The sequence below is a fragment of the Rattus rattus genome, chromosome 3 (genome assembly GCF_011064425.1).
Source record: "Rattus rattus isolate New Zealand chromosome 3, Rrattus_CSIRO_v1, whole genome shotgun sequence".
NCBI lineage: Eukaryota > Metazoa > Chordata > Mammalia > Rodentia > Muridae > Rattus > Rattus rattus.
This window is the reverse complement of record NC_046156.1, coordinates 178,578,613-178,650,701: the sequence shown is the minus strand read 5'-3', so window position 1 is coordinate 178,650,701 and position 72,089 is coordinate 178,578,613.

Genomic DNA, 72,089 nt, shown 5'->3' with positions numbered 1-72,089 from the left:
ATCTTTCTCTGACTCCTGAAAGTCTGTCAGGTTTACAAATATGATACCACTCTTTCTGTATAAAGGAGAAATACTACTTTGTTGCCCTACATTTTATCTATTTTCTATGTCTATGAGCATGTAGGCAGCTACTGATATCCCTAGCATACTTCAGTAAAGTTCACTGAACATGGAAACATATATTTCACTTGAAGAGTCTAACTTCAGTCTTGAAAATTATGTATGCATACGCGTGATGATGGATCACAAAACAACTATATATTTTTATAGTTTGAGGATATTCCATATTGTTTACCAGATGATTATAATGATTTTTATACCAACAGTATGCAAATATCTCAACTGTTCCTAACCCTTCAACATTTATCTAATATTTTCTTGCTAGTATTTATTCCAAAAGATAGAGTATTATGATTTTTGATTGCATTTCTCTGGTAATTTCTTATGTTTTAACAATTTTTGGAATAACTATTAGAATATGGCTTGCCTGTTCCGTGCCCATTGTAGAAACCATGTTTTCTTATTTGTAAACTTTGTAATCTTTTGGTGTATTGTGGATAGTATCTCTTTTTTTTTTCACCTGTATTTTTCCAGATATTTTTCCAACTCTGCAAATCATCTCATTTTGTTTCTTTTCTTCTTAGTGATGATGGCATTTCCTTCTCTGTTTCAACTTATGTGCTTATGCTTTTGGTCTCAAGAAAAAAATGTAGTCCTTGTATCTGGAAAGATAATTTAACAGTTAACTGCCCTTGATAGTCTCCCTACACTGTATATAGTAGACCAAAAAGCAGTAACTCCTGTTCCAGAAGATGTGACCATCATCTGGCCTGTTCAGTCATCAGGCAGTTATGTGTTACACAGCCATAAATGTAGGCAAAGAAGACATACACAAATCACAAATGAATGCACATATCCTAATTGGTATAGTGTATACTAAATATGTGCAGATATTTTCTATCTCAATTATACATCAATAAAACTTTTTAAATTTAGGGGTCCTTGAGAGCATCATGGGCAGCAAAGAAACAATTGAGGTGAGGTAAGAATGAACCTGGGATTCACCTTGACTTTGTTGCCACCGCTGGGCAAAAGTCTGATGCCATGCAGTTTTCTTTTTACACATTTAAACAGTCAAATTTGGAGGAAAAACTTTTGGTGACAATTATTACAACAAAACTCAAGTTGTATCAAAACTACTTTTTGCATGCCTCAAACTTTGCTTCATTCCCATCCCTGCACATCCTGTAGACAGGACAAATTGTGGGTCTAAAGTTTTATGGCTGGGTTGGTGTCTCAATCCCTCCACTGGAAGTCTTGTCTGGTTACAGGAGATAGTCCATTTAGTGTCTCTGGTTATTTAGTATGAATATTCTAACAAAAATTCTGACTGATCCAGGTTAAGTGTAATAGGTTCATTGTCCCATTTAAACGTGTTTAACTAGCAAAATGAATGTGTGTGTGTGTGTGTGTGTGTGTGTGTGTGTGTGTGTGTGTGTGTATAAAAGGCCTTGTTTTACTGGACAGCCTGAAACACTTGGGTTTTTATAGAATAGCAAGGAACAGTGGATGGGAGCCAACAAAACATTTAAATGTGTAAGCAAGAAGGTAATTACATAAGCAAGATTAAAAGAAAAGACTTTTGACAGTGTTTGGCTCATCAAGAGGGGTAGGGGTTTGAGGGTGGATGAAGACAGGACATTTCAAGTCCCATTAGCATATGGATTGTCAAGGTTAAGAATACAGTTTCTCAGACCAAGATTTCCTTCTTAGTGCTGGATTTTCTCATAAGAAATAAGGTCAATATTTTCACTCCACATTTTTGACATTTCTATGCTACACAAAAGAGCCTTGATTAATAACTGCTTATTTTCTTACAGAAAATGTTTTATTGTTTAAATTTTCAACTTTCTGTTGTAAATTTTCTGAAAAATTCCCACATGAACATTTCTTTAACATTATATGAATCTTTGGCTATAGTTAAGACAGAAACTGCTGCATGAACGAAACAGCAGTAGCTGATGGTTTTTGATGGTTTTTGCATCAGCTTATATGGTTGACCTGTCTGTAAGTTAATCATGAAATTGGTGGGGCTGGAGCTGAGAAGGTAGCTCTGTAGACAAAACAGCTTATTCTACAAGCATGAGAGCCTGAGTTGAGATCCTTAGCATCCAAGTATAAACTCAGGTAGGCACCTGTAGCTGTAAATCCAGCACAGGGTTGGGAGGAAGCTTAAGCTTGATAGATATTTGTTTATCAGGGGTGGAAAGATGGTGTAAAGAGAGCTCTGTGCTCAGTATGACTGTGTTAAAAGAATAATGTTGATACAGTAAAGGAAGCATCATCCTCTGGCCTCCATAGAAGTGCATAGATGTACACACCAACATATACAAGTATAGGATAGACACAAAGCACACACATAAAATTGTAAAATGAAAGTATGTGCTATTAAAGATATCAATTACTTTTGCCCAACCTTGAGCAGGAAAGGGAAGAATATCGGTAGTTCCTGGGAGTAAATAAAGGTCCACATCAATTGTAACTGTTTCATAAACTACAGAGAATGTTGAGTCTTGGAAAATTACTATGTTTTTTAAACTGCATGAGTAAATTGTTTTTTTTAAGCATACCACAATTCCTTGTTTGAAATCTCATAATTTTCAATTCATTTCACAAAAACAGTTTCTCAACTTCCAAAAGAATGACCAAAATAAGGAAGCAAGAAATATGGCAGGAGCTCAAATTAACATTATAAATCTTGAAAAAGGATCTTGAACAGCAACATCATAAAACCTTCCTAACAGTTTAAATGGCCAGTAGCAAATAAAATCCAAATTAATTATAGACATTTGCATCTTAGCCAATGGATATAAATTACTTAGAAATTGATCTGTAATATTATATGGAAATTTACTCATTAAAAAAACATTTACTTATTCATTTTGTGAGGGGCATTTAAACATGCTATGACACATATGTAAGGGTCAAAGGAAAAAGCAGAGGGTGAATTCTCTTCATCCATCATGTAAGTTTGGGAGATGAGACTCAAGATTCAAAATCTTGAACAGCAATTATAAATACACATCAAGCATTTTATTGGCCCAAGTTTATTGCTTTAGATATAAACAATATTTTAAAAATCAATGTTTAGTATGGCAACTCAAAATGATTTAAGAAAAATGGCAAAATTTCATATTCCAAAGATGTATGAATCTATCCCTGCAATTCGTGAATGAAAGTGACCATACAAATTGCTGACTAAACATGAATGTTATATCAACGTCTGTCCTCACAGCGAGAGACCTCTCCAATTGTTCCTGAGCGTCCATTTTCTCATTTAACTTGATAACAAATGAAATATATTGAACTAATCATAAAATTAATGCAGATAGATGCAAGACTTTTCTCAATAATCAGAGTATGTGTAACCACCCTTATAAGCCTGTCTTCTATGACGGAGCCTGCTTTATTGGGTTTAAAAAAAGTGATATATAAAAGTTTTATCATGAAACAACATAATCTCAGTCTTAGTACAGTTAAAATTATAATTTTGTTCTCTTTTAAGAGCAGTCTAGAATACTGTGAAATATATCTTCCAGAAAACACTTCATGATTTGGAGTAGACTTTAACATTAGTTTTTTAGTTGCAAGCAATTCTAATTACGTTATTGGAAGACTAGCCAAGCTACTCATTAACCACAACTATGTTAAGAGAACTCTCATTGCCTCACACCGTTGTCTTCACTCATCAGCTGCACTATATCTACTCAGTGTGGTTTTTCTGACAGTCACTCGGTGCAATCACTATTTATGCAAATGAAGTATTCCATGGATGCTGACATCTTTAGCTGCCTTGCTCATGCTTACCCAGCTTGTCTTCAGAACCCTTCAGGAAAGGTTTCCTGCTTTCTGTCATTTTGCACGCATTATCTTGTTCCATGGCTATCTTGACATGTTTCCTTCTCACAGCTTTGATTCAGGACACTGAGATAATAGAGTTGTGGTTCTGTTTAGGAGAGATAAAAATTTCCAAGAATGACTCGTCTGTAAAGATTTCACAGCATCACCCTGCCCCCATTTGGTTTGGCAGACTGGTGGCGTCTTTGGCGTATCATGAAATATTTTTCTTGCAATGTTGAACACTCATCTTTGTAGTGATGGGGTGACCCCTCAGCAGGATGTCACTCTGTTGAGCTTGAATCACTCATTCATATGGATTCCTTAAAAAAACAAGGAATAAGCACAGCCGAGAACGACCTTGCTAACTTCCCTTTCTTCATCTCTTTTCAGCTCTGGTAAAATACCAGGAACTAGTAACTTACAATAAAAAAAAAAAGAAATTTATTTCTCACAGATCCAGAGGATTCAAAAATCAGTAAGAAGGCATAGGTACCATGGTGGGCAGCTTTTCATGTCAGGGGAGAAACTTGGTGAGAGAAAAGGTGTAAGTCTGCTTTCAGAACTGAACTTTTAAGATAACTGCCATGACACAGGCATTAATTTTGTCACAGGGGCAGAGCCCTCATGAGCTAATCACTTCACAAATTCTGCTTCCCACTTTCCTCACGTGGTAATCAAATCTCACTGTGAGTTTAAGAAAGGATACTGGAGCCATAGCAAAAATCTTCCAGAATAATAACCTGAACCCAGACAAATGGTTCCTATTCAAGAGTCCATTGTAAGTCAGTTCTCTAGCCAGTCTTTCCAAATATTAAGTAAATGTATTAATGATTACATGAGGGGGACACCTAGTCAGATACTTTCCTATGTAGAGCAGCAAAAATCATACAGAGAAAGAAGAAAGCCAATTGGACAATCATATTGCATGTTCATGAATAAATATACAGGAATTTTAAAGGATTGAGTTTCCCACACATTGCATTTACTGAGTTATTTAATTTTTTCTGAAACAAGGTCTTGTTTTGTAAAGATGATGTCCTGGAACACATGATCCTCACGATTCAGTGTTCCGTCTACTTACAGGTGCCATTATAACCAATCCTTTCTCTAGATGATTGTCAATCATATAATGAGGGGGGGAAAGATGGAAAAATAAAATACAAATCCAAAATGGTTCATTCACTGGATTAAGGTAATAGAAATTTAATCTAAGGGTAAGAAATAGAGTTAAGTTTGTGTCTTACTTTACTGGATTCACAATTTTAACCTTTTGGCAAAAGGTGATGGCAATATTTTTTTTTCATCAAAAGAGTGCATATTAAGGGACAAATGAGGACTGCCAGGGTGCCTTCTGTGCCAAGGTCCAATTTAATGCTAATTTTCTATCTTCTCTAAAGATATGAAAACAGTGAAAGGAAAGCTTTGAGCAGACACCAGTGTCTACACAACATTTTAGTATTTTGAATAGCCTTGAAAGATTCCATAGGTTCGATCTTCAGATACTCCTAGGATAACTGGATATAACTGGATATAATCTAAACCACGAGGAGGATCAGTTAGGGAGAATCAACATCAAAGACCCCAAGGACCTGATAGCATCTCATTACTTCCTAGCCTCAGGGAACACCTTCCTGATTTATGTCCAGACAGAAATGCACGATTTGCTGGCTGGCAGGAAACCCAGTGCAAGAAAAAGCATTACGCTTCATTTTGCAAAGTGCCATTAAAAGCCCCAGACCCCCTGGGTTCAGTCCCCAACTCGAAAAAAGAACCAAAAAAAAAAAAAAAAAAAAGCCCCAGACCATGTCCAGACTGAGATGCGAGATGGTCCTTGGCTCTGGGCTCATCCAGAATGTCTGTAGTGTCAATGCAAACTTTTCCTGCAGCAATTTCAAAGTCCCTTCCGTTCATCCCCTATCATTTGAACAAAAAATTTTCTCTATGCAGGCTAATTAGTAAAGTGTAAGAAAAGTTAAATTGTCAAACATTGTCTTCGAAAACCAATTTTGAAACTATCATCTTTACATATTGCTGCTCCTATCTGGGGCCTATTATTATTATTATTATTATTATTATTATTTTTTTTTGGTGTGTTTCTTTACTTACATGTCAAATCTTATTCCCCTTCCCGGTTTCCTGTCCATAAGCCCCCATTCCCTCCTCTCCCCCTCCCCGATATGCGTATTCCCCCTATACATTACCATTACTGGCCCCCCACCCGCATACTCCCCTGCACTGGGGGTCCAACCATGGCAGGAAGAAGGGCTTCCCATTCCACTGGTGACCCAACAGTCTCTGCTATATATGCAGTTGGAAACCTGGGTCAGTCCATGTATAGTCTTTCAGGAGTGGTTTAGTCCCTGGAAGCTCTGGTTTGTTGGCATTGTTGTTTTTATGGGGTTGAAAGCTCATTCAACTCTTTCAATACTTCCTCTAATTCCCCCCAAGGGGGTCCTGTTCTCAGTTCGGTGGTTTACTGCTAGCACTGACCTCTGTATTGGACATGCTCTGGATGTGTCTCTCAGGAGAACTCTATCTCTGGTACCTTTCAGCATGCATCTTTTAGCTTCATCAATCTTATCTAGTTTTGGTGGCTGTATATATATGGGCCACATGTGTGTCAGGCTCTGAATGGCCATTCCTTGAGTCGCTGCTCTAAACTTTGCTTCCATATCCCCTCCTATGGATATGTTTTCCCCTTTTAAGTGGGAGTTGGAGTGTCTGCATTGTGGTCATCCTTCTTTTTGAGCTTCCTGTGGTCTGTGGATTGCATCTTGGGTAATTCTAGCTTTTGGGCTAATATCCATTTATCAATGCGTGCATACCATGTGTGTTTTTCTGTGATTGGGTTACGTCACTTAGGATAATATTTTTCAGTTCCATCCATTTCCCTATGAATTTCATAAAGTCATTGTTTTTGATAGCTGAGTAGTACTCCATTGTGTAGATGTACCACATTTTTTGAATCCATTCCTCTGTTGAAGGGCATCTGGATTTGTTCCAGCTTCTGGATATTATAAATAAGGCTGCTATGAACATACTGGAGCATGTGTCTTTGTTGTATGTTGGAGTATCTTTTGGGTATATGTCCAAGAGAGGTATAGCTGGGTCCTTAGGTAATGCAATGTCCAATTTTCTGAGGAATGTCCAGACTGACTTCCAGAATGGTTGTACTAGTTTGCAATCCCACCAACAATGGTGGAGTGTTCTTCTTTCTCCACATCCTTACCAGCACCTGCTGTCACCTGAATTTTTTATCTTAGCCATTCTGACTGATGTGTGGTGGAATCTCAGGGTTGTTTTGATTTGCATTTCCATCATGACTAAGGTTGATGAACATTTCTTTAGGTTCTTCTCTGACCATTCGATAATCCTCAGCTGTGAATTCATGTTGAGCTCTGTACCCCTGTTTTTAATAGGGTTATTTGGCTCTCTGGCGTCTAACTTCTTGAATTCTTTGTATATTTTGTATATTATTCCTCTATCCGATGAAGAATTGGTAAAGATCCTTTCCCAATCTGTTGTTTTCCGTTTTGTCCTAATGACAGTGTCTTTTGCCTTACAGAAGCTTTGCAGTTTTATGAGGTCTCATTTGTCGATTCTTGATTTTAGAGCATGAGCCATTGGTGTTTTGTTCTGGAAATTTTCCCCAGTGCCCATGTGTTCGAGACTCTTCCCCAATTTTTCTTCTCTTAGTTCGAGTGTTTCTGGTTTGGTGTGGAGGTCCTTGACAGTCCCAAATAATATAAAATATCTTGGTGTGACTTTAGCCAAGCAAGTGAAATATCTGTATGACAAGAACTTCAAGTCTCTGAAGAAAGAAATTGAGGAAGAACTCAGAAGATAGAAAGATCTTCCATGCTCATGGATTGGCAGGATTAATATAGCAAAGATGGCCATTTGCCAAAAGCAATTACAGATTCAATGCAATCCCCATCAAAATTCCTACTCAATTCTTTATAGAGATAGAAAGAGAAATTTGCAAATTCATTTGGAATAACAAAACACTCAAGGTAGTGAAAAGTATATTTAACAACAAAAGAACTTCTGGGGAAAATCACCATCCCTGATTTCAAGCAGTATTACAGAGCAATAGTCATAAAAACTGTATGGTATTGGTACAGAGACAGGCAGATAGATCAGTGGAACAGAATTGAAGACCCAGAAATGAACCACACACCTATGGTCACTTGATCTTTGACAAAGGCTCTAAAACCATCCAATGGAAGAAAGATAGCATTTTTAACAAATGGTGGTTCAACTGAAGGTCAGCATGTAGAACAATGCAAATCGATCCATTCTTATCACCATGTACAAAGCTTAAGTATTATATTATTGTTGCTGCTGCTGCTGCTGTTGTTGTTCTTGTCATTATTTTGCTCCAACTTGTGCCAAACTTGTAATTGTCCTATCTCTGCCTTCTGAGTGCTAGGTCTGTACATGAGTACCAACAAGCCCAGCCAGAGTGAGCCTTTAAATGAGATATTCCAATTTCTAACAGTTTCCTATGAATAGTCCTAAAAATGCATTCCCCATCCAAATGACACCTGGTAATACTTATTTTTATTTCTCAAAGTTATTTTCTCTCTTTCTCTTTCATTTACTCTTTGTCCCCTGAGTGTAGGGAATATTGACATCTGAACCTTGTTCTGCTTTCTTACTAAGCCTTCTGTTATAAGAAAACCCACTAAGGAATGTTCTCATCTGCATCTGTCTAAGCATGGGCACAGCACTCTACTCATCAATGTGACTGGCTTGTCACTAGTCTTCCTGGAATACAAACCACCAACTGGTATGGACTATATATTTTTCAGAGTTTAGAAGCATGGATACAATCATAAAGACATTAATCATTGCATCAATTTAACATTTAGCATGTGTCTGCCCCTATTGCAGACACTTTTCTTTCATTAGGGCCATTTATTTTTCACAAGAATTCCATAAGGGACTTTTTCACAAATCAAGGAGCAAATTACAGAATGGATAATTCATAGTATGATAAATCAGATATTGAAAACTACACAGATATCATCAGATTTAAAAAAATGTTTCCTCTGACTCTTGAATACAGACTTGTCATTGGTATTTAGTAGAAAGGACAGAATCTCTGTGGCTCCAAAGCAGTTCTGGAAATTCCCTCATTTTTTTCAAAACATTTCATTGCTATCCATCCTAAGAGTTTCCAAGAAACATCACTATCCTTCTCTATCGTTTTGTCTTAAAACTGCCATCAGTCTGATCTGACTCCTGCAGCTATATCAGGAAGAAAAGGCCATATTTGCCGTGGTTGTGTACATGCTTTGCAGCATCTTTTTGTGTTTTTCATACCTGTGTCCCTTGCAACTCAACTTCGAATATGTAATTAAATCCTGTTTATATCAATGTCATTTTGGGGGGTGGGTGGCTAGGAAGAAGTACATGTTCTTTACCACCACCCCTTTTATCTTCTTGTACTATGTTATTATTCATGTAATGAGTAACTTTAACCCTACAGAGGTGCTTTGTCTAAATTTTAATCTAATCTTCAAAGATGCTCCAATCGGAAGGGATTGTTGAATGACAACCGACAGATCTTCGTGAACTAAGACCTGCAGTTTACAGCTTGCAGCCTGGAAGTCAAGTGAATTTCTTTTTTTTTTTTTTTTTTTTTTTGTCAGTAATTGCTTTAATTTCTTTTAAAAACAAACACTTTTAGAAGTTCAGTACGTACAGACTTTAACAAAGGACCTGGGCAAATATGATGAGTATGAATAAGGACAAAATAAATTATATTTTCATATAATTTCAGTAAGTGTTTAGTGAGAATTAGGTGAACTGTAAAGCAAGTTTGCTGATATCTTTTTTTTTTTTTTTTTCTGGATGGAATTGTTTTTTTTTTTTTTTTTTTATTAACTTGAGTATTTCTTATGTACATTTTGAGTGTTATTCCCTTTCCGGTTTCGCAAACATCCCTTCCCTCCCCCCTTCCTTATGGGTGTTCCCCCTCCCCCTCCCCCATTGCCGCCCTCCCCGACAGTCTAGTTCACTGGGGGTTCAGTCTTAGCAGGACCCAGGGCTTCCCCTTCCACTGGTGCTCTTACTAGGATATTCATTGCTACCTATGAGGTCAGAGTCCAGGGTCAGTCCATGTATAGTCTTTAGGTAGTGGCTTAGTCCCTGGAAGCTCTGGTTGCTTGGCATTGTTGTACATATGGGGTCTCAAGCCCCTTCAAGCTCTTCCAGTTCATTCTCTGATTCTTTTCAACGGGGTCCCGTTCTCAGTTCAGTGGTTTGCTGCTGGCATTCGCCTCTGTATTTGCTGTATTCTGGCTGTGTGTCTCAGGATCGATCTACATCCGGCTCCTGTCGGTCTGCACTTCTTTGCTTCATCCATCTTGTCTAATTGGGTGGCTCTATATGTATGGGCCACATGTGGGGCAGGCTCTGAATGGGTGTTCCTTCAGTCTCTGTTTTAATCTTTGCCTCTCTCTTCCCTGCCAAGGGTATTCTTGTTCCCCTTTTAAAGAAGGAGTGAAGCCTTCACATTTTGATCATCCGTCTTGAGTTTCATTTGTTCCAGGCAACTAGGGTAATTCAAGCATTTGGGCTAATAGCCACTTATCAGTGAGTGCATACCATGTATGTCTTTCTGTGATTGGGTTAGCTCACTCAGGATGATATTTTCCAGGTCCAACCATTTGCCTAACGAATTTCATAAAAGTCGTTGTTTTTGATAGCTGAGTAATATTCCATTGTGTAGATGTACCACATTTTCTGTATCCATTCCTCTGTTGAAGGGCATCTGGGTTCTTTCCAGCTTCTGGCTATTATAAATAAGGCTGCGATGAACATAGTGGAGCACGTGTCTTTTTTTTTATATGTTGGGGCATCTTTTGGGTATATGCCCAAGAGAGGTATAGCTGCATCCTCAGGCAGTTCAATGTCCAATTTTCTGAGGAACCTCCAGACTGATTTCCAGAATGGTTGTACCAGTCTGCAACCCCACCAACAATGGAGGAGTGTTCCTCTTTCTCCGCATCCTTGCCAGCATTTGCTGTCACCTGAGTTTTTGATCTTAGCCATTCTCACTGGTGTGAGGTGAAATCTCAGGGTTGTTTTGATTTGCATTTCCCTGATGACTAAAGATGTTGAACATTTCTTTAGGTGTTTCTCAGCCATTCGGCATTCCTCAGCTGTGAATTCTTTGTTTAGCTCTGAACCCCATTTTTAATAGGGTTATTTGTCTCCCCTGCGGTCTAACTTTTTTGAGTTCTTTGTATATTTTGGATATAAGGCCTCTATCTGTTGTAGGATTGGTAAAGATCTTTTCCCAATCTGTTGGTTGCCGTTTTGTCCTGACCACAGTGTCCTTTTGCCTTACAGAAAGCTTTGTAGTTTTATGAGATCCCATTTGTCGATTCTTGATCTTAGAGCATAAGCCATTGGTGTTTTGTTCAGGAAATTTTTCCAGTGCCCATGTGTTCCAGATGCTTCCTAGTTTTTCTTCTATTAGTTTGAGTGTGTCTGGTTTGATGTGGAGGTCCTTGATCCACTTGGACTTAAGCTTTGTACAGGGTGATAAGCATGGATCGATCTGCATTCTTCTACATGTTGACCTCCAGTTGAACCAGCACCATTTGCTGAAAATGCTATCTTTTTTCCATTGGATGGTTTGGGCTCCTTTGTCAAAAAATCAAGTGACCATAGGTGTGTGGGTTCATTTCTGGGTCTTCAATTCTATTCCATTGGTCTATCTGTCTGTCTCTGTACCAATACCATGCAGTTTTTATCACTATTGCTCTGTAATACTGCTTGAGTTCAGGGATAGTGATTCCCCTGAAGTCCTTTTTATTGTTGAGGATAGTTTTAGCTATCCTGGGTTTTTGTTATTCCAGATGAATTTGCAAATTGTTCTGTCTAACTCTTTGAAGAATTGATTGGTATTTTGATGGGGATTGCATTGAATCTGTAGATCGCTTTTGGTAAAATGGCCATTTTTACTATATTAATCCTGCCAATCCATGAGCATGGGAGATCTTTCCATCTTCTGAGGTCTTCTTCAATTTTTTTCTTCAGAGTCTTGAAGTTCTTATTGTACAGATCTTTTACTTGCTTGGTTAAAGTCACACCGAGGTACTTTATATTGTTTGGGTCTATTATGAAGGGTGTCGTTTCCCTAATTTCTTTCTCGGCTTGTTTCTCTTTTGTGTAGAGGAAGGCTACTGATTTATTTGAGTTAATTTTATACCCAGCCACTTTGCTGAAGTTGTTTATCAGCTTTAGTAGTTCTCTGGTGGAACTTTTGGGATCACTTAAATATACTATCATATCATCTGCAAATAGTGATATTTTGACTTCTTCTTTTCCGATCTGTATCCCCTTGACCTCCTTTTGTTGTCTGATTGCTCTGGCTAGAACTTCAAGAACTATATTGAATAAGTAGGGAGAGAGTGGGCAGCCTTGTCTAGTCCCTGATTTTAGTGGGATTGCTTCAAGTTTCTCTCCATTTAGTTTAATGTTAGCCACTGGTTTGCTGTATATGGCTTTTACTATGTTTAGGTATGGGCCTTGGATTCCTATTCTTTCCAGGACTTTTATCATGAAGGGGTGTTGAATTTTGTCAAATGCTTTCTCAGCATCTAATGAAATGATCATGTGGTTTTGTTCTTTCAGTTTGTTTATATAATGAATCACGTTGATGGTTTTCCGATATTAAACCATCCCTGCATGCCTGGGATGAAGCCTACTTGATCATGGTGGATGATTGTTTTGATGTGCTCTTGGATTCGGTTTGCAGAATTTTGTTGAGTATTTTTTGCGTCGCCGATGTTCATAAGGGAAATTGGTCTGAAGTTCTCTTTCTTTGTTGGGTCTTTGTGTGGTTTAGGTATAAGAGTAATTGTGGCTTCATAGAAGGAGTTCGGTAGTGCTCCATCTGTTTCAATTTTGTGGAATAGTTTGAATAATATTGGTACGAGGTCTTCTATGAAGGTCTGATAGAATTCTGCACTAAACCTGTCTGGACCTGGGCTCTTTTTGGTTGGGAGACCTTTAATGACTGCTTCTATTTCCTTAGGAGTTATGGGGTTGTTTAACTGGTTTATCTGTTCCTGATTTAACTTCGGTACCTGGTATCTGTCTAGGAAATTGTCCATTTCCTGCAGATTTTCAAGTTTTGTTGAGTATAGGCTTTTATAGTAAGATCTGATGATTTTTTGAATTTCCTCTGAAACTGTAGTTATGTCTCCCTTTTCATTTCTGATTTTGTTAATTTGGACACGCTTTCTGTGTCCTTTCTTAGTCTGGCTAAGGGTTTATCTATCTTGTTGATTTTCTCAAAGAACCAACTTTTGGTTCTGTTGATTCTTTCTATGGTCCTTTTTGTTTCTACTTGGTTGATTTCAGCTCTGAGTTTGATTATTTCCTGCCTTCTACTCCTCCTGGGTGTATTTGCTTCTTTTTGTTCTAGAGCTTTTAGGTGTGCTGTCAAGCTGCTGACATATGCTCTTTCCTGTTTCTTTCTGCAGGCACTCAGCGCTATGAGTTTTCCTCTTAGCACAGCTTTCATCGTGTCCCATAAGTTTGGGTATGTTGTACCTTCATTTTCATTAAATTCTAAAAAGTTTTAATTTCTTTCTTTATTTCTTCCTTGACCAGGTTATCATTGAGTAGAGCATTGTTCAATTTCCACGATATGTGGGCATTCTTCCCTTATTGTTATTGAAGACCAGCTTTAGGCGTGGTGGTCCGATAGCACGCATGGGATTATTTCTATCTTTCTGTACCTGTTGAGGCCCGTTTTTGACCAATTATATGGTCAATTTTGGAGAAAGTACCATGAGGAGCTGAGAAGAAGGTATATCCTTTTTGCATTAGGGTAGAACGTTCTATAAATATCCGTTAAGTCCATTTGGCTCATGACTTCTCTTAGTCTGTCTACGTCTCTGTTTAATTTCTGTTTCCATGATCTGTCCATTGATGAGAGTGGGGTGTTGAAGTCTCCTACTATTATTGTGTGAGGTGCAATATGTGTTTTGAGCTTTAGTAAGGTTTCTTTTACGTATGTAGGTGCCCTTGTATTTGGGGCATAGATATTTAGGATTGAGAGTTCATCTTGGTGGATTTTTCCTTTGATAAATATAAAGTGTCCTTCCTTATCTTTTTTGATGACTTTTAGTTGAAAATTGACTTTATTTGATATTAGAATGGCTACTCCAGCTTGCTTCTTCCGACCATTTGCCTGGAAAGTTGTTTTCCAGCCTTTCACTCTGAGGTAGTGTCTGTCTTTGTCTCTGAGGTGTGTTTCCTGTAGGCAGCAGAATGCAGGGTCCTCGTTGCGTATCCAGTTTGTTAATCTATGTCTTTTTATTGGGGAGTTGAGGCCATTGATGTTGAGACATGTTAAGGAATAGTGATTATTGCTTCCTGTTATATTCATACTTGGATGTGTTATGTTTGTGTGCTTTTCTTCTCTTTGTTTTGTTGCCAAGACGATTAGTTTCTTGCCTCTTCTTGGGTATAGCTTGCCTCCTTATGTTGGGCTTTACCATTTATTATCCTTTGTAGCGCTGGATTTGTAGAAAGATATTGTGTAAATTTGGTTTTGTCATGGAATATCTTGGTTTCTCCATCTATGTTAATTGAGAGTTTTGCAGGATACAGTAGCCTGGGCTGACATTTGTGTTCTCTTAGGGTCTGAATGACATCAGTCCAGGATCTTCTGGCCTTCATAGTTTCTGGCGAAAAGTCTGGTGTGATTCTGATAGGTCTGCCTTTATTTCTAACACAGGCGAAAGCTGACAGAAGCTACTGAAATGAAGCCTATTCTGCCTTAAGAAAAGTTGGCTACAAACCTGTAAGCTAGGGGTCACTGGAAAGATTTTACCCCAGTAATGTTGTGGAACGTTACTATGAGTTACAAACATCAGCTTTTATCATGTAAAAGCAATCGTCACAGAGTCTAGTTCACGAGTGAAGCTGGTAGTGAGGAATCTGTTTTGCATTACAGATAAGTACTTGCATGATCTGGGGACATCTCAGGACAGAGTACATTTAAGGTAACTACAAATGAGCAGATGACTGAACTATCCTTTTCGTAAGAGCAGTAAGCCTACTAGTACCCTCTGAATTTACTGTGTCCTGGCAAGATTTACTCATGCCTCTTTCATTTTATTAAAAAGTATTCTTGTTTTTAATGCCCAGGATGGGTACCGATATTATCATCTTCACTTTGCTTAGACTTCCGTCTAAGCAACATATTCAATGCCCTGACTTGGAAATGGTACCAAGTGAAATTCCAATTTGAATTCTCATAATAAGAGTGTCCTTTTGCTAGTGAAATCTAGGAGAAAACACCTGAGAAAATATCTGAAAGATGTTTGGTTTGAAAGAGTAAAGTGTCATGTGCGATAATTAGGAATCCGTTGTCTTGGAGAGGTCTTGGGATAAGTATTTAAAATTTCAAGCAAAAATGGTAGTTAACATGGAAATGGCTCATGGTTCAGTTTGCCTTTAGATTCCTGAAGTGCTAGGCAATGTAGAAATATCCAGTACTGAGTTACCCTTGCAGATGGCTTGGGTTGTTTTGCTAGATAATGGAGGAAGGAAGAGACCGAGGCAATTTGGCATATGTGAATGCAAACAATATTTAAGTGTAGGTCAGAAATTTTCCCAGATGACTGTGTTTCATAAAGAGTTAGAAGAACACAGCCTTCAACAAAATTACCAATAGTAATCTGTTGAGTCACCATCACCACTAAATTCAGTGAAGTTCCAATCTGAAGACTGGAAACTGGAGGTAGAAAATGCATATACATTGGCACTGTCACTTTTTCAGAGATGATGAGACCTTTAAATAACAGAAGCCAAGAGGTGGGACTTAATCACCTGACAGTTAAGCTTATGCCTTTCAAGTTCAAAGGGCATCTGTATGCCTTACACTGTAGTGAATATGGTTAATGAAACACTATGTCACTGGATAAAAATAGAAAAGTGGGATATTTTTAGAGTTATACAACAATATAAAAAGATTCAGGACTTGAGAAAGACCACTGATGCCAGTGGCTCCAGGAAAAAGTTACGCATTCTTGTCTATAACCTAAACCTATGCCCCTTTCATTTGAGAATCCACTGACAGAATAGGTTATTGATTCCCTTCAAGGAATCACAATGATAAATGAATTCTCTAAAGAACCCATAGCTATTTATTTCAGTGTATCTGCCCAGGGGAAAAAGAAAACTAAGATATCCCAAGGCTGTGTTGGTCACAGTGTCTGAGTTTATATTGACACATAGAGGAGAAATAAATCTCCATGTCATTCTGAGAGAGCATAGTTTTAAGAGAGCAAGGTGATGAGAGAAGCATTAGTTAAAAAAAGCCAATCTCGTGGGATCCTTTCTGGGTCCCAGGCACAGAGAGTGATCATTTTCCTTATTATCAAGTGTATAGCAGAAATGAATATATTTGGTAGTTTTCTTACCCTCATAAAGACCATGGCTTCTGAGAGTAAGCGTCATGTTTGGGAAAGGGATGACTCTGAGATTGCTCTGCAGCCAAAATAACAAAGTGGAAAAATATTATATTCAAAGAGAATAATAGAAAAGAGGGCACTCAGTAAAGATACAAAAGATAAAGCAGTACTAAATGTTACCAATACCAGTTGGTACTTGGCAACCTGACCTGTTCCTGTGCAATACACAAGAGTTCAGGAAGACCAAAGAACAGCATAGGAATAATTTAATAGACGCTCCAGGATTGTAGCTTTGGTGTGAAACATGACAACAATGATATGGTGTACACATTGTGAGAAATAATTGTGTATCGGCAGGCTTTGAAATTGGTGAGCCAAGACAGAACATCTGTTGAGAAATCACCTGACTGTGTTTGGAGAATTGCTCACCAAGTTTGGGTTATTTTGTGGACCTATCTAAGTCTACAGCTTTCCACCACCGAAATCACCTAAATTATCACAATTAGCAGGCAGAAATAGGTGAAAAACAAAGGCAAAGGAATATGTAAGCTACATATACAATCATATTAGATTTCTGAGACAAAATAGGATGAATTGTATCCCCTTAAGTTTTTAAGGTTGTGGTCATAACCCCCAGTACTTCAGAATGTAACCTTACTTGTAAATAAATCCTAGTGGACATTTTTAATTAAGAAGACCCTGTTAGGGAAACCCATGATCCAAACAGTATTATATCTTTAACAAAAAGGGTAAATTTGGACACACAGCCAGCCAAACATAGAGGAAAAACAAGATGAAAACACAGGAGAGTGCTCCCCAAATATCAAAGAGTGCCCAGGGATGCCAGAGTATGAGAGAGGTTTAGCAAAGATACTTTTCTACAGCCTTCACAAGAAATCACCCAGGAATGTGAGACGATGCATTGCTGCTGTGTAAGCCACTTGATCTGTGCCACTTTGTTAAGGCATCTCTATGCAAGTATTAAAACATGTACCCCCAGAAGGAAGCATCCCTCTCTGTGTGCTCTCTACATCTGACACAAATGAAACACATGTATAGCTTTTCTGACAGCAGGTAGGGATGCCTCTGAGAGTCCAACTTTCCTAAACCAGTGATAGTGCTGCTCCTTAGCTGGTAGTAGCCTTTCTAGTAGATCGCTATGGAATACTTGATAGCAATTTAGATAATTTGACTCCATCTATGTTTGAATTTTAGGGTTCTATCTTCACAAGAATGATTACCTATCCTACTATGGGTATATTTTTCTCCCAGCAGAACCCCAACTAGCACTCCAATTGGAAGCTCATACTTTCTTGTCTACAGGAATAGAGCCCATAGGACCTAGATCCTAGGCAACAAAGGAGAATACACATGAGAACCTACTTAACAAGGATGAAGATATAAAAAAAGGTCTGTTAGCATGAGTCAATGAATGATTTATCTGTTCATCATCCAGAGGCCATTATCTTCATAACATGTTGGAAAAATTCTGAAAAGTGCTGTTGAGACACTCCATTAATGGCAGAAGGACACAATGCTATCCATCCTTTGATAAGGGGTACCACAGACTCTAGGTGAGTTAGTGTCCACAACAGAAAGAAATTTTGAATCTGACAATCAAGGATTAAAGTAAATATACCCTGTTTTCTGATAGCTAGTAAGCAGATTGGAGGTTTTTCCTTTTTGTTCTCAGAACTACAAGTTGGAGGTCTCAGTTCACAAAGAGTCAAACCCATAGCAGGAGAATTATTTAACAACCTGAACCAATGCCAAGATATTTTTGTAAAAGTAGGTAAAATGAGAGGTTGCTTTTTAAGCAGAGATAATTTCTCATGGTTGGCAGAGGCAGTAACACTTTTTTTTATGTAGTAGAAGTGGAAAAAATGTATGGAGAAACTAAATTTCCATTTCCTGTAAGTGATCTCATGTATCATTTTGGCTGGGAATGACCTCATAAAATAAAGGTGGTCTCAAACAAACGTACTCATCAAGAACATTGTCTTCTAAAGAAAGAAAACTCAAGACATAGCACTGAGAGCTGGTGAGGTAATAGCTGAGTGTGTTGTCAATTGAGACAGCAAGTAAAGATAGAAGGTGTTGATTAACTGTAGACCATAGATCTACTTCAATACCAAGGTGCACTCCCCCTCAGAGTTTTTCCTCAGGAAGAGAAATACCTGCCACTCATTGATTGGCTGTTTTCTTTCCCTGGAATGCATTTTATTAAAATTTTATTTTAGTTTTAAATTGTGTGTATGCTTCGTATGTATATGTGTGGGTGTGTGCATGTGAGTGTAGGTGCCTAAGGAGAGCAGAGGTGTTAGAGCCTCCTGGGGCCGAAGTTACATCCAGATAGATGTGAATTGCCTGATATGAGTTTGAGAACCAAACCTGGGTCCTAAGATATAACAATACATACACTTAACAGCTGATCCATCTATCCATGGAAAGTGGCTTTCTAATCCTCATAATGTGTATACCACATAAAAAGTTTTCTATCAGTTCTCCAACTGAATCAAGTGTAATTGGGTGGGTTATGCATATTCTTTAGTCAAAAAATTTTAGTGAAATGGACCAAGTCAACATATTCCACTGGAAGGTTTAAACCAGTGAGAAGAGAAGGGATAGAGATTCAGAGTAGATTCAAAGTAGATGCAGAGTAGATTCTCTGTAGATGCAAACACCCTTAACTGATAATAATGACTTAAGGAGTCACTATTAGATTAATAAATAATATTCTTATAAGTATACAACATTTTAAGCTTTTCTGACTCAATTTTCCTTCCCCATTGGGGTTAGCATATCAGATCTTTTACTGCTCACAAACACCTCTGTTGCAAGTATTTTCTCCAAGAAATTTCCTCCAAGTTTACTGTTATCTCCATGAAGAGTAGGAATGGAAGGAGACATATTATCTATCATTTGTATTTGATTTGCGCTCCTTCTAAGGGGCACTGGGGAACTCTCATGGTCAGTCCTGTCTGCTGGAATTATGGAGAGGACAAATAATATAGGAGAAGAATAAAAGTCTAAATGAGGATCTATTGACAGAGATTGTTATAACGGGCAATGGGATCCAGTTCTGAGACAGTGAAACAGAAAGAAAATATTTCCCAAGATTTCCTCCACAATGTTCTTCATATTTTAAGTGTGGCCTCATAATGCTCCTTCATTTTGTTGAGGGGTCTCTGTACATTAGAGAACACAGCAGAGGCCCCAAGATTTGTAAATCATGAGATATTAGGAAACTTGTTATCATTTCCTAATGGACAAGAACTTTGTACAACTTTGCACGTTTATCAATAATCAAGTAGTAAATTGATACTTTATTGATATTTTTTCATCTTTATTAACTTCAGTATTTCTTATTTTCACTTTGATTGTTATTCCCCTTCCAGGTTTCCAGGCCAACATCCCCCTAACCCATTCCCCTCCCCTTCTTTATGGGTATTCCCCTCCCCATCCTCCCCATTACCGCCCTCCCCACAACAATCACATTTAAAAGGGGTTCAGTCTTGGAATGTCCAAGGGCTTCCCTTTCCACTGATGTTCTTACTAGGCAATTCATTGCAACATATGCAGTTGGAGCCCAGGGACAGTCCATGTATAGTCTTTGGGTAGTGGCTTAGTCCCTGGAAGTTCTGGTTGGTTGGCATTGTTGTTCATATGGGGTCTCAAGCCACTTCAAGCTCTTTCAGTCCTTTCTAAGATTCCTTCAATGGGGGTCCCGTTCTCAGTTCAGTGCTTTAATGATGGCATTCACAATGTATTTGCTGTATTCTGGATGTGTCTCTCAGGAGAGATCTACATCCATTTCCTGTCGGCCTGCAATTCTTTGCTTCATCCATCTTATCTAGTTTGGTGGCTGTATATACATGGGCCACACGTGGAGCAGGCTGTGAATGGTTGTTCCTTCACCATCTGTTCTAAACTTTGCCTCCATATTCCCTCCCAAGGAGTGAAGCATTCACATTTTGGTCATCCTTCTTGAGTTTCATGTGTTCTATGCATCTAGGGTAACTCAAGCATTTGGGCTAATAGCCACTTATCAATGAGTGTATACCATGTGTGTTTTTCTGTGATAGGGTTACCTCACTCAGGATGATATTTTCCAGTTCCATCCATTTGCCTATGAATTTCAAAAAGTCATTGTTTTTGATAGCTAAGTAGTACTCCACTGTGTAGATGTACCACATTTTCTGTATCCATTCCTCTGTTGAAGGGCATCTGGGTTTTTTCCAGCTTCTGGCTATTATAAATAAGGTTGCTATGAGTATAGTGGAGCATGTGTCTTGTTATATGTTGGGGCATCTTTGGGATATATGCCGAAGAGGGGTATAGATGGGTCCTCAGGCAGTTCAATGTCCAATTTCCTGAGGAACCTCCAAACTGATTTCCAGAATGGTTGTACCAGTCTGCAATCCCACCAACAATGGAGGAGTGTTCCTCTTTCTCCACATCCACACCAACAACTGCTGTCACCTGAGTCACAGAAAATGTGGTACATCTACACAATGGAATATTACTCAGCTATCAAAAACAATGACTTTATGAAATTCATAGGCACATGGATGGAACTGGAAAATATCATCCTGAGTGAGGTAACCCAATCACAGAAAAACACACATGGTATGCACTCATTGATAAGTGGCTATTAGCCCAAATGCTCGAATTACCCTAGATGCACAGAACACTTGAAACTCAAGAAGGATGACCAAAATGTGAATGCTTCACTCCTTCTTTAAAAGAGGAACAAGAATATCCTTGGGAGGGAATAGGGAGGCAAAGTTTAGAACAGATGGTGAAGGAACAACCATTCAGAGACTGTCCCACATGTGGCATATATATATATATATATGTTATATATAAGATAAGATAGATGAAGCAAAGAAGTGCAGGCCGACAGGAAACGGATGTAGATCTCTCCTGAGAGACACAGCCAGAATCCTGCAAATACATAGGTGAATGCCAGCAGCAAACCACTGAACTGAGAACGGGACCCCCATTGAAGGATTCAGAGAAAGGACTGAAAGAGCTTTTAGGGGCTTGAGACCCCATATGAACAACAATGCCAACTAACTAGAGCTTCCAGGGACTAAGCCACTACCTAAAGACTATACATGGACTGACCCTGGACTCTGACCTCATAGGTAGCAATGAATATCCTAGTAAGATCACCAGTGGAAGGGGAAGCCCTTGGCCCTGCCAAGACTGAACCCCCAGTGAACGTGATTGTTGGGGGGAGGTCGATAATGGGTGGGAGGATGGGGAGGGGAACACCCATAGAGAAGGGGAGTTGGAGGGGTTAGGAGAATGTTGGCCTGGAAACCAGGAAAGGGAATAACAATTGAAATGTAAATAAGAAATACCCAAGTTAATAAAGATGGAGAAAAAATTGCTCAACATCAATAATCATCTGGAAAACAGGAAAATGCAAATGATAATGACCCCAAATTTCCACCTTACACCATCAGAATGGTTAATATCAAAAGTCAGGGGACAGGGGTTGGGGATTTAGCTCAGTGGTAGAGTGCTTGCCTAGGAAGAGCAAGGCCCTGGGTTCGATCCCCAGCTCCGAAAAAAGAACCAAAAAAAAAAAAAAAAAGTCAGGGGACAGCAAGGCTGTGGCCATGGGGGAACACTCATCCATTGCTGGCGGAAGTGCAATGCTGTACAACCACTTTGGAAATTAATCTGGTGGTTTCTCAGAAAACTGGAAATAGTTCTACCTGACGACTCAGCTATACTTCTTTTGGGCATATACCCAAATGATTCCCCCATATCATAAGGATACGTGCTGTACTGTGTTCATAACAGCTTTTTTCATAATAGTCAGAAACTGGGAGCAGCCCAGATGTCCCTCAACTGAAGAATGGATACAGAAAATGTGGTTCATTTACTAAATGAAGTAGTATGTAACTATTAATAACAATGACATGAATTTATAGGCAAATGTATGGAACTAGAAAACATCTTCCTGAGTGAGGTAATTCAGATACAAAAAATGTTCATGGTATATATCCATTGTTATTAGTCATAAAATACAGAATACCTATGATACACCCTAGAGACCAAAAGAAGTTAAACATGAAGGAAGGCCCAAGAGAGGATTCTTGAATCACACTTAGAAGGAATAGCAAAATAGTCATGGAAGGCAGCAGAAGAAAGTAAAGTGGATAGGAGAGGAGAGCAGTAGCGGAAGAGATAGCCATATCAAGTTTGGGAAGAGATGGAGAGAGAACCAGAGGGCCAGGAGAATGAATGGATATCTACAGCTGCAAGGGGTGGGGGAGTGAGGTAAATTTCTAGGAAGCCGCAGAGACCTGTGATGAGAAGGCTCACAGGAGTCAGTGCTGGTGACCTCAGCTGAGATGCCTGACAATGGGGACTTGGAACCTGAAGAGATCACCTTCTGTATCCAGGTAGGACCCCCAGTGGATGGATAAGGTCACCATCCTACTAACAAAACTGTCAAGCCAAAATGTGTCCTGTCTAATAGCAATGCAGGGACAAAGATGGAGTAGAGACTGAAGGAATGGTAAACCAATAATCAGCCTAACTTGAAACCCATCCCATGAGCAAGCAACAATCCCTGACATTATTCATGATACTCTGGCAGACAGGAGCCTAGCATAACCATCCTCTAAGAGACTCTACCCAGCAGCAGACTGAGACAAATGGATATACCCATAGCCGAACATTGGCTGGAACTTGGGGACTCTTAAGCAAAAGTTGGTGCAAAGATGGAAGGTCCTGAAAGGGATAGGAACTCCACAGAAAGACTATCAGAGTCAACTAACCTGGACTTCTGGGAGCTCTCAGAGTGGGCCACCAACCAAACAACACACACAACCTGAAATGAGACTCCCAGCACATTTGTAGTAGATGTACAGCAAAATCTCCATAATTATGAATATGTTATTAAAGATAATTCTTCATTAAAAAAAGATTCCACTCTGTGTATTCACAGGTTGTTATTAATTATCTTAAGGGATGAATGGTACTGGGCTTTGTATGTTTAGGTGGGAAATTATATCTTATCAATTGGGCCAAAAAAAAAAAGCTATCCCCACAAAGTCACTTGGACATATGTATGCTTAACAAAGTTAAACAATCTCAGGAATAATCTTGTCAAAATTGAGAATAAACCCAATATATGAGAGGACACAAAAGGTCAGGGTTTTATTATCCTTAGCTCATTCTCCTTTGTATTTTTTTTTTTGTCAATTAAAGCATGGGCTGAAGGGAATAAAATCTAGAAAGTAAAAATAAATAAATAAAATACAAAATATTAAAAAAGCATGGATTGAAAGGTGAGGAATTATACAAGCAAGTTCAGATTGTATCATATCAAAAGGAAAGGAAGCAGATGTGAGAAAAGGGGTTTAGTAGCTGTGAGCTGTGAAAGTTCTCATGCCATGGGATTGATAAGCTCTCCTGGGTTCGATTTATTGTCTGCTCTGCTTGGTGAAACAGCTGCTTTGAAATCATGTCTTTGCCTCTCCAGAGTCACCTCTCTGCTGGTACTCTCCCTCAAGGGTTCCATTTAAAACTGAGACTCCTATTACTTCTCTCATGATGCACCAAATAAGAGGAGAATGATAGGAAGATGGAATGACCCACGAACACACTACTGCCTCTGAATATATTTCCACATGGTCAGTAATCTAGACTCAGTAAATTTGGAAGATTCAAAAAGGAGCAAGAAATATGCAAAACAATATAGGCTTCTATCAAAAGCAACTGATATTTTGGCATTACTTTTACATTCTTAAAATTTTCTATGTGGCCATAGTTTTTTTGTAGACTTTACATACTGTATTTTTTATAAAAGAAAAATACAGAAGTATAAATGAATGGATAGTTATATATATTAGATGTAATTTCCCTATAAACAAACTTTTATATATTTACTTTACTCTTGACTAAGAAACCTTTATTCATTATAAATTTGTTATAGGGATAACTTGACTGCACTGTTGTCCTTGTTTATAGTTATTAATGTTAATTTCTTCTTCCTTTTACAGATATCAACATTCTATGTTCCTTGTCATACAGTCATTTATATATAATCTCTTTTGGATTTCATAGAATGGGAAGTACATAGTGTCAAAGGTTAATTAAATTTTGTATGTGATGTAGCAAAATAAAGAAAATGACCCAAAGTATTATATGTGGATTTCATGTTTCTAATTCTAGAGTATATGATTGGATGTTTGGACTTAGGCTAAAATAAATACCCAAGCAGAGAGAGACTAAAAAGACATTTTTCCCTTCAAAAGGCTGATCATTGTTCGACTCCTTTCTTCCCAGTCTAAATTAGTCTTCTTGAATTATCACATCTGAAACTAGAAACCTGGCTTTTGTGTGGAGCACCAACAGGAAGCACATCATCAATCTGTATAGAAAATACTTATTGACTACCTGTCATGAGCAAGACTCTACTCTAGGTAAAGGAGACAGACCCACTGAGAAATAGAGTAACATCAAGGCAGAGAGTTTATGAGTCTCCTGTAATAGAGTCTGCGGCTCTGGTTTTTGAGGTTAGGAAATGCATTTTATTAGAAGTCAAACCAAAGCTGTGTGTAAAGGTAAGGGACTGAGTAATTCTACCTATTTTGGGTAATGGGTAGGAAAGATTTGTGTATAAACATTCTCAATAAGGAACATTTGTTTCATAAGAAAGGACATGTAATATAGCTAAAATCTTTTCCTTTTGGCAACTATTAATATAGACAAAATTAAAAAACATGGTATTTGATGCACTTGATAATTTTTAACATTAGAAATCTTTAATACTTTCATTTTAATTGGTAGCTTTTATAGTTAAAATTAAGCACTTGTTCTCATCATTATTTCAAATTGTAGTAATTATTCTGTTTATCAAAAAGTATTAATCTTCTAATATTGCTTAAACATACTTTAAAGCATTTTGATGATGCTATAAATGTGGTTGATTATCTGTTTTTCTTCATGATTTTTATGACACTATACTAAAAAGGGCCCACAGTTTCCTCAGATTGAAAGGACTTAAGAAGCAAAATGATTATAATAGTCCACCTAAAGGGAACAAGAAGAAACAGACATTTTTCCAACATGCCCACATCAATTAGCTCAAATGGTTATATCACCAATTGATTTTAAAAGCTCTGTGAGCTCATGAAAATGTAGCATTCTTGCTTCCAATGAGGATTCCATTAAAAAATTCATAGACATTTTAGTTGGGTGGGATTACTAGTTTCCTCCATCCTTTGGAAGCTTGCATGGTGCATTCTAGTACTATGAGACATAGCCTGAAGGGAGGAGGAATTCGAATCAGCTATAAATGATGGATCTTACACATAAAGCTTCATCAATATGACTGCCCAACTATGAGCTGAACAAGGATGATGCCAGTGGAGATACAAAGCAAAGAGAGTAATGCACAAAACCTAAAGCCTACACAAAAACTACAGGCAACTAAGGAGTGTTGAGAGTGGGAAATATGGTCTTCCCGATGGGAGAGTACAATTAGTTAACCAATACCAAATGACCATCTCTGTAACATACATGCAAGAAATATTATACATACTGAACAGGTTATATTTAGGAAGCACAGTCATAGAAGCAGGGGAGAGGGAGGGTGAGATAGGGTGTTTTTGGAGGGGAAACCAGCAATGGGGATAACATTTGAAATGCAAATATATATATACATATATAAATGTATATAAATATATATGTATAGGTTTGTGCATATATGTCAGCTATCTCAGTGTGTAAATATTCAGGAAGAAGAATCCAAAGTTGCTTGTCTTTGCATACACTGAAAAGTTGTTTGTTAAAAACTCATAGCTGGACTCCCAAGGTGAAATCTGCCACCTTTCTTGAGCCCCTCTGGGAGACCAGTTTTTTCAGTGTCTTATTGGGTTTCTCCATATGGATATGACTGTATGAACAATACTTAATATAGGGCCTGCTCTCAAGTGTGATTATTGTACCCAGTGAGACTCTTTTGGAGAAAAACTATTTTACTTTGCCACTGTCTATCAATTATGGATAGTATCTTTGTTAGGGATGATAGCAGGAGTCATCTTCATCCTCTCAGTCCAGGCTAGAGTTTTGATTTGCTTTATCTTGTGCAAATAAGGACAGTGGCTGTTCATGACTCTAATGGATATGTCGTGTGCAGAAGATAGCATTTCTTCATACCTCATTCTGAAAAAAACTTTCTTAAAAGAAGAAATACATGAAGCCAGTGGATAATAGGTATAGAAGACAACAAAGATTTCCATCTTCAATAGCCAGTAAATATATTCAACAAAATTATAGAAAAAAAAAAACTTCTCTAACCTAGAGAAAGGGATGCCCATAATCATACAAGAGTCCTACATAACTCCAAATAGATGGGACTGTAGGGCGCCCTCCAGTGGTGAACAACGGTACTGCGCATGCGCAGGTTTTGCACCTGGTGTCAGTTGGCCAGTAATATGCTAATGAGGAGGCGGTACCATGCTAGTAAGGTGATTCATTCTCCGCCAATCCCTGGAGGACAAGTAGTAGGGTGATAGTGGGATGACAGTGGGGTGACAGTGGGGTGACCCATGCCCCGCCAATCCCTGAAGGATTATTAGCATACTGTTGTGTATATAAGGCAAGCGCTCTTGCTGTTTGATGTCCCCTGTCCCCTGTTCAAGAGAGCTGTACAATAAAGGCTTGTTCGCAGAAGAATCCTGTTGCCGCGAGTCATTCTTGCTGGCGAGACATTGGGCGCGCGACAAGTGGTTGTCTGCTTACCTCCTCCAGCAAGGAAGACGCAACACCATCGGATCCTTGTCAACAGCCTTTATTGCAGGACACCTTCATTGCTGATACGGGGACCTCGAGCAGCAAGAGCGCTCGCCTTATATACACAACAGTATGCTAATAATCCTTCAGGGATTGGCCCGGGGCATGGGTCACCCACATCACCCCACTGTCATCCCACATATCACCCCACTACTTGTCCTCCAGGGATTGGCGGAGAATGAATCACCTCACTAGCATGGTACCGCCCCCTCATTAGCATATTACTGGCCAACTGACACCAGGTGCAAAACCTGGCATGCGCAGTACTGTTGTTCACCACTTGAGGGCGCCCTACATGGGGCCAGAAGAGAAATTCCTCCTATCACATAGCCTAAACACCAAATCCACAAAACAAAGAAAGAATATTAAAAGCAGTAGGAGAAAATGGTGAAGTAACATTTGAAGGCAGACCTATCAGAATTACATCACATTTCTCACTGGAGACTATGAAAGCCAGAAGATGCTGAACTGATGTCATACAGACCCCAAGAGAATGCAAATGCCAGCCCAGGCTACTATATCCAGCAAAACTCTCATTTAACGTAGAGGAAGAAACCAAGATATTTCATAACCAGACCAAATTTGCATAATATCTTTCCACAAATCTGGCCCTACAAAGGTTAATAGATGGAAATCCCCAACACAAGGAGGGAAACTACAACCAGGAAAAGGCAAGAAAATAATCTTCTTGCAACGAACACAAAAGAGGAGAGCCACACAACCATAATTCTACCCCTGAAAACAAAAATAACAGAAAACAACAATTATTAATCTCTAATACCTCTCAACATCAATAGACTCAATTCCCCAATAAAAAGATATTGACTAACAGACTGGATCCGTAAAGAGGACCCAGCACTTTGCTGTATACAGGAAACGCACTTCAGTGACAAAGACAGACACTACCTCAGAGTAAAAGGTTAGAAAACGATTTTCCAAGCAAATGGTCCCAAAAAACAAGCTGGAGTAGACATTCTAATATCAAATAAAATCAAATTTCAATCAAAAGTCATGAAAAATGATACAGAAGGACACTTCATATTCATCAAAAGAAAAATTCATCAGGATGAACTCTCAATCTTGAATATCTATCCTCCAAATGCAAGGGCACCTATATTCATAAAAGAAACTTTATTAAACTCAAAACATATGTTAAAACTCACATAATAATAGTGGGAGACTTCAACACCCCACTCTCATCAATGGATAGATCATAGAAACAAAAAACAAACAGAGACACAGAAAAACTAACAGAAGTTATGAACCCAAAATATTTAACACATATCTATATAACATTTCATCCAAAAAAAAAAAAAACCCAAAAGAATGTATCTTCTTCTCAATATCTCATGGTACCATCTCCAAAATTGATCACGTAATTATTCACAAAACAGGCCTCAACAAATAAAAGAAGATAGAAATAATACCATGCATCCTATAGATCACCACAGAATAAGGTTGGTCTTCAATAACAACAAAAATGACCTAAAGCTCATATACACATGGAAGTTGAACACTATGTACTTAATGATAACTTGGTCAAGACAGACAGACAGACAGAAGGAAAGAAAGAAAGAAAGAAAGAAAGAAAGAAAGAAAGAAATTAAAGACCTTTTCAGATTTAATCAAAATGAAGGCACAAGATACCCAAACTTATGGAACAGAATGAAAGCAGTGCTAAGAGGAAAACTCATAGCTTTGAGTGCCTCCCAAAAGAAACTGGAGAGAGCACACACTAGCAGCTTGATAGCACACCTAAAAGCTCAGAACAACAAAACAACGACAACAACAACAACAAAGCAAATATACCTAAAAGGAGTAGAAGGCAGGAAATAATCAAAGTCAGGGCTGAAATCAACCAAGTAGAAATAAAACAAACAAACAAACAAACAAACAAACAACAACAAAAAAAAAACCTATACAAAGAATCTACAAAGCCAGGAGCTGGTTCTTTGAGAAAATCAACTAGACAGATAAACTGGTAGCCAGATGAACCAGAGAGCACGGAGAGTGTACCCAAATTAACAAAATCAGAAATAAAAAGAAAGACATAACAACAGAATCTGAGGAAATTCAAAAATCATCAGATCCTACCACAATAGCCAATATTCAACAAAATGGGAAAATCTGGATGAAATGGACAATTTTCTAGATAGATACAAGGTACCAAGTTAATCAGTAACAGATAAACCATCTAAATAATCACATAACTCCTAAAGAAATAGAAGCAGTCATTGAAAATCTCCCCAAAAAAAAAAAAAAAAAAAAAAAAAGCCCAGGACCAAATGGGTTTAGTGCAGAATTCTATCAGGATACATCAAAACCATCATCCATCAAGATCAAGTAGGCTTCATCCCAGGGATGCAGCAATAGTTCAATATACGAAAATCCATCAATGTAATCCACTGTATAAACAAACACAAAGGAAAAAAACCACAATGATCTCATTAGATACTGAGGAAACATTTAACAAAATTCAATACCCCTTCATGTTAAAAGCATTGGAAAGATAAGGAATTCAAGACCCATATCTAAGTATAGTAAATGTAATATACAGCAAACCAGTAGCAAAAATCAAAGAAAATAGAAAGAAACATAAAGCAATCCCACTAAAATTAGGGACTAGACAAGGTTGTCCACTCTCTCCACAATTATTCAATATAGTAGTCGAAGTCCTAGATCAATCAGACAACAAAAGGAGGTCAAAGGGACACAAATTGGAAAGGAAGAAGTCAAAATATCACTATTTGCAGATGACATAATAGTATGCTTAAGAGACCCAAAAAGTTCCACCAGAGAACTACCAACACTGATAAAAAAATCTTCAGCAAAGTGACTGGATATAAAATTAACTCAAACAAATAAGTAGCCTTCCTCTATTCAAAGATAAACAGGCTGAAAAAGAATTTAGGGAAATGACACCATTTACAGTAGGCCCACATAACATAAAATGCCTCGGTGTGACTCTTACCAAGCAAGTGAAAGATATATAGGCAAAACTTCAAAGCTCTCAAGAAAGACATTGCAGAAGATCTCAGAAGATGGAAAGATCTCCCATGCTAATGGATTGGCAGGATTAATATTGTAAAATTGGCCATCTTGTCTAAAGCAATCTACAGATTCAGTGCAATCATCATCAAAATTCCAACTCAATTCTTCATAGAGTTCGAAAGAGCAATTTGCAAATTTATTTGCAATAACAAAATCCAGGATACCTTAAACTATCCTCAACAATAAAAGAACTTCTGGGGAAATCACCATCCCTGACCTCAAGCTCTATTACAAAGCAATAATAATATAAACTGTATGATATTGGTATAGAGACAGGCAGGGAGATCAGTGGATTAGAATTGAAGACCCAGAAATGAACCGACACACCTATGGTCACTTGATGTTTGACAAAGGAGCTAAAACCATCCAGTGGAAAAAAGATAGCGTTTTCACCAAATGGTGCTGGTTCAACTGGAGGTCAGCATGTAGAAGAATACATTCAAACTAATAGAAGAAAAAGTAGAGAAGAGCCTTGAACACACGGCACTGGGGAAAATTTCCTGAACAGAACACCAATGGATTATGCTCTAAGATCAAGAATCAACAAGTGTCACCTCATAAAATTGCAAAGCTTCTGTAAGGCAAAGGACACAGTCATTAGTACAAATGGCAACCAACGATTGGGAAAGGATCTTTAACAATTCTACATCTGATAGATGGCTAATATCCAAAATATACAAAGAACTCATGAAGTTTGACTCTAGAGAATTAAATAACCCTATTAAAAATGGGTACAGAGCTAAACAAAGAATTTTCAGCTGAGGAATATCAAATGACTGAGAAGAACCTAAAGAAATGTTCAACAGCCTTTGTCATCAGGGAAATGCAAATCAAAACAATTCTGAGATTCTACCTTGTACCAGTCAGAATGGCTAAGATCAGAAACTCATATGATAACAGCTGCTGGCAAGGATGTGGAGAAAGAGGAATTCTCCTCCATTGTTGGTACGATTGCAAGCTGGTACAACCATTCTGGAAATCAGTCTGGAGATTCCTTAGAAAATTGGACATAGTACTACCTGAGGACCCAACTATACCACTCTTGGGCATATACCCAAAAGATGCTCCAACATATAACAAGATACATGTTCCAGTATATTCATAGCAGTCTTAGTTATAATAGTCAGAAGCTTGAAAGAACCAAGATGCTCCTCAACAGAGGAATGGATACAGAAAATGTGGTACATCTACACGGTGGAATACTACTCAGTTATCAAAAACAATGACTTCATAAAATTCATAGGAAAATAGACTGAACTAGAAAATATCATCCTGAGTAAGGTAACACATCACAAAACAACACACATTGTATATACTCACTAATGAGTGGATATTATCAGAAAATCTCACATTACCAAAGATACCGTCCCCAGAGCACATGAAGGTCAAGAAGGATAACCAAAGTGCCAATGCTTCAGTTGTTCTTAGAAAGTGGAACAAAAATTATCCATAGGAAGAAATATAGAGACAAAGTTTGGAGCAGAGACTCAAGGAAAGGCTCCCACACCTGTTGATCCAGTCCATATTCCTACAGCCAACAAACCCAGACAATATTGCTGATGCCTAGAAGTACAGAGTGACAGTAGCCTGATACAGCTGTCTCCTGGGAGGTTCTTTCAGAACATAACAAATACAGAGGCAGGTGCTCACAGCCAACCATTGAACTGAGAATGGGGTCCCCATTGGAAGAGTAAGAGAAAGGATTAAAGAAGATGAACCCCATCAGAACAACAATACCAACCAACCAGAGCTTCTAGGGACTAAACCATAATCCAAAGAGTACACATGGACAGACCCATGGCTTCAACTGCATATGTAGAAGAGGATGGCCTTTTTGGGCACTTATGAGAAGAGAAGACCTTGTTAATGCCCAGGCTCTACACCCCCACCCCAGTGTAGAAAAATGTCAGGGTAGGGAGGTGAGAAGGATTGGGTAGTTATGGGGGAGGAGAGTAAACACCCTCATAAAATAAGGGGGAGGGGAATGGGATTAGGGTTTATGGATGTGAAACCGTGATGGGGATAACATTTGAAATGTAAATAAAAATATCTAATAAATAAAAAAGAAAATAAATACATCCATTTGCACATTTAAAAGTGTTCAGGTGTGCTTAGTCAGCAAAGAAAATTGTAGATTAAAACTATTGCAATGTTTTGAAGTGTTCCTTCCTTTGAAACATTATTGATTCTTTATGACATCTGGAGCAAGCTGCTTATATATATTCCCTTCCCCTGCTCTATAAATAGCAATTTCTCCCAAAATCTTTAGGTTATTTTATTTAAAATATACATTAGAATCCAAAAGTTAACTAACATCTAGGTCTATTCCTTGTTACTGAATTATCATTTATTAAGTTCAGCCTATTCTGCAAGTCAAAGAATATATAGGTATATAGTAAACTATGTGTGTCAAATACCCATCATTACTTCTGTGTATATCTATCAAACTATATTAAGCTAAAAATATGCTTGCACTAATGTCTCCAACACTGACTGCTCATTGCATCCATCATTCTTCCTTCTCCTCCTACTTCCTGTAATTACTACTCCAAGAGTGAAAACTTACATTCGTTAGTTCTTATCTAATTATTTAAATGTTCAATTGAAGTTCTGTTTACCTGGACAGTAATATCAGAACCATTATAACATCCCTACTAGAATTTACCATACACAGTACAGATATTTTTAAATTGATTCCATTTCCTCTTCATTTTCAAATCAGCGTACTTCAGTTATGTTATTCTAAACATTCATAATAGAGTTACATTCATTTGTCATAAGTGAAATTTAATTCTAGGATCACACAGACGTTTAAGTGTTTATCTTTATTTTTCATGCTCTAAGTTTATTCAGTTATTTAAGTTTCTATGGGCTTTTGACAAGGCTATAGCATCATAAATCTGTCATTAGAGTACAATACATTACTATAGCACTTATCACTACCTCTAAAGTCGTTTATGCTTTCCTCATTCAATTCTCTTCCCTATCAGAAGCCCTAACAGATACAGCCCCGTTAGAACTGTCATACTTTCTCTCTTCTAGAATGGCATAGAAATGGAACTGTGGAAGATGCAGTTTCTTCTTTCCTCTTTTCACTTAGCAACAACTTATGTTTAACATTCATTTCTGTTTGTGGGCTATTCCATTCCTTTTCATCAATAAATTCAGAGATCGCTTAGTTATTTCTGTTTGTTTCATAATTGTAAATACAGTTGCTAAAAATATTTGCACTCATTTAACTATGCAGACATAAGTTCTCACCTTGTTTGTACAAATATCAGGAATCATTGCTTCTAGATTATTCTGTAGTACTGTAAGTAGCTTTTCAAATATTCCAAATTGGCTGTAGTGTTTTTCATTCTCCAAAGTAATGAATTAAGAGTTTATAATGTTCTTTTTCTTCTTCCTTCCTTCCTTCATTCCTTCCTTCCTTTCTTCCTTCCTTCCTTCCTTCCTTCCTTCTTTCCTTCCTGTCTGTCTGTCTGTTTGTCTGTCTGTCTTGTCTCGTCTAATAAGCACAGTTTAAGTGATTATCTCTAAGGCTTGAGATCAGTGTAGATTTCAGTCATACTAAAAACTATGAAGTATTTGTTTTGGTGTTAATTATATATTTGTAGAAAAGGTTAAGCAGTTTAGTATGCCAATTTATGTTCAGATCTTTTACCTCTCTTTTTTAAATTGATCTTTTAATGTTTACTGTTGAGATGTAAGATCCTTTTTTGTATATTTTGCATGTAAGACATTCTGGACAAATGTAATTTGCAAATACTTCTTTCAGTTGATGTTTTGGATTTTCATTCTTACAAAGAGAGTCAAAAATTACTGATAGATTTTAAAATAACTAAATACACCCCAATTAACCATTTTTATTAAATGATTTTTATGTGGGATATAAAACCACATTATAAATCTCCTTATCATGTAGAATTTCTTTGATGTTTCATAGAGATTTTGGTTTTGTAATTTGCCTGTAGGCCCGTGGTTCACTTTGAGGCAGTATATTTGTTCTGTGTGTTTAATTTTTTTCATTGCAACTGGATATCTAATGCATAAGTGCAATTTGTAAATAGAAATCTTTCTTCCACTGAATAGCTCTGGGTGCTTTATCAAAGTGAGTTAAATATGTTTATATTAGTCCTATTATGAGTGTGCTCTCCGTGGAGTTGTAAGTGTTTTATCGCACCAGTGGTGTGATTTCCTATCACTGTAGTCTTATAAATAATGAAACGTTTGTTTTGCTTTATGGCTTTAGAGATTCCAGCCAAAAGTAATACAATCCTCTTGATTGAGGGGTTCACAGTAACCACTGATGGGCAAGACTTCACATCAAAACATCATGGCAGCAAAGAGAGAAAGGAAAAGAGGAACCAGAGTAACAATTTCTCTCTCAAGCTCACTCACTTTGTAGCCCGGCCTCCTCCTCCTAGGCTCACATCCTAAAGGTTCCACTACTTCCCAGTTGTGCTGAAAACTTTACCAAACCTTTAATAAATGTTCATCCTTGAGGCATATTATATCCCAATAATAGAAGAATATACACTTTGACTTACAGTGGCAAACTCTTCAAAAACCTGTAGACTTCTTGCAAAAGCATTTGAGCCTAATTGATTGCCATTTACAAGTAATATTTAGTCCCCAAATCATTGACATTTTTTGTTTTAATAATGGCAACTTCCTTTCAAGGTAGCAGAATTATTTTTGTTACTGTCTTAGTTAGGGGTACTGTGGCTGTTATGAAACACTATGACTAAAAGTAACTTGAAATCAAAGGATTTAATTGGCTTATGTTCCCACATCATTGTTTATCATGGGTGGCAGAACTCTAGAGGGCACACACTAGGAGTCTGAAGCTGATGTAGGGGTCACGGAGGAGTGATGTCTACTCGTATGCACGTTATGATTTTCTCAGCCTGCCTTCTTAATAGATCCTAAGACTTCTAGCCAAAGCTCCACTACAATGGATGGGGCCCTCCCCATCAATAACTAATTAGGAAAACGTCTTACAGTCTTTTCTATAACTCTGTCTTCTGTGGGGAACATTTTTAAAATTGAAGTTACCTCTTCTCTGATAATTCTAGCTCATGTCAAGTTGACATAAACGTAGCCAGCATAGTTATCTATTGCTATATTTTTTTAAATTGCCCCAATGCTGAATGCATTAAAGTAAGTTTATGATATTTCATAATTTCTAAGTATCAAGAGTTTGGCAAGAGACAACTTTGATGGAGATGCTCTGTATATCTTACACAACTGTATTTGGAGTTCCTATATTTGGAAGTGGGAATGGCAGAAGAGTAGGCATCTACTTAGCTTATGGACCCATTCACTCAATCTCACAACATGGTCAATTTAAATTCTCTCATATCCTAACAACCTCAGGTTGGAAGAATTTCATACAGAGTATATCAGATGAGTCAACAGAAATTTAATCTCTCGTGACCTAGCTTTATAATCTGAATGCTGCCATGATTTTAATGTTATATTGGTCAACTAGATATTAAGGTAAGAGTCAAAGGCAGTAAACAGACTTCTGTGCATCAACAGAAACTCTCAGCCAAAAAAAGAAAATACAGCTTACAGGATAGGAGAAAATACTTATCAGTTATATCTTAGAGGAATTGACATCAAAATTGAATGAACTATTAGACTATCAATTCTCCTGACAATTAATAAGTAGGCCTGTAGGCTTATATTTTTAAGGCCTATTGCAATAAAGATTTATAACTCTTTTAATCTTTTTTTTATCTCACCACCCACCAGTGGTAATGGAAGGGAAAGGTTAATAGGGCACACAAAGAAATCAGATGACTCCCACCCAGAGTTCCCAGGGACTAAACCACCAACCACTGAGTACATATGGAGGGATCCATGGCTCCAGTTGCATATGTAGCAGAGGACATCAATAAGAGGAGAGGTCCTTAGTCCTGGGGTAGGCTCAATGCCCCAGGGTAGGCGAATGCCAGAGTGTGGAGGTGGGAGTAGGTGGTTGGGTAGGGGTGCATCTTCATAGAAGCAGGGGGAGGGAGGATGGAATAGGAGGTTTCAAGAGGGGAAACTGGGAAAGAAGATATTTGAAATGAAAATAAATAAAATATCCAATAAATTTTTTAAAGAAATAGTTCGTTCTAGCAAATCCAATCTGTGTTGTCAGGATATGACCAGTTCATTTCACACAAATCAGCAAGCATAGCTTGATCTACTCACAAATATCATTTACAAATCAGGAACAGCAGTTTAATCCAGAAGAAACTGCAGTGCTCTGCCAATCAGCCTGAGTCAGCAGCAGCAGAAAGAAACAGCTAGAACCCCACCAGATGTTTTTTGATAGTGATTCTCTCTATGAAGTCACACAAAATGATGGACAGCAAAGAATGACAAGGCAACTCAATACTATACAGCATCGTCCACTCTCTTTTGGGTTATCTTTATACACTTTCCAAACATCACATGTTCTCTCTAGTACCTGATCTAACAAAACATCATGTGCCCCTTTTCCATCCTGCTTCCAGAAAAACACCACAGGTCTGTTCTCAGCTGTCTGCCTCAGCAAAAACATTGTCTCATAACACAATTTCCAGAAAACATCACAGGAGATAGTTGAGTCTCCAAAGAAACCAGAAATTTCTACGTCATGGGTTAAGAAAATAGACCAGTGTCTCTCATAGAAGAAATACAAACATCCAATAATTTTATATTTCTAAAAAATTTATAAATGTATAAAATTAAGCATGAGCATATGTACCCTTATTTCCCCCTAAAAACTTGTGTTTTCCCCCAACATGCTACATTGAACTCCCTGTATATTTTTGTGATAATCTATTAAGTCCAGTTAAAGAGTCCATATATGCATGAATGTGAGAGTTTAAACATACCAGGGGCCACATCCAACAACTAAAGGTTTTTTCCAATTTTTATTAATTATTTGCACGTTTCATACATGCATACAATGTATTTTGGCCTTCTCCATTCTTCTCACTACATCTCTCCATCTCTCACATGAACTCACTAAACACATTCCCCTTCAAATTTGTTATTTTTTAATGATTACTATTGAGTTCTGGTAATGCTAACAATAAATGAGAGTGTATAGTGCTATCCAATGGAGCATGAGGCATGAATTACGTCCTAATGACCGGATTCTTAAAATTAGTGAATTTTCTGTTAACAGCAGCCAGTAGCCATTAGAGGTGGGGACTTGAGTACTCCTTCCCATCTGTGCTGGAATTTTTTAAGTTTTTTAAATTGTTTTTGGATTTAATTATTACTGTGCATGTACATGCATGCATGAATGCACATGGCACTCCATGTGTGTGGAGATGAGAGGACAACTAATGAGAGTTGATATCCTCCTTCCAACACTTGAGTCCCAGGAATTGAACTCAGGTTCTTAGACCTGGCAGTAAGCGTTTTATTGACTGAGTCATTCACAAGCCCTCCATACTGGATTTTTGACTTAAATAAAGAAGTTGTAAATATGTCAGTAATGCTATACCAAGTGTCCAATGGATAGACAGTCAGAATAAAGACACATATTACATCATAACCCCAGTGATGGTTTATGCTTCTGACAATTATAAAAGTTACAAATAAGTGTCTGAATGCCAAGCTTGAGTTTAACCACTGTTCACTATTCACATACAGGACTAAAGTTGAATATGAATGAATTGATAGGGCTATCCATTTCTGAGGAACATATGATGCTTTAGTATCTGTGGTAGTTTGAATAGGACTCATGTGCTTGAATGCTTGACACATAGGAAGTGGCATTGTTGGGGTATGGCACTGTTGGAGTAGATGTGGCTTTGTTGGAGTAGTTGTGGCCTTGTTGGAGGAAATGTGTCACCCTGAAGGTGGGCCTTGTCATTACATATACCCAAGCTATGCTCAGTGAGACAGACAGTCTCCTCTTTGTTGCCTGTAGATCAAGAGAACTCCCAGTATCATGTCTGCGCTTACACCACTATGCTTCCCACCATGATGATAATGGGCTAAACCTCTGAAACTGTAAGCCAGCCCCAATTACATGCTTTCTCTTATAAGAATTGCCTTGGTCATGATGTCCTTTCCCAGAAATAAAACTCTAAGACAGTGTCTAATACATGTTTAGAAAATTTTATCCTATGCTGTTTCACATAATTTTTCTATACTTCATAAAGAACAAAACAGTAGTTTTCTTCTACATTTGAGCATAATTGTTTCAGGGTTTTTTCTATTATTTCTACATATGCAACATTCATAATCATAAAATGAGTATCTTTATCCAATTATATCATCTTTCAAACTCTGAAAATGTTAGTGGCATAAAGAATACACAGCTTAATACATATTAAATCATATGAAAAATGATCAAAGCTGTATGTCTTATTTGTTGTAATTACTTTTAGATTAAATAATTACAAAAGGTAAGTTCATATTATAAATGTGGTAGAGATGTGAGGATCCATCTGAGAAAAGAACAATCTATATAAATTGAACCCGAGGAAACCAATTAGACTTCTAGAAATGCAAACACAATCGAGATAAAATTAAAGATTTTTCTTGATTACTAAGAGAAACCTTTGGAGTGCTTTTGCTGAAAGGTTATCTGTTAATTAGAACTATGTAGAATTCTGTCTCTGTAATCCACAAACCAATGAATGGCAATAACATTAGAATGAACTGCCACAACAATTATAAGAACAGTGCAAGCTGGAGTAGCCATTTTAATGTCTAATAAAATAGACTTTCAATCAAAATTGATCAAAAGAGACAGGAAAAGACACTTCATACTCATGAAAGGAAAAATTTCAATTCTGAACATTTATACCACAAATACAAGGGCAACTACAATTGTAAAAGAAACATTGCTAGAGTTTAAATCATGCATCAAACCTCACACATTCATAGTGGGAGGCTTCAACACTCCACATTCAGCAAATAATAAGTCGTCAACACAGAAACTAAAGAGAGAAATAATGAAACTAACAGACATTATGACTGTAAAATGGACCTAATATGTATCTACAGAACATTTTGCCCAAACACAAAAGAATATACAATCTTCTCAGCACCTCCTGGAAACTTCTCCAAAATTGACCATACAGGTGATCACAAAGCAAACTCAACAGATACAAGAAAATTGGAGCAATGCCTTTATCCTATCAGATCACCATGGATGAAAGCTAGACTTCACAACAGAAATAACAAAAAGTCTACACTCTCGTGGAAATTGAACAAATGTCTACTCAATGATCTCTGGGTGGGGGAAGAAAGAAAGAAATGCTAAAGGCTTTCTAGAATTAAGTGAAAATGAAGGCACAACATACTCAAATTTAAGGAACACAATGAAAGCAGTGCTAAGAGGAAAATTCATAGTACCAAGTGCCTCCATAAAGAAATTAGTTCTTATTCTAGCCCTTTAAAAGTACATCTGAAAGCTCTTGGGAAAAAAAGAAGCAAGCACACCAAAGAGGAGTATAAGGCAGGAAATAATCAAAATCAGAGCTAAATCGATCAGTTAGAAACAAATTAGTTAAAAAGAAATTGAAACTAATCCCACGGGCAAGCACCAACTTCTGACATTATTAATGATATTCTTTTGCACTTGCAGACAGGAACCTAGCTGACTCTCCTCTGAGAGACTCCAGCCAGCAGCTGACTGACCCAAAAGCTGTTGCCTATCTATGGAATATGGTGCCCTAACTGGGCTACCATGTCTGGCCTCAGTGGGAGAGCATGCACAAAGCCCTAGAGAGACTTGATATGCAAGGGTTGAGGGATACTTGGGTGGGCCTCCATCCTCTCAGGGAAGAAGGAGAACAGGAATGAGGAGAGGGACTTGTGTGAGGGAGGATACCAGAAGGTGGGACAGCAATCAGGATGTAAAATGAGTAAATGAAAATAAATATAAAATTGAAATAAAATAAAAATGAGATATTAAGATGCAAATTTCCACTGTATAAAAACAAAAGAACATACCTGACTTTAATTTTTTAAGCTAAAATTGTAGGGTTTTTTTCTTCAGTTTAACTCATGATAAAAGGCTGTTTGATACATTGTTTCTTACCCTCATCAGTTTACTAATAAAACTGTTAAATAAAAAATAAGAACAGTGGAGGAGGAGTAACCATTGTAGATCATGATTAGAGATTCATAAAATTATGCAACTGATTATTCTGTAGTGAAAATGACCCTCTCATAAGACTCAACATATAAATAATCTTTCCAGAGTGGAATCTGCTCCTCTCCATTTATTTTAATATAAATATCATGGCCATGTTCAAAAGTCACATTTGAAATTTTTTTGGAAAGTAAACATGAGGGAGAAATTTTTAACTTGGCAATAGTCTTATTTCAATATTCATTTTTTAAAAATTGTCCTTGAATATTTTTGCTAAAAGCTGACACCCACACATAGTACAGAAGAGCAAAAAGGACTAGAGTTCACACTATCTCATAGATACAGGTTTGTGTCAAATAATATAATCCTTTTTTATGTAAGGTTTTAAAATAATCTCATGTATGAATACTGTATTACATTTTTCCCTCCCTCTCCTCTTTCCAACTCCTCCCTATGGTGGGGGGATGACACCCACAATTATCTGTGGATATAAGGTGGCATATTTACAATGGAGTTAAGAATGGTGTACAGAAGTGGCAGTAGTGTCTAATCCTCTAGGAAACATGACCTGACCATACATGAGCAGTGATTGGCAGCCCAAGCACAAATTATCACCTATTGGGAAGGTCTTATATCCAATTAGATGGCTGTTGGTTATTTTCAAGATGTTATATGGTGCTATTAAACCTTTTGGGCTAAAATTTTGATGGAGATTGCATTGAATCTGTAATTGCTTTTGGCAAGATAGCCATTTTTACTATACTAATCCTGCCAATCCATGAGCATGGGAGGTTTTTCCATCTTCTGAGACCTTCTTCAATTTCTTTCTTCAGAGACTTGAAGTTCTTGACATATAGATATTTCATTTGTTTGGTTAGAGTCAACCTTAGGTATTTTATATTATTTGTGGCTATTGTGAAGGGTGTCATTTCCCTAATTTCTTCCTCAGCTTGTTTATCCTTTGAGTAGAGGAAGGTTATTGATTTGAAATTAATTTTATATCCAGCCACTTTGCTGAAATTGTTTATCAGCTGTAGGAGTTCTCTAGTGGAACTTTTGGGGTCACTTAAGTATACAATCATATCATCTGCAAATATTGATATTTTGACCTTTTCCTTTCCAATTTGTATCCCTTTCACCTCCTTTTATTGTCTGATTGCTCTGGCTAGGACTTCAAGTACTATATTGAATAAGTTGGGAGAGAATGGGCAGCCTTGTCTAGTCCCTGATTATAGTGGGGTTGATTCAAGTTTCCTTCCATTTAGTTTAATGTTGGCTACTGATTTGCTGTATATGGCTTTTATTAAGTTTAGATATGGGCCTTGAATTCATGCTCTTTCCATGACTTTTTTCCATGAAGCGATGTTGAATTCTGTCAAATGCTTTCTCACAATCTAATGAGATGCATTACTCAGTTATTAAAAATAATGACTTTATGAAATTCTTAGGCCAATGGATGGAACTAGAAATTATCGGCCTGAGTAAGGAAACCCAATCACAAAAACCACAAATGATAAATTCTCACTGATAAGTGGATACTATCTCAAAAGCTCAAAATACCCAAGATATAATTTACAGACCACAGGAAGCTCAAAAAGAAGAAAGACCAAAGTGTGAGAAGGGGAACAAAATACTCCCAGAAGGAAAGACAGAGTGAGTATGGAGCAGGGACTGAAGGAAAGGCCATCCAGAAACTGCCGCACATGGAGACCCAACCCACTTGCAGTCACCAGTCTAGTCACTATTGTGGATGCCAAGAGTTGCATGTTGACCAGAGCCTGATATAGCTGTCTCCTGAGAGACTCTGTCAGAGTCTGACAAATGCAGAGGTGGATGCTCACAGTCAACCATTGGACTGAGAACAGGGTCCCCAGTGTAAGGGAATGCCAAGGCAGGAAGGCAGGAGGGAGTAGGTAGATGGATGGGGGAGCACCCTCATGGATGCAGGGGGTGGGGGATGAGATAGGGGGTTTCCGGAAGGGAAACGGTGAAGGGGGATAACATTTGAAATGTAGATAAAGAAAATATCCAATAAAAAAATTTTAAAATCCCTTTTGGTTTATCTTGCTGGACAGTTCCTTGATGCACATGACAGGTGTCAAGTCACAGTAGGACTACTGACTGCTTTTCTCCTTTGGTAGCTTTCATATCTACTTCTGATATTATGATAGCCAGTCTTCAGAAAGGAGGCTTTCAGGTCAGATTCAGTTCAGTTTGTTCAGGTTCTGCATCTGAATTGAGTTGTACTTACACCAATAAGTTCATACCTTCAAATTCTGGGAGACAAACAAAATTGCAAAAGTATATATTGCTTTGGAAATGTACTGGGATAGCCTGACCTTTTTGTTAGATAGTCTGTGTTTCTTGGAAAGACCCTTGTTGTTCCCAGTGGCATAGCTTTACTTAAATTTTAATACATATAATATTTGTACAGGTTCTATGTAATTTAAGTAAACATAAAATGATTATTTCCTATAACATTTTAAAAAATGACCTTGGTGTTGTCTGTACTGCCTCCCTCCTTCTGTACTGGCTTCCCTCCCACTTCTCAGTTAAATCACTGTTTTCCCTATCTCTCCGCTTCATTGCGTCATGTCCTATTATCCCCATCAAGAGAGTCTTCCTACTTTCTCCTTTCACTTAACAATCTATTTTTATTTCCCTGATTTCTGTGAATTATCCAGCCTATAAACTTACATCAAAAGATCAAAACCACAAAGAAGGGAGAACATGCAGCATTAGTCTTTCTGGGTCTGGGTTACCTTATTTGGCATAAAAGTGTCGAAGTCTATTCATCTACCTGCAATTTTTATTATTTTATTTTTCTTTTAAGCAGAATAATATTCCATCGTGATACACACCAAAGAGCCTTTAATGAAGGACTTAAGAGTTGTTTTTATTTCCCAACTATTACCAATAGAGGCGTATGAGAATGGTTGAGCAAGTGTGTGTGGAGGCAGAGGTTGCGAACACTGGCCAATGCTGAGGCGTGATATAGCCATATAGGCAGATTTTTTCTTTTTGGCTGTTTACAGTTATCCACTGATTTTTCGAGCAGGTGACCAGTTTGAAAAGACTATCAACAGTGAATGAGTGGTTGTCTTTCTTTGGAGATACAGATCCAGCATTTGTTCTCTCTCTCTCTCTCTCTCTCTCTCTCTCTCTCTCTCTCTCTCTCTCTCTCTCTCTCTCTCGTTTTGTAGCCCTGGCTATTCTGGAACTAACTATATAGCCCCGGCTGGCCTCAAACTCACGGAGATGTCTGCATCTGTTTTATGAATGCTGCGATTAAAGGTGTGTACCAATATGCTTGGCTGACAATTTTCTTCTTGAAATTAGCCAGTCATACTTGGGTAAGATGAAGCCTCAAAGTAGCTCTAATTCCCATTTCCCTAATAAATACTTTGGGAGATAATTTTTAGCCATTTTTCAAAGGTCTTCTTTATTTTTTTAAATTTTATGTACATGGTAGCTTTTCCATGTCATGTGTGCAATACTTTTAGAGACCAGAAGAGTATTAGATCCCCCCCAACCTCTGATATCTAGGGTTACAGGTCCCTGTGATCCACTGTGTAGGTGCTGAGAAACAGACTCAGGTCCTCTGAAAGAGCATCCAGTACTTGTATTGCTAAGCCTTCTCTGTAGTATCACCTAATCAATTTTATTTGTTATTTTGAGAACTTTCTGCTCAGATCCATAGCCCATTTTGTAATTGAGTTGTTTGTTTTCTTTACTCTGCTGTTTTTAGTATTTCTATATATTCTTTATATTAATCTTCTATTAGATGAAGAGCTGGCAAAGATTCTCTCCTACTCCATGGACTTCATCTTCACTTGATTGATTATTTCTTTTGCTTACAGAAACCTTTTAATCTTATGATGTTCCACTTTGTCAAATGTGTCCTTAGATTCTGGACAAGTGGGGTCCAATTTATGAAGTTTTTTCCCAGACTTCTGTTCTGGATGGTACTCTCTGTTTTCTTCCAGTGGCTTCAGTGTTTTCAATTTCACATTGACACATTTGTTCCATTTACAGTTAATGTTTGTTCAGAGCGATAGACATGGACACAGGCTTAATTTCATTCTGCATGTGGGCTCTTGCTTTTCCAACACTGCCTATTAAAAGTTATGTCTATTCTTCAGTATATGTTTATTTGCATCCTTCTCAAGTATCAGATTGCAGTAGTCATGTAATGTCATGTTGGAGATTTTTATTACATTGCCCTGGTACATATACCTGCTTTGGGGCCAGTGTCACATTGTTTTTGCTACCATAGCTCTGTAATATATCTCAAATTCTGTAATAATAGTTCCTCAAGCATTGCTTGGGGTATCTGGAATATTTTGTGGCCTCATATAAATTGCTGGATTTTTTCTATTTCTATAAAGAATGTTTTGAGGATTTTGATTGCAATTATGTTGAATCTGTAAAGTGCTTTTTATAAGTAGGCCAAGTTTGCAACATTAATTCTACCAATCTATAAAAAGGTTGTCCCAATTTTAGTGTCTTCCTCAGTCTCTTTTTTTGGAGAGATTTAAAGTTCTCATTATAAATGTCTTTTACCTATTGATTAGGCTTATTCTTAGACTTTAATTTTTAGAATGCTATTTTAAAAATAAATCAAAATGCAACACTTTGTTTTCCTTATAACTGTATGTATTATCAAATAACCCTTTCAAGTAGGATGGTGTTATTTACAGATTTTCTTACTCTTATAATTAATATTTGTAAAACCAGCCTCCAATATGTATGTATTTGGTGATAAAGTCATTAAAAAATTAACCAAATTTAAACAAAGAGCCTTAAGCTGATAAGACCAGTTATAACAAATATGGCTATATAACAAGAGACACAAAGAGTGCATATATGCAGAGGAAAAGTCATACAGGAACAGAACAGCCAGAGTGATTCTCTGAAACCCAATGTGAAAAGTTGGCTTATGACCAGTTATGCCAGTACTACCTAGGTCTTGAACCTCCATCTTCATCTAAGACTTAAAACATAAATCCATATCTTATAAGCTATCTAATCTACTGCTCTGTATTGATAAGAAAGCTTTGAAGATGATTCCTATATCGATTTAACAGTACAAATTTAAAAAAGCATTTTGTCCCTTTACATGGGAATGGATCATGTAATAAACTTAAATGGATTATTTTTGTGAATTCTTACTCAAACCTGTGGTGCTACAATACAGGAAATGGTCAAAGATGTACTCAGAACATCCCAGTTTACTCTTTCATCTATTAATTTGACTACAGTATCCCTGACTATTTATATAGAATTCATTATTGTGGTTGTATGAGTCTTTTTTAAGAATAAATCACTGTGTCTAAATGTGAACATATTTTCTCATTTTCAAAATAAGCTATGTGAAATTGTTTTAATAAAAACTGTATCAATGAACCCAAAATTCATTTTTGGGTATCTATTAACATTAAGACTTGTCCTATTAAGGAATAGTGAGCCCAAAGAAGCAGCTAATGCTTCATGGTCTGAACTGATTTGAGCAATACAGGTTTTGTGTGTCTAGAGGTTGGGTGTATATGTGGGTGTGTGGACTTGTTTGTGTAGATCTGCGTAGGTGTGAATGCACATATGTTCACATGCCTGTAGAGGCCAGTGATGAACATTGGGTATCTTCTTTGATTAACCTTTTCTTTTATTTTTTAAATTTATTTATTTATTATATATAAGTACACTGTAGTTGTCTTCAGACACACCGGAAGAGGGCATCAGATCTCATTACAGATGGTTGTGAGCCACCATGTGGTTGCTGAGATTTGAACTCAGGACCTCTGGAAAAGCAGTCAGTGCTCTTAACCACTGAGCCATCTCTCCAGCCCTTGATTAACCTTTTCATTTTTCTACTTTTTTGACATAGGGTATCTCATTGCACTGGTAGCTTTTTTTCTCTCAGCTAGATCAGTCAGTAAAATCAAGGGATCCATCTGTCTCTCCCTCCTCCCACCTCCAATACTGAAGTTAAGAACTAGCACCACTGTACTCAGATTTTACATGTAAGACCAGGACTTATATATTTTGCATATTTTTTATATGCAAGAGCTTGTGCAACAAGAATTGAATTGACTGTGCAACATCTCTAGAGACTACAATACTCTTCCATGAGCCACGTGTGAATGATTTGATAAATACCATTATAATTTACAACATTGCTTCCAATATTTAACTGTTTACACATGACAGTATAGATGCTTTATAATACACTAGAAGTGGAGTACCATAAAAACTATAATACTGAATGTTTTATAATATGCTAGAAGTGCATGTAAAGAGTGTTCAAGATTTCATCCACATAAAGGCGTAATACTGTGTATAATCCCGTCATGACTGCAATGATATTGGTTCCTTTGCAAGGTTTCCTACAATGAGAAAACTGCATAGATAGCAACTTGGGTAATACAATTGATAAACAGCAGTCAGTATGGACTTAGAGAATTATTGGCTCATAGTGATGAAGCAGGAGATTAGTTTGTAAAACACCTGACTTTTTCAGTCTGCTTTGAAATATCTTTATACATCAGTTCTATGAAGAATGTTATCTGATGTCATCATTGCTCTAATATTTTTCTTCTGTCTTTAGCTATACACAGTTTGTCCATTTCCAATAAATGTAGTTTTACTAATTATTTATATTCACCAAAAATATTATCCACAATCTTAGTATGCTAATTATCTGAGCTCTTTGTTATTTCTACTCCCACTTACATTTCTATTTGAAACATATATGAAAAAAATTGGGCACCAATGAGCATATTGGAATTTATTTTTCAGAAGCCTTCTTCAGAATCTGAATACTGAGTCATAACGTGGGGGTGGTAAATAAAGAAAACATGTCTGCGGATTGCCAAAGCTGTTATCCAAACAGATCTGCTGCATTCTTCTCTGATTGCTGCTGTTTATCGAGATTCAAGCATGGGAGAAAAACACACTTCTGCCTTCGGATGTTATCAGAAAAATTATCCTCAGCATCCATACTGTGTTTTCCTCTTTTTCCCTGTCTAATTTAGAAGTCAGTCCTCTCAAGTTGGAAGACTTTACCCAAGAACTTTATCATTAATTTTCATCTTACTTTGTAGAGTAGGGCCTAGGGCATGTTTTCCACTGGAAAGAAACCTATTTTTAACAACCAAATGAGTCAGATAAATCCACACCATTTGTTTTGGTATTTCAAAGATGACATCATTTCTTAAAGTAAATGTTTGTACTAACAACTTCACATTAAGGTATAAGTAGACTTCAGTAGATGCTGTGCTCATAAAGGGTATTCAAAAATCTCCTTAACCTATAACATATGTTTAAAAGATGTAGCATGTGTTAGTTACACTTCTTCATATCATAGGGATGGTTTATAGATTTATTAAATTCATGAAGGTTTTACCATTATATGTATGTGTAATGTATCCATTAGTGAAACAACCTTGAAGAGGAAGGGTAGTACCTAAACATAGTTACCTCCCCATTCCCATCTACCAAAAGAAAACTGGGAGCAGTTAAATAGATTTAACATTCCAGGAGATCACTGGGGATGTGTTCCTTTTAATCCTTATGTCCCTGAAGGGTTAAGAGCAAAGAGTTCAGTAAGCACTCATTACACAATGCAAACCTATACCAAAACACCATGCTAGGTACTTTGAATATATTTCATCTTTACTTGGCATTTATATATTGTTCAGTTAAAAACGATAAAAAGAAAGGCTGGGAAGATGGCTGAATGAGTAATTTCTGTGCGAGCAAGAGGATCTGAGTTTGTATCCCTAGCACCTACGTGGAAACCAAACGTGGCAGCATTAGCCCATTGTCATCCTATCACTTAATAAATGGGAGAGCAGGGGTGGGGAGCTGTGGAGAAAGGCAGATCCAGAGGCTCACTGGGTCTAAAGCCTACCTGATATGGTGAGTTCTAGATTCAATAGCTGATTCTGCCTCAAAAGGGAAAAGATGGGAAACAACTAAAGAATGAATTTACCTTCATGCTGCCCTATGGCCCCCATAAGATGAGTGTGCCTTCCTCAACACTCACAGGTACATGCACACATAACAAAATCTAAGCACCAAACTAAGTTCCTTTTGATTGAATCAAGAAAATCAAGGGGTTGGGGATTTAGTTCAGTGGTAGAGCACTTGCCTAGGAAGCGCAAGGCCCTGGGTTCGGTCCCCAACTCCGAAAAAAAAAAAAAAAGAAAATCAAACTTTACTGTTTCCTTTTTCAGAATACAAAATAACTCTAAAATTATGTAATTTTATTCCTTTTTTCAAAAAATTGGAAAGATGTCATTTTTCCACTTTTTCTTGTCATCTAGCTGTTCTGGGCTGGACCTGGCCATGCATCATTCTCATGCAAGAGAACAGTAAAGCAACCCAGGAAAAAACTTATTTAATTACAGATTTTCTTCTTTTGTTATTTTCTTTCTTGATGTGTTGTAATGAGCTTCATACTAATTATTGGTTTCACATATATAAATGGAAAATATATTATCATGAGGTACTCTTTTTACCAAAGATTTAGGTTGCACGTTTAGGAGAATTTGAAGGATACAGAATAACTAGCAATTAAGGATTCAGTGTCTTCTAAAATTATACTTTTAACTTGGGGTCAACTGTCCTGCTGTGTACAGATCCATGGAAATTTTATGAACGTTTAAGCACATTTGTTTACATGCTTTTTTTAAATATAGAAACTACATATTTTTTAGACTTTTAAAGGGTAATGGATCCCAAATGTTCAGCAATAGCACAGTAATACACACTAGGATACCCAGAGTATCACTGGAAACAAGACTTCTAGTTCTAGTTATTTGCACAAGAAATGTGAGCCCAGGAAATTAACCAAACACCACAGTACTATTCAGTGGGGATGATGTCACTGTAGTGGTGATAATGATGTCACTGTAATGGGGTTGATGATGTCATTGTAGTGGAGACAATGATGTCACTGTATTTAACAAGCCACATACCACTACTTATCTGTGACTTATTTTTCAATCAAATCTAGAAATAAATCATTTGGAACCTCGCTTTGTTCTTACATAGGTAGATTTAATTTTGTTCAGTAACTCTAAAGTCCTAGGCAGCATCTACTTTAAAAAAGATGGAGTGACATCCTTTCTATGTCTTTTATTTATTTTATCTTCCCCCACATACTGTGAAGTACCTCTTGTCCCTAAAGGGTACAAGAAGGAAATCATTTTAGTTTGAGAAAAATGTTGTTTAGAACACATTTTTGAAATTTTAACAGCATCTTGGAACATTTATGTTTTTGTGAATATGAACAAATAGGGAACTGTAATTTTGATTTTGGAAATAAGATTATGCCTGACTTAGTGGTGAATTATAGAAGGTCCTCTGTAGATAATGAGAAGAAAGAAAGTGAGAAGAATAGGAGGTCCTTGCTATGCAGTGCAGCGGGTTAATATGCTAGTGTGGAATGTGCCCTGTAGCTACTGGGGACGTGATCTTACGATCGCTGCAAAGCATGAGGGTAAGTCTCTTTCAGTGTTACAAATACCTACCACGTCACCATCATACTGTCCAAAGAAAAAACTTAACTTTTGAGAACAAAATTCAAATTAATAAAGAAAAAATTGCCACACTTATTCTTAAAACACAAGTGTTGACTTTACAATTAAGTGTGAGTAAGAGACATACATGATGTGTGTGCATTTGGTTACATCAAAGCAAGGAGAATATAAAGATCATTATTGCTGTCAAGTGTATAAGGTTAACCATAGGCATAGAATTATAAAATACTAATATATTGTATGGATGAGTGAAATGAAACATAGTTATGAATAAAATCCAGGTTAAACTCAAGGCTATAACTATAATGTGTCTCTATTCCAGTGACAAAGAAAATGAGAAATTTTTTGAAACAAATAGTACCTGATTTGCCTCTTAGGAAAGAAATACATATATATATATATATATTATATACACTAATAGGGGATTGTAAAACTATGAAAAACATGCCTCATTATTAACAAAGGAATAAAAATACATAAACAATTATTATTCATTTATTTATACTGTACCTATATATTTAAATTATTGTATATACTGTAATAAACATGCATGTGTACACAGATATGTAGTGACTATATAAGGAGTGAATGCATTATTAAAAATAAGTCTAGATTTCTTATATTGGTTTGTGATAATATATTTTTCGTCAAATGACTAAAATCTCATTTACATTATATATTCCAGTCATCTAAATTCTCATATACATGAGACAAATATAGCTATTGAGTAGCAATATTATCCAACTATAAAAATGAAAAGAAAGAGTAGTAAATACAAATGCACAGAGCTATCGAAAAGATTCAACATTGTACATAAATTACTTAGGATGGATTTTGGTATCTATCAAGTACCTGTTTTCATTATGCAATACATAGTTTCTTCTTTAACTACAACACTGAATTAAGAAAAACATATGTCATATGCACAGTCTTCAAATTCCTCTGAAACTGATTACTTTAAGTTATATTTGAAAAGAAAGAAACTAAGAGATATAAGATAACAAAGAAATATATAAACATAATTGAGAACAAATGACTGAGCAACACTCACGGATTTCCAATATTAAGAAGCCATTCCCTTTCACATCAGGCCTGGAGTTTGAATATGTAAATAATCCTGCTTCTTTGTGTAATGGGAATAAAGCCCATTACACACTGAAATCAAAGCTCTTCATCCTGCTCCTTCTTCCTGCAACTTGCTATCTGAATTAAAGTTCCAGGATTCACCTTCGGTCATGAAGAAGAGCCAAGCAGGGAAGTGAATGAATTACCATTGATGCTGATTAGTAATACCAGCGATTCACTCTTTTGCATAATATAACATAAAACATATTACAGGTATACCATAAAACCCAACCCGTCAAAGTTAAAGAATGGTCTAATCATACCTCATAGGAGCTGCTTAATAAACATCTGTATTGTGTGTGCCCATATATGTATATGACACACACACATATATACATATATATACACATATATATGTTGACAAAATATTCATAAACACAAAAAAATCTTCAAAATTGCACTAACCATGTTAACATTAAGTCATGGATAGGGGAAGAGCTTATGGAGCTCCCTGCTGAACTAGGAACTGCTGATAGATTGTGAGAGAGGGAAGGTTAATATCTTTATTTGCAAACCCACTGGTGAGCACACTAAATGAGAGAGAAGAATGGTTTTCACTTCTTATCACAGAAAGGATGGACAGAAACCCATGGTCACCAGTGTGACCCTGCTTAAATTCAGTAGATTAAATAGCAAGATAAACATGAATTTTGTAGGAAAATGATTTGTAGGAAGGAGAGTAGTTCATCAGAGCAGGAAAGAGAGGAAAGAAAATAGGGGAGAGAATAATCAGAATGTATTACATACACGTATGAAACAGAAAATGAGAGAACTTAACCAAAAGAAAAAATTATAGCTTTGTTACAAACGTAAGTAAAAGAGATGCCATATGTCCTGTAAATTCAGGTATTTTAACTACGCCCCCTCTCTGCCCATTCCTGAGTCCCTGTTGTTCTCTGTGATTCACCTCCATCTATGTTGCATTGTCTGCCCATGAGGGTTCCTGTTTCTCTTATTCTGCTAAGACAATGTGCCTGCCTTAGACATCCACAGTTAGTTGTGCATTTTTAGGTCATCCCTCTCATCTGTCTCCTTGGGAAGCAGAGATGAGATGAGCTGTCCTTTGAGGCCAGAGGACTCATAATTCAGAATGAATTATCAGGGGCCTTCACTTTGTACTTTGATGTTAACGGTGGAGGAACTGTGTCACGGTAATTCATTCTGAAAGTGGATGTGAGAATTCTGGCACGTTGCATTCTCATATTTGTCCATGTTGACTAAACTCAAGGTATATAGAATGTAAAGACAATGAAGTTCTAGTGCTGCAGAGCAACACACCTCTAAAATCATCTAAGACCAAGCAGGGGTGTGACAAATGGGGACACACCTAAGAAAACCATTAAACTCTGCCTTGATTCATTTCTGTCTTTTCAAATCTATTTCTCATGCTTGTCTGTACCATTTTTTTAATCATAAAATGCTATCCAGCAGCATTTGTATCCTTTAGCGTCTAGTTTATTATGGCCATTGCAAAGCACTGACAGACCATTAGTGGAGGAAATGAAAGGTTAAGTTGAGGCATTTCTCTATCTATCTCATTTGCACTGATCTTCTGGAAGCCATTGAGCCTTCTGTGTTGTTCTTACTGATGCTACACGTGTCTTCCACCATGTTCCTCCCAACCAGGGAAGCCAGACCTTGGGCTTCAATAGATTGCCCAATTCCTTTGTTCCCCTACTCCTAAGGTGACAGCAGTTCTTTAATGGTTGTCAGTGCCTATGCCACTTCCCTACCATCTCTTTAGGTTTTCAGCTTTTTAAATCACAAATGAGGAGTTAAGGGAAGACTACACATAAAGTAAACATTTTTACTAGTTAATGTTATTTTGTTTTGCCAAAAGCCAGCATTTAAGAGTACATACAGTAATATATTATTTTTATCTCTTGATCCCACTGAATTTACTCAGGGAAGTTAAGGTAAATGAAATTTCTGTTATAAGTAGACTTAGAGTTGATTATGTATTTTCCAGATAGAAAGAAGTGGATCTGGAGAAAGATAAAATCTATTGAAGACAGGAGTTGAGAATATAAATCCTATTTGATGAAAAAAGAATGCATTATAATGAGTCAAAATTTTGGTTCAGAAATTTAATGCCAAATTAGACATCAGTGAACAAGTAGATGTATAGGCTTAGTTTTCCTATAGCTACTTTAATGAGGTTTTTTAAAGCTTTAACCTTCCTTCTAACCCACCGCCCACTAGAGGTAGTAGAAAGGAAAGGTTAATAGGGCAAAGGAGGATGTGGACCTGTTTAGAAAAAATTCCAAGTTGGGTGATCCAATCTTCATTGTCAGGATATCAGCAGCTCTGTTTACATGAATCAGCAGTAGTTCAGTCTACTTGCAAACACTATTCAAAATCCAGAAGAAACCACAAGGCTCTGCCAACCAGCCTGAGTCTGGAGAAGCAGCAGCATCTGGAATGTGACAAAAAGTTCTTTGGTGTATTTCTCTCTAGAAAGTCATGACAAATGATGATTCTCAGAGAAGGCAAGGGGAACCAATGCCACAGTATCATCAGTGAAGACCAGTGTCAGCAAAGTCCAATGAAGACCAGCAAAGAGTGGCAAGGTGAACCAGTGTTACATAGCACCATCCACTATCCAGTTCTATTTATACCCCTTCCAAACATCATATTCTCTATCAACAGCCCATTCCAACAAAACACCACATGCCTTTTATCCAGGCAGCATCCAGGAAAACACAATGTGTTTGTTCTCAGCAAAATATTCTCCCACACATCTGCTTCAGCAAAACATCCTCTCCTAAGACAGTTTACAGAAATAATCACTTGACACAATTGAGTCTCCAGAGAAACCAGAAATTTCTCCTTCAGTGCCAGTTTGCTATGCTTGCTATAATAAAATCCAAACATAGCAGCTCAATAGCAGAACTATACTTTCCTAAAATTATAAAAATTACAAATATAAGATCAAATATTAGTAGTCTTATTTTTATCTACATGCTATAAGAGATAGCCTGTGTTATGCTTTTCTTCAGCACGGTTATGGTGTACAGGTAATGTTATATGTTTCATGGCTCAGCGATGTATCTCACCATCTTTACCGTCATACTTGATGAGTACTCAAATTGTGTGTATCTGTGTTAACACCACATTGTCTTTTAAAATTAAAAGAACAAATCATTAATTTTAAATTGACTTCTCATTCAAAGGCACCATCTTTAAAGAAGATGACATTCTGATATTGTAGGATCAGCACTTTAACTTCTAAGTTTGAAGTTGACAAAATTCAATTTGAAACGAGCAGAATTAAGAGTAATTTCAAGTAATTAATAATAGGAAACTGAGGATAAAACCATACTTAAACAATAAGTTAAGAGATATGATCAACTAAAGGTAGAATTGATGTTTAAAAAGGAAATTATTGAGTTTGATATAAGACAGTCTTCAAGAACACTTGGCAGCGAAGGAACATTAACAGAAAGAGGAAAATTGGAGAAAAAAATGTCTCTGGACTCTGAGAAATAATGAAAAAGTGCATATAAAGTATTTGCACTTTGCTTTGATGGATTTGAAGAATATACAAAACATGTAGCTGGCCATATCTATTAGACCATGAAAATTTTGTTTCTAGAGTTTTAAATTTAGATGAAGATTTAGATCCTCTTTTTTCTAAATCTTGGATTATGACTTTAAAAAAGATGTGGTTTTTTTTTTAAAATTGAAATTTCCATGTTAATATTCGGCTAAGTCTCTTGACATTTAAACATGTTTGATATATGTTAGTCTTAGTTGTCTTTAGAACTGCTACCCTAGTCAATGTTGACATGATATTATATTATTAGGGGCTGGATATCTGACTCAGGGTACCTAGTTCTGTTCCTGATACTCATGTAAGGCAGATCACAGTTTCCTGTAACTGGTTCCAGAAGGTTCCATACCATCTCTTGGCTTCTGGAGAAATCCAAAGTACATGAGAAATACATACTGATCTGCTTGCATACTCAAAACTAAAAATAAATCTTTGGCCTGGTCAAATGGCTTACTAGATAGGAGTGCTTGCTGCTCTTGCAACAAATCTGAATTCAATTTGTAGTGCTAACATCTGGCAGCTTACAACTACCTGTAACTCCAGCTCTAACTATAGAGAATCTTATATCCTATTCCAGCCTGTTTAGGTACCTATACATACCTACACACACACACACACACACACACACACACACACACACACACACACACACACACACGCACATAAATAAATAAATAAAATAGCAACAACAAAACAAGGAAATATTTAGCAACTTCAGAATTACTTGGACATGAGGTATACCCTCTTACATGATAGGATTAATGCAGAATAAGAACAAAAGACTTAATAAAAGATATTATAAATAAAATGTATTCCTTTCCATCATTTATAAATTACTGTAATGAGGGCTTAGATGAAGAGAATGTCTTGCCACCTTTCTCAGTGTATTTACTTACTTGATCTTGACACATAATTTATAGCTATCTTATTACTAATCCCATAATAGGAGCTGGGAGCTGAAGCCATGGTTGTTAGAGTGTATTTATGTACCATGTTTGAGAGCCTGTGTTTGATCTCTGACACCTGGAGAAAAATTAAAAACATATTGATGATCAAGTAAGCAGTGAAACAACTTTTGAAGACTTACTAGTTTTGCTGAAAAATATTCCTTGTTTTTCTTTTCCAATGAGATCCCCTATTCTGCATTTCTTTTTTTCTATCCAGACACCATGAGGAAATAAAAAAAAACCTAACATTTACTTTAAGAATTGTACACTATTAAGAGCACTGGTATTCACACTTCATGAGCCACCCACCAAACATTTTTCGTCATAATTTCACCCTGAGGAAAAAGTGAAGAAAGGTGTTTAGACTGTAAACTACACTTGATATTAGAACTTAAAAATCTGTGAAAAATTCTTAACCCTCCTGTATCATTTATCAGATAAATAGAGATGCTTAGATCATTATAAATAGAATCCAAATATCATGTAACTTAAATTTATTGTACATACAGATGCACAGTTAGAACGCATATATATTAAGTTGAGCATTTATGCATTAAAAGATAATGACGTTTGAGTGAGTTTTGTGGAATTTAGCAATATGTTCCTCCTCAATATTTCATGACCTTTTTTCAATTTTATAACATTAAATTTATAAACATAGAATTACTTGTGGTACTCATTGTTATAACAAACCACTATAAATAAAAGCAACATTGGGAGGAAAGGCTTTATTTAAGCTTACAACAATCTGTGACATTCAGTCACTGAGGAAAGTCCCAAACGGAATTCAGGCAGGAACCCGCGGTCAGGATCTGAAACAGAGACTATGGAGGGATGCAGATTACTGGTTTGCTCCTCATATCTTTCTCTGTTGGTTTTCCTCTTTTTTTTATCTTTATTAACTTGAATATTTCTTATTTACATTTCGACTGTTATTCAATTGTTATTCCCCTTCCCGGGTTCCAGGCCAACATCCCCCTAACCCCTCCTCCTCCCCTTCTATATGGGCTTCCCCTCCCCATCCTCCCTCCATTACCACCATCCTCCCAACAATCACATTCACTTGGGGTTCAGTCTTGGCAGGACCAAAGGCTTCCCACTGGTGCTCTTACTCGGCTATTCATTGCTACCCATGAGGTTGGAGCCCAGGGTCAGTCCATGTATAGTCTTTGGGTAGTGGCTTAGTCCCTGAAAACACTGGTTGGTTGGCATTGTTGTTCATATGGGGTCTCCAGCACCTTCAAGCTCTTCCAGTCCTTTCTCTGATTCCTTCAACGGGGGTCCCGTTCTCAGTTCAGTGGTTTGCTGCTGGCATTCGCCTATGTATTTGCTGTATTGTGGGTGTGTGATCTACATCCGGTTCCTGTTGGCCTGCATTTCTTTGCTTCATCCATCTTATCTAGTTTGGTGGCTGTATATGTATGGGCCACATGTGGGGCACGCTCTGAATGGGTGTTCCTTCTGTCTCTGTTTTAAACTTTACCTCCCAATTCCCTGCCAAGGGTATTCTTGTTCCCCTTTTAAAGAAGGAGTGAAGCATTCACATTTTGATCATCCGTCTTGAGTTTCATTTGTTCTGTGCATCTAGGGTAATTCAAGCATTTGGGCTAATAGCCACTTATCAATGAGTGCACACCATGTATGTCTTTCTGTGATTGGGTTAGCTCACTCAGGATGATATTTTCCAGTTCCATCCATGTGCCTATGAATTTCATAAAGTCATTGTTTTTGATAGCTGAGTAATATTCCATTGTGTAGATGTACCACATTTTCTGTATCCATTCCTCTGTTGAAGGGCATCTGGGCTCTTTCCAGCTTCTGGCTATTATAAATAAGGCTGCTATGAACATAGTGGAGCACGTGTCTTTGTTATATGTTGGGGCATCTTTTGGGTATAAGCCCAAGAGAGGTATAGCTGGGTCCTCAGGTAGTTCAATGTCCAATTTTCTGAGGAACCTCCAGACTGATTTCCAGAATGGTTGTACCAGTCTGCAATCCCACCAACAATGGAGGGGTGTTCCTCTTTCTTCACATCCTCACCAGCATTTGCTGTCACCTGAGTTTTTGATCTTAGCCATTCTCACTGGTGTGAGGTGAAATCTCAGGGTTGCTTTGATTTGCATTTCCCTTATGACTAAAGATGTTGAACATTTCTTTAGGTGTTCCTCAGCCATTCGTCATTCCTCAGCTGTGAATTCTTTGTTTAGCTCTGAACCCCATTTTTAATAGGGTTATTTGTCTCCCTGCAGTCTAACTTCTTGAGTGCTTGGTATATTTTGGATATAAACCCTCTATCTGTTGTAGGATTGCTATAGATCTTTTCCCAATCTGTTGGTTGTCATTTTGTCCTAACAACAGTGTCCTTAGCCTTACAGAAGCTTTGCAGTTTTATGAGATCCCATTTGTCGATTCTTGATCTTAGAGCATAAGCCATTGGTGTTTTGTTCAGGAAATTTTTTCCAGTGCCCTTGTTTTCAAGATGCTTCCCCACTTTTTCTTCTATTAGTTTGAGTGTATCTGGTTTGATGTGGAGGTTCTTGATCGACTTGGACTTAAGCTTTGTACAGGGTGATAAGCATGGATTGATCTGCATTCTTCTACATGCCGACATCCAGTTGAACTAGCACCATTTGCTGAAAATGCTATCTTTTTTCCATTGGATGATTTTGGCTCCTTTTTCTTATGTGCATCAAAACAACTTACCCAGGAATAGTACCATCAATAGTAGAGTCTGCCATGATCCAAGAATATACCCCGTGGGCTATCGTATGGCTAATTTTATAAAAGCATTTTCTCAGTTGATGTTTCTTTCTCTGTGATAACTCTAGGTTGTGTCAAATTGGCAAAAATGTCAAACCACTTTAAAGTATATTTTTATTTTGCTCAGTATTTACACATTGTCTACATTAGGCCATCTAAGACGTTTTTAGTGAGCAAACATGTAGACTTAAAGGGAGGTAATTTTAACTGAGCCACCACTGTGTTTAATTGATGAATATATTGATCATGAGGATGATGAATAGTGTGTTACAAACAAACAAACAGACAGACAAACAAAAAGACAGAGTAAATTTAGCACCAGAATTACAGAACACCCTATATTATGCTTACATTTCATTTGTAAGGAAACAAAACTCAGAGACTTAATTAACAAGAGGTTTATGAACTCATAATAAAGTAACTTAAGTAGAATGGATGCCAGAAATAATAGATCCTAAGTCTGAGAGTAGGATTCACACTGACTGGATCCCTTACCATGTTTATTTCAGGACAGTACACTTGTTAGGAACAACCTAAGGAAGGAAGGTATGTTGGTTTGAATGAGAATGGCCTCTTTAGTCTCCTATATTTGAATACTCAATCCCCAGTTAGTGGAACTGTTTGGAAAGGATTAAGAGATGTAGCCCTGTTGGAGGAAGTTTTCACTAAGGGCAAGAATTGAGGCCTCAAAATCCCCCTGTGCCTCCTAGTTAGCTCTCACTTACACTGGAGGGTCAAAATGTAACTTTTAGCTACGGTCCCAGCAATGGGCTTGCCTTCCTGTTCCCATAATCCTGACCATGATGATCAAGGATTCTAACTCTGAAATTTTAAGCTATAAAGAAACTCTTTCTAGAAGGTGACTTGGTCATGGTTCCCAATCATAGGAATGAAAAAGTAATCAAGATTGACATGATTGTAGTAGAACATTTAACAGATGTCATACTAGAGCCAATGGTCTACTGATTCTGAATCCAGGATGATCCACATCATCATGGTGATGGGAACATGAAGAAGAAGGGAGGGGGCAGTTAATGTCATGGAGGACAAGAAAGACTGACATTAAAGAGAGAGGCTCAGGTCAAGATATGAAACCTCAGAATCCATGCTTGGTTACCTACTTCCCCCAGCCAGGCCTCCCTAAAAAATAACACCATCACATGAGGAACAAATACTGAATACAAGAGTCTGTGGATATTTCATATCTACTCCATCATATATATCTATTAAAAATATATTTGGTATTACAATAATATTCCCAAATGAAGATGTTTTCAATGTTCCTTATACAGTTAGAATAACATCAGATTACACTTTCCTTTTCTATTTATACACAACATAGATAAGCACAACATCAATGAAACCTTTAAAAGATTCTTTTTTTCAATCTTTTTTTTTTATTGGATATTTTCTTTATTTACCTTTCAAATGCTATTCTCTTCACTGCCCCGGCTTCTGTAAGAGTGCTCCCCCACCAACCCACATATTCTCTCCTGCCTCCGTGTCCTGGTATTCCCCTAGACTGGGGAATTGTGCCTTCACAAGACCAACGACCTCTTCACCCATTGATGCCCTACAAGGCCATTCTCTGCTATATATGTAGCTAGGGCCATGGGTCACTCCATGTGTACTCTTTGGTTGGTGGTTTAATCCCTGGGAGTTCTGGTGGTTCTCCTTGGTTAATAGTGTTGTTCTTCCTATGGGGTTGAAACCCCTTCAGCTCCTTCAATCCTTTCTCTAGCATCTCTAGTGGGGGCCCCATGCTCAGTCCAATAGATGACTGCAAGCATCCTCCTCTGTATTTGTCATGCTCTGGCAGAGCCTCTCAGGAGACAGCTATATTAGGCTCCTGTCAGCATGTACTTCTTAGCATCCCCAGTACGGTCTGGGTTTGTGTGATGGATCCCCAGGTACAATAGTCTCTGATGTCATTTCCTTCAGTCTGTGCTACACACTTTGTCTCCAAATCTCTGATGTGATTATTTTGTTCGCCCTTCTAATAAGGACTGAAGCATGCACACATTGGTTTTCCTTCTGTGGTCTGTAAATTGTATCTTGAGTATTCTGAGATTTTGGGCTAATATCTACTTATCAGTGAGGGCATGTCATGTGTGTTCTTTTGTGATTGGGTTACCTCACTCAGGAGGATATTTTCTAATTCCATTCAGTTAGCTAAAAGTTTTATGAAGTCATTGTTTTTAAAAGCTGAGCACTACTCCATTATGTAAAGGTAGCACATTTTCTGTATCCATTCTTCTGTTGAAGGACATCTGGGTTCTTTCCAGCTTCTGGCTATTATAAATATGACTGCTATGAACATAGTGGAGCATGTGCTCTTATATGTTGGAGAATCTTTTGGGATATGCCCATATTTGGGTATATATATATATATATATATATATATATATATAGCTGGGTCCTCAGTTATAACTATGTCTGATTTTCTGAGGAACCTCCAAACTGATTTCCAGAGTGGTTGTACCAGCTTGCAATTCCACCAACTATGGAGGAGTGTTCCTCTTTCTCCACATACTTGCCAGCATCTGCTGTCACACATGTTTTTGATTTTAGCCATTCTGACTGGTATGAGGCAAAATCTCAGAGTTGTTTTGATTTGTATTTCCCTGATGACTAAGGATGTTGAACATTTCTTTAGGTGCTTCGTGGCCATTCAATACTCCTCAGTTGGGAATTCTGTTTATCTCTGTACCCCATTTTTAATAGGATTATTTGGTTCTCTGGAATCTAACTTGTTGAGTTCTTTGTATATATTAGATATTATTCCTCTATTGAATATAGGATTGATAAAGATCTTTTCCTAATCTGTAGGTTACCATTTTGTCCTATTGACAGTGTCCTTTGCCTTACAGAAGCTTTGCAATTTCATGAGTTTCCATTTATTTATTGTTGATCTTAGAGCATAAACCATTTCTGTTTTGTTCAGGAAATTTTCCCCTGTGACCATATGTTTGAGGATCTTTCCCAATTTCTCTTCTATTAGTTTCAATGTATCTCCTTTTATTTGGAAGTCCTTGATCCAAATTGACTTGAGCTTTGTACAAGGAGATAATAATGGGGCAATTTGCATTCTTCTACATGCTGACCACCAATTGAACCAGCACCATTTGTTGAAAATGCTGTTGTTTTCCCACTGAATGGTTTTAGCTCCTTTGTCAAAGATCAAGTGACCATAGGTGTGTAGGTTCATTTTTGGGTCTTCAATTCTGTTCCATTGACCTACCTGCTCGTTTCTGTATCAATACCACATAGTTTTTAATTACTATTACTCTGTAATAAAGCTTGAAGTCAGGGATGGTGAATCCCCAGAAGTTCTTTTATTGTTGAGGATTGTTTTCACTAGCCTGGGTTTTTTGTTATTTGAAATAAAATTTCAAATTCCTCTGTCTGACTCTATGAAGAATTGAGTTGGAATTTTGATGGGGATTGCATTGAATCTGTAGATTATTTTCAGCAAAATGGCCATTTTTGCTATATTAATCCTGCCAATCTATGAGCATGGGAGATCTTTCCATATTCTGAGATCTTCAATTTCTTTCTTCAGAGACTTGAAGTTCTTGTGATACAAATCTTTCACTTGCTTGTCTAGAGTCACACCAAGGGATTTGTGACTATTGTGAAGGCTATCATTTCCCTAATTTCTTTCTCAGCCTGTTTATCCTTACAGTAGAGGAAGGCTACTGATTTGTTTGAGTTAATTTTGTACCCAGCCACTTTGCTGAAGTTGCTTATCAGGTTTAGAGGTAATCTGGTGGAATTTTTGGGATCATTAAATTATATTATCATATTGTTGCAAATAGTGATCTCCCCTTCCAATTTGCATCCCTTTGATCTCTTTTTGTTGTCTGATTGCTCTGGCTAGGACTTTGAGTTCTATATTGAATAAGTAGGGAGAGAGTAGACAGCCTTGTCTAGTCCCTGATTTTAGTGGGATTGCTTCAAGTTTCTCTCCATTTAGTTTGATGTTGGCTATTGGTTTGTTGTACATTGCTTTTACTATGTTTAGATATGGGCCTTGAATTTCTGATTTTTCCAAGACTGTTTTCATGAAATGGTGTTTGATTTTGTCAAATGTTTTTACAGCATCTAATGAGATGATCATGTTTTTTTTCTTTGATTTTGTTTGTATAGTGGATTACATTGATAGAGTTCTGTATATTGAACCATCCCTACATCACTAGGATGAAGCCTACTTGACCATGGCGAATGATGGTTTTGAAGTGTTCTTGGATTCTGTTGGGAGAATTTTATTGAGTATTTTTGCATCTATATTCATGAGGGGAATTGGTCTCAAGTTCTCTGTCTATGTAGGGTCTTTGTGTGGTTTAGCTATAAGATTAATTGTGGCTTCTAATAAAGAATTGGGTAGTATTCCTTCTGTTTCTATTTAGTGAAATATTTTGAAGAGTATTGGTATTAGGTCTTCATTGAAGTTCTGATAATATTTAACACTAAACCCATCTGGTCCTTGGCTTTTTTTGATTGGAAAACTTTTAATGACTACTTCTATTTCTTTACAGGTTATGGCACTGTTCAGATGGTTTATCTGATCCTGACTTTACCTTGCTACCTGGTATCTGTCTAGAAAATTGTCCATTTCATCCAGATTTTCCAGTTTTGTTGAGTATATGCTTTTATATAGGATCTGATAAATTTTTGAATTTCCTCAGTGTTTGTTGTTATGTCTCCTTTGCATTTCTGATTTTGTTAATTTGGATACACTTTCTGTGACCTCTGGTTAATCTGGCTAAGGGTTCATCTATCTTATTGATTTTCTCAAGGAACCAGCTCCTGGTTTTGTTGATTCTTTGTATAGTTCTTTTTGTTTCTACTTGGTTGATTTCAGTTCTGAGTTTGATTATTTCCTGCCTTCTACTCCTCTTGGGTGTATTTGCTTCTTTTTGTTCTAGAGCTTTTAGGTGTGCTGTCAAGCTCTTAGTGTATGCTCTTTGCAGTTTCTTTTGAAGGCACTCAGTTTTGCTCTTAGCACTGCTTTCATTGTATCCCATAAGTTTGGTATGTAGTGCCTTCATTTGCATTAAATCAAAAAGTCTTTCATTTCTTTCTTTATTTCTTCCTTGACCAAGTTATCATTCAGCTTCCATGTTTATGTGGTCTTTCTGTTGTTTTTTGTTATTGAAGACCACCCTTAGTCTGTGGTGATCTGATAGGATGTATCAGATTTTTTCAATCTTCTTGTATCTGTTGAGGCCTGCTTTGTGAACTATGGTCAATTTTTGAGGAGGTACCATGAGATGCTGAGAAGAAGGTATATTATTTTCTTTAGGATGAAATATTCTATAGATGTTTTTAAATCCATTTGTTACATAACATCTGTTAATTTCACTGTATCTCTCTTTAGTTTCTGTTTTCATGATCTGTCTATTGCTGAGATTGGGATGTTAAAGTCTCCCACTATTATTGTGTGAGGTGCAATGCATGCTTGAATCAAGTCTCTTTTATGAATGCAGGTGCCTTACATCTGGAGCATAGATGGACACAACTGAGAGTTTATCTTGGTAGATTTTTCATTTGATGAGTATGAAGTATCCTTCCTTATCTTTTTTTATATCTGTTGGTTGAAATTTGATTTTGTTCATAATTAGAATTGTTACTCCAGCTTGTTTTTTTGGGACCATTTACTTGGAATTCTTTTTTCATCCTTCTCCTCTGAGATAGTTTTTTTTTCTTTGTCACTGACATGCATTTCTTGTTTGCAGCAAAATGCTTGGTCCTGTCTAGGAATCCAGTCTGTGATTCTACGTTGTTTTATTGGGGAATTGAGTCTATTAATGTCGAGAGATGTTAAGAAAAAGTGATTGTTTCTTCCTGTCATTTTTGTTGTTAGGGGTAGAAATATGTTTGTGTGGCTATCTTCTTCTGGGTTTGTTGGAAAAATATTACTTTCTTGCTTTTTCTAGGGTGTAGTTTTCCTCCTTTGTGGAAAGATATTTTGTAAACTTGGTTTTATAATGGAGTATTTTCACTTTTCTATCTATGCTAATTGAGAGTTTGTTGGGTATAGTAGTCTGGGCTGGCATTTGCGTTCTCTTAGGGACTCTATGATATCTGCCCAGGATCAGAAGATGGGTCTGCTCCCTGAAAAGGAGCTAGAGTGATGAGGGAAAAGTGCTCAGTGTATGACTATGTCCTACCAATAAACTTCAAATTACATTTTCATTCTCCTCCGAGATAACTGTCCTGAAGCCTGGGGAAAGAAGAACAACAATGAGGCAGAAGTGTGTTGGTGTCAGGGGATGAGAGAACAAGAATCACAACCTCACTTAATCAGCCATAGTTCTACTCATAAATTAGTTAAAATTACAGGCTGACTCTCTATCCTAGGAAGTCATATGAGCCTGAAAAATGCTTCTATTATTCTGTGCTCTGAGATAAAACACAAACGAAACCAAACCAAGCAAACAAACCAGAAACCAGTCATACAAACGCAAAGAGAACAGCAGCAGCAAATGAGACCCAGAACAATCTCTACCTAAATGCCTATAAAAACATAAAAATGCCATACTACTTGATGCACGGAGTAATATTGTTTAAAATGAAAGCCTTGAGCCTTGATGTTTGCTCTTTAAAATGTGAAAATTGGAAACTTAGCTCATTTGAACTCCATTGCTTTTTCAGATCTGCTCCTTTTTGTGTTTCAAAATTTTTCTGACACTAGCAGAATAGTGGACCTGTTGTGGCTGAAAGGGAACAACCAATGCTTCATCAGGGTTAAGCAAGACAACCAGTGGTTACTGAGCATGTTTTTTGTCCATACACACACAGTTGCATTTGATGTCTTCTACACAGTGTGTAGAAAAGGGAAGCAGACTGGGTTCAAAAGAAAGCATACAAATTATACCTACCAACTGGACCCCTTGGTTTTCTCTAGGTGTCCCTCTCTTTAGTCAGTGACTGAAATGATATTAATATATATATATATGATGTGTGAACATACATGCGGAATGTAACATTTTGAAAGTTAATTAAAGATACCAGTTTAAGCTGATTCTACTTCTGCAGAATAAAGAAACTTAGTCATCTATGAACTTCTTAGTATTGGTACTATAAGAATTCTTCTACTGATTATTGTGATGACCAGTTTTCATGTTTCTATAAGAATTTTAGTTATAATTAAAGTACAGGCTATAAATAACTCAGTAATTCAGTAAATGTAGCCTGGGAAAATTTATATTCCACTTTTTTATGACTCCTGGGATTATTACCAAAACAATATAGTTTTTAATTATTCATTATCACCTCAATGTATATGCTTATGACAGATTTATGTTCTTTAATCTTATCTACAGAGTACTATTCCATATGAATGCACTGCTTTTATGTGACATTCATAATCTTCATCTATCATACATAAAGGTTATGTTAATATTATATTGCATTAAACAGTAATTTTTCTTCTTACAAAAGAAAAATTTTGTAAGAAATTTGACTTTTGTATAGGTTTCACACACACACACATACTCACATGCATGCATGCATGCATACATACTTGTGCACACACACAAATCAAATAAAAATTTTATACCCAGTTGTGTCAAGGTAAACTGAAATTTAGTAAAAGTAAGACTTACTGCAGGCTATAATTATGTGGTTTCAGTTTAACTGAATCATCATTCCACACCCACACCTTTCCTGAACTAGAGAAGTGAGCTTAGGGACAAGGTTATTCATTTGAGTGTCTTTTTGTCTTCCTGTCTTCATTTTAAATTGAAAGTAGGCAATTCAGACAATGCAGTACACTAGGCCCTGGAAGGGTATGGAGGTGCAAGGTCCTTATGCTGAGATCTGTGTTATCAAACTAATAATATTGGTCCGGGTGCTAGTTGAGGGTGAGAGAACTTGAGAGGATAGATATAGGAAGAATTGCGTCTTACTTTTGACTTGAAAATCAGCAGTAGCTAAGTGGGGATTTGGTTTTCATGTTGCTAATCTTTCTCTAATAGATCTCTCAGATTGTTAGATCCAGAGAAAATCAGAAAATGACTCTCAGAATGTTGATAAACAGAGTTGATGTGAATGGCTGAAGTAGTCACAATAAAGAAGGAGTTATCTGACTAGAGTCCCTGGAAGTAAAGAGCTGCCACATTACTGTGGATATTTTAGTCAGTAAAAATCTTCAGTCATCCTCCTCTTAGACTTTTCTTCTGCTTAGTCACCTCCCTCTCTGAGAGCACCCCACTGTTCTATGAAGCCCACTTCAGATAACATAGGGAATCCTTTCCTGTACTGTGCATAGAATCATTTCCTTAATCAATCTCCATTTATCACTTAAAAACCAAAAGCTATTATAAAGTGAATATCTTTTTCTATTCTTCATGCAGTTTCTGATCAGTGAAAGGCTTTATCCACTATCATCCTGTTTCTTGATGACGTTTGTGTAGTTATTGTTGTTGTCATTGTTGGTATTGTCAATCTGTCATCTGTAGGTGCTTCCTTAACCATTTCCTACCAGTAGTTCCATTCTGATTTAATGTACTTTAATTTATTCAGTTGAATTGTATCATACCAAGATTTTTTTCCAATTTTTTTTTTCTTTACTATAATCTTGACATTCTGTCTGTTGTATGAATATCAGATTTGTATATTCTCCCTTTGATTCAAAAAGTCTCTTGATTCCATTTACCGCTAAGTAATTTGTGTGGCATAAAAAAATAAAAACCTCAGTGTATCATATATTTTTAGGGAATCTAAAAGCAAAGATAAGCAGACTCATCAGTGTAGACAAAAGCAATATTTTTTCACTGCATATGCCTGAGTCTAATTATTCCCCATTGATCTATGCAATAATGCAATTTGATTTGAACAGCATAAGTAAAGATAAGTGCATCTAATTTCTAGGTGAAGAGAGGTCTACTGTTTCCCCTGTTATGTAACTTATTAGGCAAGATTTTTTTATTCATATTTATTGTATGAGATCATTGTACAGAACTAAAAAAAAAATAACTGGAAGGGAGAATTTTAAAGGTGTGTGTGTATATTGGTCCAAAAGCTGGAACTACCCAAGATGCAATCCACAGACCACAGGAAGCTCAAGAAGAAGGATGACCAAAATGCGGATGCCCCAACTCCTTCTTAAAAGGGGAAAAAATATCCATAGGAGGGGATATGGAAGCAAAGTTTAGAGCAGCAACTCAAGGAATGGCCATTCAGAGCCTGACACACATGTGGCCCATATGTATACAGCCACCGAAACTAGGTAAGATTGATGAAGCTAGAAAATTCATGCTGAAAGGGACCGGATCCTGAAAGACACACCCAGAGCATGTCCAATACAGAGATCAATGCTAGCAGTAAACCACTGAACTGAGAACAGGACCCCCTTGGGGGGAATTAGAGGAAGTATTGAAAGAGTTGAAGGAGTTTGCAACCCTATAAGAACAACAATGCCAACCAACCAGAGCTTCCATGGACTAAACCCCTACTGAAAGACTATACATGGACTGACTCATGGCTCCAATTGCATATGTAGCAGAGAATAGTGTTGTTGGGGCACCGGTGGAAGGGGAACCCTTGGTCCTGTCAAGGTTGGACACCCTGGGCAGGGGAATATGGGAGGGGACAGTAAGGGGGATGGAGAGGGAATACCTGTATGGGGGAGGGAGAGAATACTGGGGCTTATGGACAGGAAACAGGGAATGGGAATAACATTTGAAATGTAAGTAAAGAAATATATCTAGTAAAAAATAAAGATGCGTATGTAATTAATTGCATTTGAAAATAAGTAATTCAATAGAAAAAGACTTTGTGGAAGAAAGAACACAGTGAAGCTTTAATAAAAACTATCTTGAATAATCAATTATTTGTACTCATTTTAGAATTATTTTTACTCATTTTAGTTGAAATGGCTACCTAAAGATCAAACTGTTTTCCCCTAGAAATATAGTGTTGATGCCTAAACATGTATCCTCAGTCGAATCTATGCAAACTTAGATTTTAAAAAAGGCTTTTACCGAGTTTGTTCCTTCAGTTCACACATGCATCAAGTGTATACCGATGACTGTGACCCCACTTCTCCAGTCCTCCTCGCACCTTATTACTTCCTCCTCCCTTTATGTTTCTCTCCTACATTCATGTCTCTTTTATTGTTTTGCTTTATTGAATTGATATTTCTTTTGCTTACTTTCTCTGCCCTCCTGGTTCTTCGCTCCTTTCTCCCTATATATCCCTTTGCCCTATTCATATCTTTTTGTTTTATTTGGTGACCTACTGAGTTTAATCAGGATGTACTGTGTTTCTGTGAATTTGCAGCTATCTACTACAGCCTAATGGGCTTCTCAATGGGTATGCAATGGAAGGCAATGATGTCTCCTCCTCCAGTGTCCCTCAGTAACCATGATTTAATGTTGGTCAGCCCAATCTTGTCTACATACATTGTAGGCAGCCACAGCCGTTATGATGCCTTGACTTCAGTGACTGTGTCATGTTCACAGCCCTTCTACGTTCTTTCTGTTCTCCTACCCACCTTTTGTAAGAATCCATGTTTGAGAGTATGGTGTAACTGTCCTATCAACAACTAAACATTCAAAAGTGACTTTTTGTCAGGTTTTTATGCACCCATTAGCACTGCCATTTTTAGGGAAGAGAAGGTGAAGTGGAAACTTAGGATTTCTTTGGAAAGTCAGTTGTGGCAGATGGTGTTTTGCTGGAGCAGAAATGTGAAGGAGTGTTTTCCCAAAGCGGACACAGGTATAAGGACATTTTGCTAAAGCAAGCACTTGAAAGAACAAATGATGATAGACTTTTTTTTGCTAATGACACGCATGTATTGGTTTAGCTTACATTGTGTAGCTTAGTTCTGTTTGTCGTGACTCCATATTGAGAAATGAACCAAAAATTTTATGGTAGTTTTTTGGTGGCTTCTTGCCACTTCCTCAGATTCAGGCTGATTAGCAGAGTGATGTCAGCTAATATAGACTCAGGTAGAGTTTTACTAAGATTCACATGCTAAGTCAAGACATGTGGTATGGCAGGACCTGTGGAAGACACTTGATGTTTAGAGGGAGTATAAATAGGACTTGATGGACAGTGACAGGAACTTGCATAGCTAGCTTTGCAACACATCTTTGCATTGCAAAGCCACATCAGAAAACTTCTGGCATCTCCCTTGGTCCTGGTTGCTCCTGCTGACTTTATTGATGGAGGCCTGGCTATATCTACTAGGTAATGCCACCACTGTGGATCTGTGTTTGCTATCCAGACACTACTGAACTGGACTGCTAGCATATTTCTGAAGTGTTTGCAAGTGGATTGAGCTGTGACTGGTGATTTCTGTAAACTGGACTGCTAATTTCCTGACAATACAGGTTGGATTTGCTCCAAAGAACAATTTATAAACAAGTCTACTTCCCCTGTATCCCATAACCTTTCTTTTCCACTGCCTCTCTGGTGGGTGGTGAGCTAGAAGGGAGATTAAAGCATTTAAAAACCCATATTAAAAGTAGGTTTTGAAAGAAAACAAAGCTACAAGAAGCTTTTCTGATTAAAGCTAGGAGAATAAGTTATTATGTCTATAAATGTAAATATTTAGAAGGCAGCTTGGCACCATGACAACTTAAGTAGCAGCAACAGTAAGATGGCTCCGTCTGGCCTAGGATTTCAGCCAGGGGTATTTGAGAGGTGTTAATGATAAGGAACTTGAGTCAGAGAATCTGTTTCCAATTGAAAATGGGTGAGATAGCCAAAAAGTCAAGGTACTAGAGGAAATTTTTGTATACTATCTGTCCTTTTGTTTAGAAAACATTTCATGAATTCCCACTGTTGGATATATTCAGTAATATTCTGTAACATTCGATGAATAGATAAAATTAAGTTCATATGCAAAATTTAAGAAATTGTCTTGTCAAAGCAAAGCTTAAGCTTGTCTAAATATGCATGTCTGTAATATATAAGTAAATAAATATTATTATTATAAATAATACAGTAAAGTGCAATCTACTTTATATATTTTAACTTTCTTTCCTCAAAGTTCATATTCAAATGTTATGTCTTTCCAGCTCCATGTGAAACACAGTCATTGGTCAATTCTTACAGAGATCTTGACTTTCAGTAGTTAAGACAAAAATAATATTCAGATCACTGTTTTTGCTCCCTACTTAGCTCAGGGACGTACATTCCTCATTATCAGCAAAATGATTCCTGATGCAGGTCTAACTACTGAATCCCTTACTTAAAACCTATTACAGCCATCATTATTGCCAAGCTTAAACAGCGAATCGTATGAATTTTCAGGGAGAGTTGAGTATTCCATACCTAGTTTTTATAAGACTTCTCTGCAAAGGATCATTGCTAAAGTGACACCTACAAAGGTACATGAGATAAATGTAGAAGGATTGCTTATTGTTTGCTCCAATATTCTAGGAATGTTAGAATAAAGTTCTGCTATTCTAGTATTCAAAAGACTCTGCAAAGAGTTTTAAAGCTGTAAGGAGGAATTTAAAGGAGCTAGAAGACCATGTGTCAAAAACAAAACGAAACAACAACAAAACAGGGGGCAAGAAAAACAAAACAAAACAAAAAAAACAAGAAAAACAAAGCAAAACAACAACAACAAAAAAAAGAGGTTGAGAACACTGACTGCTCTTCCAGAGGTCCTGAGTTCAATTCCCAGCAACCACATGGTGGCTCATAACCATCTATGAGATCTGGTGCCCTCTTCTGGTACACACACATGTATGCAGGCAGAGCAATGTGTACATAATAAATAGATCATTATTTTTTAAAAAAAAATAAATGGTAGTATATTCTCTCAGTGGAAGAAAATGGACATAACCCTTCATGATCTCCTGCACTTGACCTCCTCGTTACCCACTGCTCTGTCTGTACACTCATGTATATGTGGACAGACATAAAACACCCGATGTGATGGCTCTCATGTAGGGAGACTATTTAATTCATTTTGATTTCCTTTTCTTGAGGTGTGTGTGTGTGTGTGTGTGTGTGTGTGTGTGTGTGTGTGTGTGTGTGTGTAAAATCATGATGTGTTTACATCTTTTGAGCAGCCATTAGACAAATCAAATGATTTAGTCTAGGAATGTAGAGTGATTAGAGGATTTTGAAGATGAGTTGATTCTGAGCTTCAATCAGCTCTGAGTGTACTTTCCTATTTTCTTCTTATGCGTGAATTTCTCAGGATGTTATTTTTGATGTGACCACATTTCCAAGAATTTCTCATCCTCGGCTGCACTAACATTATGAAAATGTCAGGATAGCATCTATCTCTACCCAGGAGTAGATTTTTCCAAGCAGAGAAATATCAAAGTAGTATAGAAGGCACATAGCTATATACAGGTCAAGTCCACAGACGTTAATAGAAATGATCTAAAACTAAAGAGTCATCTACTACAGGAAATATAATTTCAATGATTTTCAGTATTTTTTTGGCATGAGATTTTAATTTCAGTTTTTTTCTCCTATCTAATTTTTGTTTGTTTTTAGTTGTTTTGCCTTTTGAGACAGGTATCCTTCTAATTAACATTTGTTCTCATTCAGTCCCTTGATTTAGCAGTTATAGGGCTTGAATTTACCAGTCATATTAGTTGTTTTTATTTCCCAGGATCAATAAAAGGTTAGGGTAATCTGTGTTCATCCACATAGTACTGTTTCACCAGTTTTCCTAAAGTCTGTTATTCTGTCATTAAAAATGAGGATCTGTAAGAAAATGCTAGAGATTACTCAGCAATTAAGGGCTTGTACTACTTTTTCCTTTTCCCCAAACTGCAAAGTAACAACGACAACATAACAACAACAACAAAAACAAGCAGGTTGCTTGGCATGGTAGATCGTTCATAACTTCCTAGAATT